General features: G+C 38.4%; 1 pseudogene; it reads left to right on the top strand.

Moving 5' to 3' along the window:
- The first annotated feature begins 19,752 nt into the window (after window positions 1-19,752).
- LOC131394916 (organic anion transporter 7-like) lies at window positions 19,753-60,161 on the top strand (annotated as a pseudogene).
- Window positions 60,162-72,089: the final 11,928 nt, after the last annotated feature.

The raw sequence follows: 72,089 nt of genomic DNA, 5'->3' as shown, positions 1-72,089 counted from the left end.
ATCCTTGTGAGAGAGACATTATTGTTTTTCACCTACTTCTTCTCCTGATCTTTATTCTTTCATATTTTCTTCTCTTTTTTTCCAAGTATAATTGACATATAACATTATATTAGTTTCAAGTGTACAACATAATGATTTGATATTTGTATATATTGTAAAATGATCACCACAATAAGACAGTTAACATACATACTTACAAAATTTATTTTTCTTGAGATAACTTTTAGATCTACTCTCTTAGCAACTTTCAAATATACAATACAGTATTATTAACTACAGTCACCATGTTGTACACTACATCCCCATGTCTTATTTATTTTATAACTGGAAGTTTGTACCTTTTGACTCACTTCACCCATTTTGCCCACCCACACATCCCCTGCCCCTGGCAACCACCAATCTGTTCTCTATATCTATGAGCTTGGTTTTCTTTTGATTTGTTTTTATAGATTCTACATATAAGTGAGATCACATGGTATTGATCTTTCTCTATCTATCTGACTTATTTTACTTAGTACAATGTCCTCAAGGTCCATCCATGTTATCCCAAACGGCAAGATTTCTTTTTATTACAGCTGAATAATATTCCATTGCACATATATACCACATTTTCTTTATCCATTCATCCACAGATGGACACTTAGGTTGCTGTCATATCTTGGTTATTGTAAATAATACTGCAATGAATACAGGGGTGTATATATATCTTTGTGTGTGTGTGTGTGTGTGTGTGTGTGTGAGGAAGATCAGCCCTGAGCTAATATCCAATGCCAATCCTCCTCTTCTTTTGCTGAGGAAGACTGGCTCTGGGCTAACATCCGTGCCCATCTTCCTCCACTTTATATGGGATGCCGCCACAGCATGGCTTGACAAGCAGTGCATAGGTGCGCACCCAAGATCTGAACGTGCGAACCCCAGGCTGCCGAAGTGGAGCATGCGCACTTAACTGCTGAGCCACCGGGCCTGCCCCATATATTTTTTTAAGTTAGTGTTTTTGTTTTCTTCAGATGACTACCCAGAAGTGGAATTGCTGGATCCTATGGTATTTCTATTTTTAATTTTTTGAGGAACCTCCATGCTGTTTTCCATAGTGGTTGCACTAATTTATATTCCCACCAACAATGCACAAGGGTTCCTTTTTCCCCACATCCTCACCACACTTGTAATTTCTTGTTTTTCTGAGGCTAGCCATTTTAACAGGTGTGAGGTGATATCTCCTTCTGGTTTTGCTTTACACTTCCTAATAATTAGTGATGGTGAGCACTTTTTCATGTACCTATTGGCCTTCTGTTTGTCTTCTTTGGAAAAATGCCTATTCAGATACTCTGTTCATTTTTTAATTGAAATGTTTATATTATGCTATTGAGTTGTATGAGTCCTTTTTATATTTTGGATATTAAACTCTTATCAGATATTTGATTTGCAAATATTTCTCACATTCAGTAGGTTGTCACATTGCCTTACTCATCTTTGCAATGACAAGGAAATGGAAGCTTAGAGATGGACTGTTACCTTCCTCAAGATATACACTTAGCATTTGGCAGAGCCATTGTATAATGCCAGGTTATAAAGTCTGGGTATAAAGCATACTTCATCAGGATCTCCCCTGATTTCAACCTCAGATTTAATTCTAGCCATCTCAGTCATGGAGGCACAACATATGCCAAGATTTCCCTGAAAGAGGCTGACCCAAGAACTAGAACAAAGGCTCTCAGGAAATTATTCTCCCTCCCGAAATAAACTGTTTTTCTATTAAGAGCAGCCAGCTGAGAACCAAGCTCAGTTGCCAGTCCTTTCATGCCCTTCTTTTTTTTATATGCATATACTTTTTTTTATTGATGTCACAATAGTTCATAACATTGTGATATTCCAGTTGTACATTATTATTTGTCAGTCACCATATAACTGTGCCCCTTCACCACTTGTGCCCAACCCCGAACTCCCTTCCCCCTGGTAACCACCAAATTGTTCTCTCTGTCTGTGTGTTAGTTTATATTCCACATATGGGAGAGGTCATACAGTGTTTGTCTTTCTCTGTCTGGCTTATTTCACTTAACATAACACCCTCCAGGTCCGTCCATGTTGTTGCAAATGGGACGATTTTGTCTTTTTTTATGGCCGAGTAGTATTCCATTGTATATATACCACGTCTTTATTAAATCATCTGTTGATGGACACTCGGGTTGCTTCCATGTCTTGGCTATAGTGAATAATGCTGCAATGAACATAGGGGTGCATAAGCCTCTTTGGATTGTTGATTTCAAGTTCTTTGGATAAATACCCAGAAGTGGGATAGCTGGATCAAAAGGTATTTCCATTTTTAATTTTTTGAGGTATCTCCATACTGTTTTCCATAGAGGCTGCACCAGTTTACATTCTCACCAGCAGTGAATGAGGGTTCCCTTTTCTCCACATCTTCTCCAACTTTTGTTATTTTTTGTCTTGGTGATTATAGCCATTCTCACGGGTGTAAGGTGATATCTTAGTGTAGTTTTGACTTGCATTTCCCTGACGATTAGTAATGTTGAACATCTTTTCATATGCCTATTAACCATCTGTATATCTTCCTTGGAAAAATGTCTGTTCATATCCTCTGCTCATTTTTCAGTCGGGTTATTTGTTTTTTTTGTTGTTCAGATGTGTGAGTTCTTTATATATTGTGGAGATTAACCCTTTGTTGGATATATGGTTTGCAAATATTTTCTCCCAGCTGGGAGGGTTGTATTTTCATTTTGACCCTGGTTTCATTTGCCTTGCAGAAGCTCTTTAGTCTGATGAAGTCCCACTTGTTTATTTTTTCTTTTGTTTCCCTTGTCTGAGTAGACATGGAATTCGAGAAGATCCATTTATGACCAATAATGAATAGTGTACTGCCTATATTTTCTTCCAGGAGTTTTATAGTTTCAGGTCTCACCCTCAGGTCTTTGATCTATTTTGAGTTAATTTTTGTGTATGGTGAACACAGATGGTCTACTCTTATTCTTTTGCAAGTGGCTGTCCAGTTTTCCCAGAACAATTTATTGAAGAGACTTTCCTTTCTCCATTATATGTTCTTTGCTCTTTTGTCAAAGATTAGCTGCCCATAGATGTGAGGTTTTATTTCTGGGGTTTCAATTCTGTTCCATTGATCTGTGTGTCTGTTTTTGTACCAGTGCCATGCTGTTTTGATTATTATCACTTTGTAGTATGTTTTGAAGTCAGGGATTGTGACACCTCCAGCTTTGATCTTTTTTCTCAAGATTTCTTTAGCTATTTGTGGTCTTTTCTTGCCCCATATGAATTTTAGGATTCTTTGTTCTATTTCCATGAGGCATGTCATTGGGATTCTGACTGGGATTGCATTGAATCTGTAGATTGCTTTAGGTAGCATGGACATTTTAACTATGTTTATTCTTCCAATCCATGTGCTTGGGATATCTTTCCACTTCTTTATGTCATCATCTATTTCTTTCAATAATGTCTTACAGTTTTCATTGTATAGGTCTTTCACCTCCTTGGTTAAATTTATTCTTAGATATTTTTGTTGTTGTTGTTGCGATTATAAATGGGATTGTATTCTTGAGTTCTCTTTCTGTTAGTTCGTCATTAAAGAATAGAAATGCAACTGATTTTGGTAAGTTGATTTTGTACCCTGCAACTTTGCTATAGTTGTTCATTATTTCTAGTAGTTTTCCAATGGATTCTTTAGGGTTGTCTATATATAAAATCACGTTGTCTGCAAACAGTGAGAGTTTCACTTCTTCATTGCCTATTTCGATTCCTTTTATTCCTTTTTCTTGCCTAATTGCTCTGCCCAGACTTTCAACACTATGTTGAATAACAGTGGCGACAGTAGGCACCCTTGTCTTGTTCCTGTTCTCAGAGGAATGGCTTTCAGTTTTTCGCCATTGAGTATGATGTTGGCTGTGGGTTTGTCATATATGGCCTTTATCATGTTGAGGTACTTTCCTTCTATAAACATTTTGCTAAGAGTTTTTATCGTAAATGGATGTTGGATCTCGTGAAATGTTTTCTCTGCATCTATTGAGATGATCATGTGGTTTTTATTCCTCATTTTGTTAACGTGGTGTATCACGTTGATTGATTTGTGGTTGTTCAACCATCCCTGTGTCCCTGGTATGAATCCCACTTGATCATGGTGTATGATCTTTTTAATGTATTGCAGTATTCTGTTTGCCAATATTTTGTTGAGGATTTTTGCATCTATGTTCACCAGCGATATTGGCCTGTAATTTTCTTTCTTTGTATTGTCCTATCGTCCTTGTCTGGCTTTGGTATCAGGGTGATGTTGGCCTCATAGAATGTGTTGGGAAGTGTTCCATCTTCCTCTGTTTTTTGGAATAGTTTGAGAAGGATAGGTATTAAATCTTCTTTGAACGTTTGGTAAAATTCTCCAGAGAAGCCAACTGGTCTTGGACTTTTATTTTTGGGGGGTTTTTGATTACTGTTTCACTCTCTTTGCTTGTAATTGGTCAATTCAGGTTCTCTATTTCTTCTTGATTCAGTTTTGGGAGGTTGTATAAGTCTAAGAATTTATCCATTTCCTCTAGATTGTCCAATTTGTTGGAATATAGTTTTTCACAGTATTCTCTTATACTCCTTTGTATTTCTGTGGTATCTGTTGTGATTTCTTCTCTTTCATTCCTAATTTTATTTATTTGAGCCTTCTCTATTTTTTCCTTGGTGAGTCTGGCTTAGGGTTTGTCAATTTTTTTTATCTTCTCAAAGAACCAGCTTTTTGTTTCGTTTATCCTTTCTACTGTTTCTTTGGTTTCAATTTCATTTATTTCTGCTCTAATTTGTATTATTTCCCTTCTTCTGCTGACTTTGGGCTTTGTTTGTTCTTCTTTTTCTAATTCTGTTAGGTGTAGTTTAAGATTGCTTATTTGGGATTTTTCTTGTTTGTGAAGGTGGGCCTGTATTGCTATGAATTTCCCTCTCAGGACCACTTTTGCTGCATTCCATATGCATTGGTATGGTGTATTTTCATTTTCATTTGTCACCAGATATTCTTTGATTTATCCTTTAATTTCTTCAATGTTTCATTGGTTGTTCAGTAGCATGTTGTTTAGTCTCCATATCTTTGTCACTTTCCCAGCTTTTTTCTTGTAGTTGATTTCTAGTTTCATAGCATTATGGTCTGAAAAGATGCTTGTTATGATTTCCATCTTCTTAAATTTATAGTGGTTTGCCTTGTTTCCCAACATATGGTCTATCCTTGAGAATGTTACACGCAAGCTTGAGAAGAATATGTAATCTGTTCTTTTTGGATGGAGTGCTCTATGCATATCTATTAAGTCCATCTGCTCTAGTTTTTCATTTAAGTCCACTATTTCCTTATTGACTTTCTGTCTGGATGATCTATCCATTGATGTAAGTGGGGTGTTAAGGTCCCCTACTATTATTGTGTTGTTGTTGACATCTCCTTTTAGGTTTGTTAATAGTTGCTTTATGTACTTTGGTGCTCCTGTGTTGGGTGCATATATACATTTATAAGTGTTATGTCTTCTTGGTGGAGTGTCTCTTGTGTCATTATATATTGCCCCTCTTTGTATCTCATTACCTTTTTTATCTTGAAGTCTACTTTGTCTGATATAAGTACGGCAATACCTGCTTTCTTTTGTTTGCTCTTAGCTTGGAATATCAACTTCCATCCCTTCACTCTGAGCTTGTGTTTGTCTTTAAAGTTGAGATGTGTTTCCTGGAGGCAACAAATTTTTGGGTCTTGTTTTTTAATCCATCCAGTCACTCTGTGTCTTTTGATTGGGGAATTCAATCCATTTACATTTAGAGTGATTATTGATATATTAGGGCTTAAGGCTGCCATTTTATCTCTTGTTTTTCAGTTGTTATTTATTTCCCTTATTTCTCATCCCAGGTATTTTGGACTACTAATTCAGTTTGGTGGCTTTCTATGATGGTTTTCTCGGTTTTCTCTTTATCATTTGTGTCTTTGTTCTGATTTTTTTGTTTAGTGGTTACCGTGCAGTTTGTATAAAAGATCTCGTAGATGAGATAGTCCATTCCCTTATAGCCTCTTCTTCCCTTAGTCAAAGCAGGTTTCATCCCTTTCCTCTTCCCCTTCTAAGTTGTTGTTGTCACAACTTAGTCTGTTATGTGTTGTGAATTTGTGGTTAAAATGAAGTGACAATATTTATTTTATATGTTTTCTTTTCCTTTATCTTTAGAGTTATAATTAAGTGTTTGCTAATCTGTTCTGATAGAGAGTTGCAATTTCTGATTTTGTCTGCCTATTTATCTTCTTGCTCAAGTCTTTGTAAACCCTTTCTTTCTTTCTTTTTCAGGTATGAGGATTTTCTTGATCAAATCTTGTATGGAGGGTCTTGTGGCAATGAACTCCCTCAGCTTTTGTTTATCTGGGAGAGGTTTTACTTCTCCATCATATCTGAAGGATATTTTTGCTGGATATAGTATTCTTGGCTGAAAATTTTCGTCTTTCAAAATTTTGAATATATCATTCCACTCTCTCCTACCCTGTAAGGTTTCTGCTTAAAAATCCACTGAAAGCCTAATAGGGCTTCCTTTATAGCTTACTCTCGTCTGCCTTGTTGCCCTTAATATTTTTTCTTTATTGTTGACTTTTGCCAGTTTTACTAACATATGCCTTGGAGAAGGTCTTTTTACATTGATGTAAATGTAATTTACATTACAATTACATTTAAATTACATTCATGTAATTAGGAGTTCTGTTGGCTTCTTTTACGTGTAATTCCAGCTCCATATCCAGGTTTGGGAAGTTCTCACTTATTATTTCTTTGAAGAAGCTCTCTGCTCCTTTTTCCCTCTCTTCTCCCTCTGGAATACCTATAATCCATATGTTGCATTTCCTAATTGAGTCAGATATTTCTCAGAGAATTTCTTCATTTCTTTTTAGTCTAAGTTCTCCCTCCTCCTCCATCTGAAGCATTGCCATGTTCCTATCCTCCAGATTGCTAATTCTATTCTCCATATTGTCAGCCCTTTTGTTTAAGGACTCCAGATTTTTCTTTATCTCATCCATTGTGTTTTTCATCTCTAACAATTCTGTTTGGTTTTTCCAATTCCTTTTATCTATAATCTCTCTTTACACAGACTACCTTTGGATCACATTTCCCTGAACTTAATCTACTTCTTAAAACATATTTTCATACAATATTTTTATTTTTCCATCTGATTTATTTCACTTACATAATACCTTCATGGTCCATCCATGTTGTTGCAAATGGCAAGATATAATATATCACATCTTCTTCATATATTCATCCATTGATGGACACTTAGGTAGTTTCAAAGTCTTGGCTATTGTAAATAATGCTGCAATGAACAAAGTGGTGCATATATCTTTTTGAATTCATGTTTTTGAATTCTTCATATAAATGCCCTGAAGTCATATAGCTGGATAATATGGTAGTTCTATTTTTACTTTTTTGAGAAATTTCCATACTCTTTTCCCTAGTGGCTGCACCAACTTACATTCCCCTCAGCAGTATATGAGTGTTCCCTTCTGTCTACATCCTCTCCAATACTTGTTATTTCTTGTCTTTTTAATAATGCCATTCTGACAGGAGTTAGGTGCTATCCCATTGCGGTTTTGATTGGCATTTCCCTAATAATTAGTGATGTTGAACATCTTATCATGTGCCATCTGTATATCTTCTTTGGAAAAATGTCTGTTTAGATCCTCTGCCCATTTTTTTGGTTTTTTGTGGGAGAAGATTCAACCTAAGCTAACATCTGCTGCCAATCTTCCTCATTTTTACTTCCTTTTCCACCCCCCCAAAGCCCTGGTACATAGGTGTGTACAATTGTAAATTTTTTCAGTTCTTCTATGTGAGCCACTGCCACAGAGTGGCTACAAACAGACAAGTGGTGTGGTTCCACACCCAGGAACAGAACCCAGGCTGCCAAAGCAGAGCACACAGAACTTTAACCCATAGGCCATCAGGGCTGGTTCTGCCCATTTTTTGATTGAGTACATTTGAATTTCATAACACCTCTTCAGTTAAACTTTCCTATCTAGCAATAACCACAAGATTGTCCTGTAACCTTAAATGTCCAGTCAGTGGTGATGCAATCTCAGTGGACTAACATGATTTCTCCTTCTTTAGCTCTTACAGACTTATCATAAGGTGACTTAGTATGTTTCACCTTTTATAGGTTGTTGAGAGGTACTACTTCTCAAATAATTAACTTTTGAGGTCACTTTATCAGACCATGAACTAAAAAGAATTTTGTCTTATACCTACCTTTATACTTGCTTGAAAACAAGCATTCCATCTAAAGTATACAGGCAACTTTTCTGAAACTCTCCCACTTCCCCCAACCAGGTCAGAAATGAGGTGCTAGGAAAAACCTTTGAATAAGATGTGAGGTGGGATAGATTATCCTATAAGTACATTTAACCCTTTTGTAAATATTGTAACTGATAAGTGATGACCTTCAAGTAGAAAGTACATACCTTAAACATTTTATACAACAAATTATGACCTTTTAAAAATAAAATTTCTGCTAAAAATTGAGCGTTGTTACACTTAAGGAAAATAGATGACACTTTTTTTCATGCTGCCTTCTTTATTCCTTAGCATATTAATCCTAATTTTTTAAATTCCCAGTATGATGATGCAACATCCCTTTCATATCTGAGTCTGGTTCTGATGTTTGCCTTGACTCCCTCAGGCTGCATTTTTTGCCTTTTAGTGTGGCTTGTAATTTTTTCTTGCTGTCGTGGCATAATGTACTGGGTAAAAGGAACTGCTGTAAGTAGACCTTTAGTAACATGGTGGGAAGGCGTAGGGGCAGGAGAAGAGTTCTACAATCGCATGATTAGGTCTGTCTTGTGTGTGTGTGTGTGTGTGTGTGTGTGTGTGTGTGTGTGTGTGTGAGAGGAAGATCAGCCCTGAGCTAACATCCATTGCCAATCCTCCTCTTTTTGCTGAGGAAGATTGGCCCTGGGCTAAATCCGTGTCCATCTTCCTCTACTATATATGGGACACTGCCACAGCATGGCTTTACAAGCGGTGTGCCAGTCTGCACCGGGAATCCAAACTTGTGGACCCCAGGCCACTGAAGCGAAATGTACAAACTTAACCACTTCAGCACCGGGCCACCCCCAAGGTCTGTCTTTTAATGAGCCTATGCCTCTGAACTGTGGACTTTACATGTGCTTCTCAGTCCTATGTCACTCTCACCTCCCTTAGGTGGGACAGCATGGCTAGAGTGAGCTGGAGATGGGTCTTTCATTTCTCCAGGTCAGTTAGGCTCTGATAAAACCCCAGTAGGTTAGACTCTGATTAAATAGTTACTCCTGAGGGCAGACCTTATTAAGAAGAACAGAATGTTCTGGCATATTTCCAAATGGCTCCTTTTCTCTTCCCCCTGCTGGAAGCTTGTGGGGATTTTTCTCTGGTAATCACTGTGAGAACCTGGTAAAACTCCAGGAGGTAAAACTCACAAAAGTGTGCCCCCAACCCCCACATCTGGGTTGCCCTGGAGATTTTGTCTCCAAGACTTGTCCACACTGAGCCTCAAGCAATTCATCAATTATAATTCAGGTTCCCCTACCCTGGCACTGGTTACTGCAGAGTTTTAGCTTGTGGGTTTCCGCTCAGGTAAGCTGTGATTCTGCCTGTCAGTCTCTCCAATTTTGACAGGCATCAATTTGCCTTGTGACTTCACTTATCTTATGGATATAAGAGGGGTTGTTGATTTTTCAGCTTGGTCAGCTTTTTACTTGTTGTTAGGAGGGAGTGGTAACTTCCAAACCTCTTGCATGCTGGACCAGAAACTGGAAGGCCCCTGCAGTCTTAGGGTAACTGCACACTTTCATGGAGCCCCACCAGGTTCTGGCTGTGAAGATCAGAGAAAAATCCTCTCTTTCTTCCATCACGTCTTACAGTTCTGGTCACCAAATGTGTGGAGCTTTGTCCCCATAACAACAAGCAAGTCTCTGCAACATCAGCTGTGTGTCCTACAATATAGTTCAATTCTGACACCATCTACCTGGAGATAGCATCAGATCCCACAGGTTAAGGGCTCGGTCACACAAGACCACCCCTCCTACATCAGTAGCCAGCTGCAAGCCTAGGTTATTACCTGTGTCTCTGACCAACTGGCTATAGATTAGTGGTTCCAATCATCCCCTCCATGACTTCTATTAATTTTCTAGACTGGCTCACAGAACTCAGGGAAATATTTACTTACATTTACCATTTTATTAAAGGATATGATAAAGGACACAAATCAACAGCCAGATGAAGAGGTACATAGGGTGAGGTCTGGGAGGGTTCTGAGCACAGGAGATTCTGTCCCTGTGGAGTTGGGGTGTGTCACCCTCCTGATGAGGATTTGGTTACCAGCCTGGAAGTTCTTTGAACCCAATCCTTTTTGGGTAATTATGGAAGTTTCATTACATAGGCATGATTGATTAAATCAGTCATTGGCTATTGATTCAAACCCCAGTCCCTCTGCTCCTTGGAGGCCAGGGGGTGAGACTGAAATTTCCAACCCTAATCACAAGGTTGGATCTCCTGGCAACCAGCCCCCAACGTTAGGTGGGGGCCAAAAGTTATCTCATTAATATAACAAAGGATACCTTTGTCACTCTCATCACTTAAGAAATTCCAAGGGTTTTAAGAGCTCTGTGCTACAAACAGAGACAAAGACCAAATATAGATTTCTTATTATGAATTACAATATCACAGGGAGAAAAAAAATAAGTACACTAGAGAAATTTGAGGCCTCTGTCACCTACAGCTAGTTTTTTTTTTTTTGTCATGATATTCTGTAATGAGATAGTGATGACGGTTGGACAACTCTGTGGTAACTAAAACCCACTGAATCATACACTTTAAATGGGTAAATTAGATGTGTTAAGAAAAAGAAATAATAGACCCAAACTGGCCCCCATGACAGTAAATGAAGACTTAATTACAGTTTCAGCCCATCCCAGCAATATGAACTTTAAAGAGTCAATCTGAAATTCCCTAAGTTGCACTTGTGAAGTAATCTGCATGATAAACCCATGCCAGTTCTCTTTCCCTCAAAAAAGAGAATGTCCTGGCCAAAAATAACTGCTCTTTTCTTAATGACTTCCTTGCCCCATCCCCTTTCCTATCAAAACCTTCCATTATATATGTATCCTTTGGAGTGCCCTTCTAGTCGCTAGATGAGATGCTGCTCGAGTCATGAACCATTTAATAAAGCCAATTAGATTTTCAAATTTACTCGATCGGAATTTGTTTTTAACAGATTTTGTGGCCGTGGTGGGACCAAAACGAATTTCTGACAGCATTTGGGAACGAGAAGAAACACAGGCATGGTGCCTGGCAAACTCCATTTTGAGTTCACTGCCTTTATCACCATTTCTGAGGGCCATTGGTAAGTTCCTCTTGGTTTGAGCTCCTCTCTCTTTTTGCATTCAAGCTCCTGATCTAATCGGCTTTTCTTTACAGAGCAGGTCAGCTTGATCTGGTAGAGGATTCTACCTGGAGTGCATTTGAGCTGGTAGAGAATTCTGCCCAGAACAAACTGAGCTGGCAGAGGGCTCTGTCCAGAACCAATTGAGCTAACAGGTGGTTCTCCCTGGAGCCAAAAGCCTAGTCTTTCAGCCCACAATTCCTTGAGTGGAAAATCCCAGCCCGTAGCTCTCTCCCTAGACTCCGTGTTGGGGACTGCTGATGGTTTAGTCTGCAATTCCCCAATTATTTGGAATCAGCTCTCAGTTTCAATGTTGGGTACTGTTTGTGGCAGGTTTACCTCTCTATTTAGTTTGGAATTGCTCCACAGTCTCCATTGTAAGGGATTTGATTGTTCAATCATTCCCCCCAGCCCAAAGTTCCATGGGAATTCTTGGTGTTTATTAGCCAGAGTTGGACTGGCTATGATTTAAGAACCACACTGGGTCTGGGATTGGACTGGATCTCATTTAAGCAGGACTGGGTTCAGTAGGACTGCTCAGGTAAATATTAAATCAAGGCTAATTGGTTATGGGAATCTCTGAAGAAAAAAACTGCAAAATTGGTGGGCACAGATTAAGCATTTAAAGGCCGTTAAAGCACTTGCCACCTCCCAACCCTATGGCAAGACCCTCTTAGGTATTAGTTTGGCTCAGAGAAATCCAAACTCCTTAACTAAAAGAAATGAGATCCTCCAGTTTCAAAACATTGAGTGCACCACCTTCTGGCACATCTGTTTATTTTACATCTAAGACCTGTGGTCCTGGGAGTAGTAGCTATTTGCAAAAATGGCAAAATTTGACTAAATACAACCTAGAATTACAGTGGTCATTATGGGAAACATCCCAATTAGATAAAATCAATGCAGAAGCTTACAAAAGTCTTCAAGATTCAGCACTGAAAGATTCACTGCAAAAGATTCATAAAATTTAAAGAGATAAGACGTACGTAAAACAAAAGACTGTAAGACTGATGTAACACTGAAATAACTCCTATTGCCACCTTTTTCCTCCTCTACTTGAGGATTTATTCTAGCAGTCTTGTGTCTGAATTGTTCCTCCACTCTGAAAAGACTACACAACCATGAACAAAATCTTGCCAAGTTAATGGCCTTGTACACAACCCCATATCTACATTTGAAGGAGGATCCTGGTGTGGGCTTCTCCCAAAATTAATGGGAAACTGAAGGATTTCCTGGTAAACTGCTGTATTATTTCATTAAACAGCCAAAAGGAAACTAAAATTAAAATTAATGAAGTTGTCCAATACTGCCACAAATATTTACTCTGTTCCCGCTGAAACGGACAAGATATTTACAAGGATTTAATAACTTTATGATCAGACTTTTGGCCTAATTGAAAACTGATATTCAGAGCCTAATAGGAATTTGTTGTATTGCTCCTCCCCTAAGTTAAATTGAAACAATATACTCAGAGGGAAAGACACAATCCAACAGAAAGTGGATGGGTGTGTTAGTCCTTCTTGCCAATCCCAAAACATTCCCTATTTATCTCAAAATATTTGTAGATACTGGGATGTTAGGAACAGAATTTTCCTGCAAATATGCCCCAAAAACTCCATCTTGAAGAAACTTGGATATTTTCTCTGTGCTTTTGTGATGTAGATTTTCTACCCCCAACTTCACTAGGACCTAAAAGCCAGTCTTTGAAATGCAGTGTTTCTCATTAGAAGGAAAAAAAATGACAGAAAGAATTTAAAAACTGGGCTAATGAGGGGCCGGCCCAGTGGCACAAGTGGTTAAGTGCGTGCGCTCTGCTGCAGTGGCCCGGGGTTCGGCAGTTCGGATCCCGGGTGCACACCGATGCACCACTTGTCAGGCCATGCTGTGGCAGGCGTCCCATATAAAGTAGAGGAAAATGGGCATGGATGTTAGCCCAAGGCCAGTCTTCCTCAGCAAAAAACAAAAGAGGAGGATAGGCAGATGTTAGCTCAGGGCCAATCTTCCTCATAAAAAAAAAAAAACTGGGCTAATGAGAAATCTTGCAAATCTTCTCCACAAATATCAGTAACTATAAGCTCTCTGTTTGTGTCTGTTTATGTACCTGTCTGTGCATCTATATATATCTATAGTAGATATGTGGTATTTTCTACCTCCAGATGGTATTACTAAAAGTAATTTATAAAAGAGCTCTATTTAAGTGGGTTAAAGGTCAACCACTTGTAAGGATTGGGCACTCTAAAATTCTCAGAAATATCATACAAACTACCCAAATGCTTTTCAAGTTCATGTGATCTGGGAATATATTAGGTATAAAAGCTAGCTTAAGTCTGGTGATTTAACTAAACATACATATCTTTAAAGTTACCAACATAGAACATAATGCACATAAACAATTTTTATTCCACCTAGGTTTACTAGTCAAACTTATGTTACCTCTGTTGCAAAATTTGTCAGAAAAAAATGACTTCAAATGATGGCTGATTTTGTGCAATGTTTCATGAAGTTTTTATGGATAATCTAAATGTAAATTTTGGGAGCAAATAATTTATATGGATGCAATTTGGATAAGAGATTATAGATAAACTTTTTGGCAACAATTATATTTTATGGTATATCTACTTAAAAATAGATTCCAAAATTTTTTTGGTAACTTGAAACTTTAGAGATTTGCTAAGTTAAATTCAATGATGGGAAATTCACTAAATATCTACGTCATTAGCAAGTAAGACGAAATAGTGAAACATTCGTTATTGAACATAGGTTTGTCTAATTTTGGCTTTCTACTGCAGAGAAACTAAAAATAAATCTGGGTCTATTAGTGGACGTGCTTTATGCCACACTGAGAAATTTTCTATGAAAAAGCGTATGTTTCTGATAATTATAAAAAATATTTATAGGGCCAGCCCCATGGCTTAGTGGCTAAGTGTGCGTACTCCGCTGCTGGTGGCCTGGGTTCGGATCCCAGGCACGCACTGACGCGCCGGTTCTCCGGCCATGCTGACACCAAGTCCCAAATACAGCAACTAGAAGGATGTGCAACTATGACATACAACTATCTACTGGGGCTTTGGGGGAAAAATAAATAAATAAAATTATTAAAAAAATATATGTATATTTATAAATCTGCCAATCTACAGAATGTTAATATACAAGACAGTTCATAATGCTTATTGCCTTATTTTTCACTTAGAAATTAAGGTTTTTATAGGTGAAAAATTCTAATATGAAGATGTATTTTGTTAAGGGAAATGAGAGTAAATTTTTCAGAATGGGAAGGAGAAAAATGGAGTAAAAATGAAATGCATATAGAAAAAAGAGACAAAGAGGATTTTTTATTGTGTGACCAGGCTGACAAAAATTAAATTGTTATTTTAAGGATTTTAAAAGTAAACTTTAATATCAGTAGTCTACCTATGTAAAATTAGAAACTAATTTTCTTTTATCTGCCAGTGGATACAGTTTTCTTGGACTATTAGGTCTGCTCCAGATAAGAGATTATGAGAGAAAAGTAAGGATTTTATGTTTTATCAAAAGAATTTTCTGTGCTTTCTCAGGTCTTTGATTACTTAGGAAAAGCTGAGTCTTCTTAATAGTAAAAGATATGTTAAATTACATAGGAAGCATTCTCAAATAAGGAGTAATACTATGCCTTGTTTATGTTGTATTTGAATAGGTATATAAGTGTTCTAGAAACTTTGTGAAATTCCTGGAAATCAGATATATAATCTGGTATAATTTTACCACTTGTAATTCCACTTATATTCTTAAAATGTTGTATGACAACCGCTGGGACCCCAATCAAAAATGGGCAACAAGTAAATGATCTTCTTACTGCTATTCTTTTCCCTTCTGAAATTGCTGTCATCAAAATTGACGCCCACACTAAAAGGACCTACCCAAGTATCAGGAAAATGCCCTAGCTGACTTTCATGCAAAGGTAGCAGCAACAGAATCTATAAACATAGTGGCACATGTGGTTGAAGTCCATTCTGCTTCTGCAAAAAATAACGCCTTATTGTCAGACTTTTGCCAACCTGATGTCCTTCTAACGTGACGACAGTATGCCTCTGAATCACAGAAATTAAGATGAGTCAACGATGACTGTTAGGGTTATGGGAAACCCAAGATGGCAGCTAGTTTCTTCTGACTCCCTGGCAAATCCCATTTTTTGAATTCACATTCCTTCACCCACCATAGCACATTTAAGAAAAACTATTTTTGTCTCCTGAGGCTTCAGACCTCCTCCCTCTGGATCCTTTAAACACCTGCAGCTGGACTTCATTCAACTGCCACTTAGTATGAGTTATCAATATGTTCCTGTTATCAGCTGTATGTTTACTGGATGGGTTGGAGACTTCCCATGTCAAAAGGCTGATGCCCTCACAGTGGCAAAGAAACTGTTAGAAAATATCTTTTCCACTTGGGGTATACCTTCCACAATCTCCAGTGATTGAGGCACTCACTTCACTGGGAAAATCATACAAGTCTTAAAGAAAACCTTGCAAACTTTTGGAATTATCAATATTCTTGTCACTCTCAATTATCAGGCATGGTCAAAGAACTAATGGCCTTAATGTTTTTACAGATCTAAAGAAATATTTTCACTTAAGCTATCGATAATTTGGAAAGATATACCTTTGTGAAGAATGATAAATCATTTATGTTTTCTGATCCCTGATCCCTCAGAATTCAGAAAGACTCAGTCAGTATTCTTATTTCACTTATATAAATAATCAGGCCATGTTTTAATATAAAAAAATTCGTTTTACTGTGATTATCTTTAGTAAAGGATAGAGGTAATTTTAGAGAGAAAAATTATGTTTGCACCTTTGCAGATATTAGATTCTAGTCCTGTTGATTTTCTTTGAGATTTTGTTATATACCTGAAGACGGGACTCCTCCTTACTAAGATATTGTCATTGCTCTTGCCAACTTCTCTCAGTACCCACTTTGGAAAATGTAAACTCACTCCACATGAGATGGTCACTGACAGACCAATGTCTATTTGTACACAGCCTTCTGCTGATACCTTGTTGGCTCGTGCTAGTATGACCAGCTACTGTAAGTCTCTAATGTCTTATGCTCAAGCCTGTCGTCAATACGTTAAAGAAGCTTGCTCAGATCCCAATTTAAAGGATCCTGTTCATCACATTCTAGAGACTGGTGACTAGGTATTCTGGAAGTATGATCAGAGCAAGACAGCCCTCAAGTCCCAATGGAAGGGATTGTCCAAGTGATCCTGACCACTGACACTGCTTCAAAACTGGAAGGCATTGTATAGTACTGACATCTGATTTTGCACAAATACTGGGGACCTCCAAGTCAAACTGACTAGGAGGAGAAGTAGCTGACATTCATGTAGACTACTTCTACCCAAGAGACCAGATCAAGACTTCTTACTTTAGCTAAACATGAAACCCTTTACTTCTTTTTTTTCTTTCCTTTACCCTGGCACTGACCTGCAAAGATAACGCCCTCAGCTGTATCTCCCAGGCCATTGCTAAGGGGAGTAAACTCTGGAATTTAGAACAACTTTTTATTTCAAACTAGGAGGCAATTCTAACTGACTCCAGCTTGAACAGGCAAATGCAACAATTCTTGTGAATGAATCCGTTAACAGTGCCACCTTAGTGGAAGTAATTTGTGCCCCAAAAGGATGTATCTATGTCTATGGTGGTTATCATTCTCCTTGGACTTATGAATGCCTAGATGGGCAATGCCTCTTGTGTTATCTAACTATGCCCCTAACTATTCTAGATAGGACACAAAAGGAGGCATTCATTAATTCAAAATTAGCTCCCTTTGACAGATCCCTACTTCCCTGATTAGGAGTAAATATAAATGAAGCTCTGATCAGAAACCTTTCTTTAGCTTTTGAAAATATTACAGAATCTGCTGTTAAAGCAATAGCTGCTCAACAAATATTCTTAGCCATCCTGGTTTTTCTTGATAATAGGATAGCCTTGATTTTCTTTTAGCTGAGCAAGGAGGTGTCTGTGCTGTGACCAACACCACCTGCTGTACCTGGATCAACACTCCTGGGGAAGTTGAAACTCAGCTACATAAGATCATTGAGCAGCCACTTGGCTTAAGAGGGTGACTCCTTCAATGAGACCTTCTATAGATTGGTTTGTGTCTTAGGGACCATGGCTCTGAGGTGCACTCCAAACATTGTGAATTATCCTGCTTATTACGAGCACAATATCTCTCTGGCATGTTGTGTTCTCTCAAAAGCTTTAAGCGTATGTTTGTAGCTGCTAACCACCAAGCAAATGATCTCCCTAAGACTGGAATGTCAGAAAAGGAGCAAAGAGAATGACTGACTTAAAGACTGTGAATCTGAATACATGACCTGTAAGTATCACAGGGATTAAGCAGAAACATCATGATCAACAAATATCACACAGAAGATTAGAAAAAGGCATGAGAGCTATGGATTGGTGGCTGAGAGTGGTGTGGTGCTAATGCCTTAATTTTTTATTACATCTCTCAGTTAGGTTGAGAGTTTTAATTAAATGGGGAGAAATGATAAAACAAAGAAACAACAAGACCAAAATGGCCACCATGACAGCAAAAAAAGACTTAATTACAGTTTGAGCCCTCCCGGGAATCTGACACTTAGCAGTCAATCTGAAATTTCCTGAGTTGCACAAGTAAGGTAACCTGCATGATAAAACCCATGCCAGTTCCCATTCTCCCAATAAAGAACATGCTCTGACCCAAAATAATCCTTTCTTTTCTTTTGCTAATGATTTCCTTACCAAACACTCCTTCCTATAAAAACCTTCCACTTTATATAACTCCTTATAGTGCCCTTCTAATAGCAAGATGGGATGCTGTTTGATTCATGAACTGTTTAAGAAAACCAGTTAGATCTTCAAATTTACTCAATTTTTTTGTGTGTGTGTGAGGAAGATCATCCCCAAGCCAACACCAATGCCAATCCTCCTCTCCTTGCTGAGGAAGACCGGCCCCGAGCCAACATCCATGCCCATCCTCTTCCATTCTACGTGAGAGCCACTACAGCATGGCCTGACAAGCGGAGCCGGGTGTGAGCCTAGGATCCGAACCCGGGTCGCCAGCAGCTGAGTGTGCACACTCTAACCACCATGCCATGGGGCTGGCCCCTGAATTTTGCTTTTTAACACAAGATATTTGAATTATATCTCAATAAAGTTATAAATAAAGAAATTTTTTATAGATGATTTAGTGTTAATCCATAGAGCTATGGCATTTTATCCTATATTTTCTCTTCAATTCTTCCCTAACACACTGTGCCCATAACAGATAGGAATTTTGTGAAATCAGAGTGTAATTATGTATTTACTTCTCCCTTACTCACTGGACTTTAAGAGTCATGAAGACTTTATCTGACACATTACCGTATTCCTAGAACTAGCAGAGAAAAAGTTTTCACAAATATTATCTGGATGAATCAATAAACCTCTATGAGAGCTTACCACTGGTTTACCCTTCTGCCCTCCATCACTCTCCACTCTGCCCCATTTCAAGTAACTTTTTTTTTTTTTTGCTGAGGGAAATTAGCCCTGAGCTAACATCTGTGCCAATCTTCCCCTATTTTATATGTAGGTGGCTGCCACAGCAAGGCTGAGGAGTGGTGTATGTCTGTGCTCAGGATCCAAACCCATTAACCTGGCCCCCAAAGCAGAGCATGCCAAACAACGACTAGGCCATGGGGTCAGCCCCTCAGATAACTTATTTTCAGTGTGAGTTTGTGGTATGATTTGAACCAAAGCAGAATGTCACTTACAAAAAGGGAAGGACTGCATCATATTTCATTTGCTTTAATTTAACTCAGGACTGTTTTCATTAACTCTTTTAATCAAAATTCAGTACTAGACAAGCAAAACGCTGTTTCCTCTTTTCAAAGAAAAATAAAAAAGCATTTCACTTCTGAGTCTCACCAATTAGATTGTCTGGGAAAACTGCATCCCATCTAGCAGGTTAGTTTTAGATTGTTTACTAAGATTCTGTAGATAAAAGTCCAATGCTGGCTTTGAAGCACTGCTGAGGACAGCTGAGGACAAGAATTTTTACAAAGTACATCTTTAACAGATTTGTCAACTGCTGGCAGTACCTCATCAAAATATTTCTCTCTGTGACTAATGAAAATGGCTACATACCTGACCCTAACGCAATTTGGAGAGAAACCTCCCATGGCCCTGCTTTGGAGGTGAGACAGGGTCAACTGAGAAGAAAGTGTGGTCTGGATCAACCCACAGTTAGTGTGATGTGTGGAAGGAAACATTATCTCCCCTTGAACGTTTCAAGATACAGTCACTTTGCCTCATCTTGGGGATCACCTGTTCAGCCTCCATGGCCTTTCAGGACTTTCTGGATCAAGCTGGCAGTCTAGGAAGATTCCAGATCTGTCAGATGGCTTTCCTTTTTATCTCCAACCTCATAGTGTACCTTCATATGCTGTTGGAGAACTTCACTGCAGCTGTCCCTGGTCACCGTTGCTAGGTCGACACTCTTGACAATGACACTATCTCTGCTAATGGTACTACGATCCTCAGCCAAGACACCCTCCTGAGAATCCCCATCCCACTAGATTCAAACTTGAGGCTAGAGAAGTGTCACTTCCTCCTCCCCCAGTGGCAGCTCCTTTACCTGAAGGGGACCTTCCCTGACATGAGTGAGCCAGACACAGAGCCGTGTGTGAATGGCTGTGTGTATGACAAAAGCTCCTTCTCCTTCACCATCGTGACTGAGGTAAGAGGCCCCATTTACCTCCTATGAGTACATTGTGTAGTGGTTTAGAGGTAGAACAAATAAAGAAGATTCTTCAAGCCTTTAGTCACTACACAGGTACTCATTCTTCATTCTTTCAGCAAATATTAATTGCTTCTCTATTAAACGCTAGGCAGTTACATAAATAATAATAATGATAAATTCAAAAATAGACATGAACCCTCTCTCATAGTGCTTTCATTCTTGGAAGGATGAGAGTTTAAGCAAGTAATTTGTGTAATGTGCTTTAAATGTTATGCTAGGTCAATAATGCTTACCGTTTTGTTGCAAATTATAAATATTTGAAAGGTTGATGAAAACATCCATGCTCAGCTTGTACCCCAGAACAGTCATATAAGAAGGACTGCGATGAAATTCAGGCATGAATAAAATTTTATAACTCAAATAATTGCACTCTGTAGCCAAGCTTGCAAACCAGTGAGCATGGAATAAAACAGAGCATCAATAACTTACAGTTACAGAGGAGGCTTCCAGAAAATATTTATGATTAAGCTGAGATCTGAATGGGAAGGTGAAGTAATTTAGAAAGGGAAACTGGTGAGGAAGATAGGGGCCAATATTCTAAAATATGCAAGTAATGTTAAGCTGTTTCCATGGAGGGGTTATGAGCTGCTGTGGAGCTCTCCTTTGCAAGTTTCCTTCTCTTCCAGTGGGACCTGGTATGTGAATTTCAGTCACTGATCTCAGTGTCTAGATTCTTATTCATGGCTGGAATGCTGGTGGGAAGCATCACATATGGCTATTTATCAGACAGGTGAGAGTCTCTGGATCACCACTCTCTTTACTCCTGGATATTTTCATCAATTTATGTATCATTCTTTCACTAAGAAATAAATATTGCAAATTACACTGTCCTAGAGCTGCCTTGGTCTCCAATGTTAAAGAAATACAAATGGAGAATTAATTACTGTGATGAGTGCTATTTTTTCAACATTGAGCTTGGTGTACAGGACATAGTAATGACATTTCCATGAGATCTGGGAACCCATCAGGACACGATGTATAGAGGAGGTGCTATAACATGTGGTTTAGAAACATGAGAAAGTGTTACCTATGGGAATGGAGAGCAAAATATTTCATGGCATGACGTTCAGCATCTTTGAAGACATAGATATGGAAAACTGTTTCATTGGCCTTGGCCAGGGGTTCCATGTTCCTGGACCCTGTGAGCTGAATGGTTGTGGCTTCCCAGAGCAGTCATCACCGCCTAGTTGCCCTAGTGTGATGGGTAGATTTTTCTAGAAAACCTGTGGGGTATAGAGCAGTGTGTCATTGGTGGTGTGTTGAAAAATTATGCCAGTAACCTTAATTTTTGGTTTTGCAAAAACAGGTTTTTAAAGGTAAGTATTATAATAATGTAAGGTAATTAACCTAATAACAACAGTGTCACAGTTTGTCATGTGAATAGTTTGGGACATTCTGTGCCTCACAGTACCTCTTCTGAAACAGACCTCTTCTGAAATCATTACCAACACCCAACCATGTCTCTCCTCAGGGAGACAGAGGACATGAGGTGCCCCTTACCATTCACCAGAATAATATTAACTGTTGTCTCAGCTGAGAAATGTGAACACTAAATATATCACAGTAAATGTAACATATAAAAGAGTTCAGAGTCAGAGTGTTAATTTTCAACAGTCCAGTAATGTGCCCTTCTGTGACAGTGTCATAAGAAAATATAGATATATAAAAACAACAACAAACAAACATACAGATACAGAGATTAGACTGGTGGTTACCAGAGGCGAAGGGATGAGGGAGGTTACAAAAGGGGTAATTGGGCACATGAGAATGGTGATGGATTGTAATTATTCTTTGGGTGGTCGACATGATGTAGTCTACACAGAAATGAAAATATAGTGATGTACACCTGTAATCTGTATAATGTGATAAACCAAAGTTATCTCAATAAAAAATATGTTATAAAAGCAATAAACAAAGCAATTTGAAGTGAGAAAAAAAGAATATAGTTATATAAATTGTAAGGATGACAGGGTAGTAGAGGTGGGGGATGGAAGAAGCCTAGTAGCAGATTACAGTGCAGAACTAGCTGTGGTTGAGGGGACGAGATAAGCTAAGGATTTTGAACTTCATCAGAAAGCTAAGAGGAAAAACTAAAGGATTCTGTGTAGGAAAAGGACATGACCAAACTGATATTTTTAAAATAACACTCTCAACTATTCATAATATCCCAATACTGGAAACAATCTAGAAGCCTATTAGTAGTAGAATGGATAAATAAGATGCCAGATATTTACATAATGAATTCATATACAGTAAAGGAAATTAAGAAACTGCTCTGTGCAGTAATATGGATGAATTTGAAAACCATTTAGCCTGTCAGAACAAACAAAATAAAAATGATTACATACTAGACAGCTATACTTAGGTACAGCCAAAAACACCCAAGCTATCTTATTTTGTTGGAGGTTAGAAAATTTGTTCTCTTTAGAATTCTATTGGATCACACTGAATCTATAAAGCAGTTTACGTTAAGATTGCCATTTTTAACATATTGAATTTTATGATCTTTGGACATTATGGAGCTTCCGTCAATTAACTTTTTTTTAATTTCTTTTTTTCAATGTTCATAGTTTGTGGGACCAGTCTTGCATTTTTTTCCATTAAATTTATTTCTAATTAACTTAGTTTTTGATGCTATGAAGTTGTTTTGTGTAACTTTGATTTCTAATTATTCATTGCTACTACATAGAAAGGTACTTGACTTTTGTATATTGCCTTACCAACTATCATCTTGACAAATTTATTTATTAGTTCTAGTAGCTTTATCGTGAATTCCTTAAAGTTTTCTCCTACATTGTCTTTTCATCTGCCAGTAAGGATAGTTTTACTTATTATTTTCCTATCTTTTGCCTTTTACTCTTCTTCTGCCAAAGGATGCAACATTCAGTACAATGCCTAATGAAAGTGTTGAGAGATAACCTTGTCTTATTCTGACCTTAGATAGAAGCAGTGAGCCCTTCACTCTTGAGTATAATGTGAGTTGTAGGATTATGGTAGATACCCTTAATAAGATTTGGAAGTTTTCTTATATTTTTTTTGTTTTCTGAGTTTTAATATGAAAACATTTTGACATACAATAAGCACTAATGAAGACATTCTATAAACTGTGTAAGGAAGGAGAAGCTTGGTTGAGACTCTTTGCAAAATCAAAACATTCAAAAGCAACCATATATAAAGTGGAATTTAGGAATCCACATGCAATGCCCAGCAAAGCAGGTGCTCAGAAAAGACGTGAGAAGATCTAAAGCTTTTCCCTCAAGTTGATACCTACCCACAGTGCAAGCAAAGCTAAGTCATTTTTTAAAATTATTTTCTTGAGTTCACATTGGTCATAACATACTGTAATTTTAGGTGTACATTATTATATATCAGTTTCTGTATAGACTGCATCATGCTCACCATCAATAGCCTAGTTTTTATCCATCACAATACATATGTGTCCCTTTGCCCCTTTCACCATGCAAAAAAAAGAAAAGAAAAGAAAGTTGTGTTGTGTCAAATACAAAGGCTGGAATGAGGAGAGCAAACTAAGATATTTTTTAAATGAAGATATTATTCAAGAAATATCCTACTCAATTAGGAAAATAAATATAAGAATTATAGGTATTCCAGAGGGAGAAGAGAGGGAGAAAGGAGCATAGAGCTTGGTAAAAGAAATAAAAGCTGAGAATACTACTCAGCCATAAGAAACGATGAAATCCAGCCATTTGTGACAACATGGATGGACATTGAGGGTATAATGCAAAGTGAAACAAGTCAGAGGGAGAAGATCAAATACCGTATGATTTCCTTCATTAAGTAGTAGATAATAACAACAATAAACAAACACATAGGGACAGAGATTGGATTGGTGGTTACCAGAGGGGAAGGGGGGAGGGAGGAGGGTGAAAGGGATAATTCAGTACATGTGTGTGGTGATGGGTTGTAATTAGTATTTTGGTGGTGAACATGATGTAATCTATGCAGAAATAGAAGTACAATGATGTACACCTGAAATTTTTACAATGTTATAAACCAATGTTACTGCAATAAACAAAAAAATAAATAAATAAATAAATAAATAAATACATAAATAAATAAAAGATAAAAGAAAAGAAAGCACGAAAAGTAACAACAAACACTTTAATTTGTCACTCACTGACAACACAAAAAAAGAAGAGTTTCTGACAAAATAACTCAGAAGGGGAAGAGGAAAGGGATGGAAGCTGCATAGGCTAATGCAGATAAGATGCTATCAGAAAATGGACTATCTCTTCTATGAGATCTTTTATACAAACCTCATGGTAACCACTAAACAAAAAATCAGAGCAAAGCCCCAAATCATAAATAAAGAGAAAACGGAAAAAAATCACAGAAAACTACCAAATTGAAATTGTAGTTAGGGAGACAAAGGAAAAGAAACAATGAAAATATAGAACAACTGGAAAACAGGAGATAAAATGGCAGTATTAAGCCCTCATATATCAATAATCATTCTAAATGTAAATGGATTGAATTCTCCAAAAAAAAAAAAAAGACACAGAGTGGCTGGATTGATTAAAAAACAAGACCCAACAATATGCTGCCTCTAGGAAACACATACCATCTCTTAAGACAAACATAGGCTCAGAGTGAAGGGATGGAAAATGATACTCCAAGCAAATGGCAAGCAAAGAAAACAGGTGTTGCCATACTTATATCAGACAAAGCAGACTTCGACATAAAAAAGACAATGAGAGATAAAGAGAGGAAGTATATAGTGATAAAAGGGACATTCCACCAAGAGGCCATACCACTTATGAATACATATGCATCTAACACAGAAGTACCAAAGTATATAAAGCAACTACTAACAGACCTTAAGGGAGAAATTGACAGCAACACAATAATAATATAGGACCTCTAAACCCAATTTACATCAATAGATAGATAATCCAGACAGAAAGTCAACAAGGAAGCAATGGCCTTAAATGAATCACTACAACAAATGGGCTTAATAGATATATATAAAACATTCCAACCCAAAATAGCAGAATACTCATTCTTTTCAGTTGTACATGGAACATTCTCAAAGATAGACCATATGCCGGGAAACAAGGCAGGCATCAATAAATTTGAGAAGATTGAAATCATATCAAGCATCTTTTCTGGTCACAATGCTATGAAACTAGAAACCAACTACAAGAGAAAAGCTGGGAAAGTAACAAATATGTGGAAACTAAACAACATGCTACTGATCAACTATTAGATCAATGAAGAAATCAAAGGAGAAATCAAAAAATACCTGAAGACTGATGAAAATGAAAATAAAACACTAACTCTTATGGGTTGCAGCAAAAATGGTACTAATAAAGAAATGTATAGCAATACAGGCCTACCTCAACAAACAAGAAAAATCTCAAATAAGTCATCTTAAACTACACCTAACAGAACTAGACAAAGGAGAACACACACAGACCAAAGTCAAAAGGAAAGAAATAATAAAAATTAGAGCAGAAATAAAAGAAATCAAGACTAAAAAAAACAGTAGAAATGATGAATAAAACTAAAACTGGTTCTTTGAAATAGAGAATCTGATTAGACCAATCACAAGTAAAGAGGTTGAAAGAGTAATCAAAAAACTCCCAAAAAACAAAAGTCCAGGACCAGATGGCTTCTCTGGAGAGTTCTACCAAACATTCTAAGAGTTAATTCCTATCCATCTCAAACTATTCCAAAAAACTGAAGAAGATGTGATGGTTCCTAACTCATTTCATAAGGCCAACATTACCCTGATACCAAAACTAGAAAAAGACAACACAAGGAAGGAAAATTCCAAGCCAATATCACTGATGAATATATGTAAAAATCCTCAAGAAATATATTGACAAATCAAATACAGCAATAAATTAAAAGGATCATACACCATGATCAAATGGGATTTGTACTAGTGACTCAGGGATGGTTCAACCTGCACAAATCACTCAACGTGATACCTTACATTAACAAAATGAGGAATAAAAATCACATGATCATCTCAATAGATACAGAGAAAGCATTTGAAAGGGTCCAACAACCGTTTATGATAAAACAAAAAAACCTTTCAATAAAATAGGTATAGAAGGAAAGTACACTGGGGCCAGCCCCGTGGCGTAGCAGTTAAGTGTGCATGCTCTGCGGCGGGCGGCCCGGGTTCAGATCTCGGGCATACACCGACACACTGCTTGTCAGGTCATGCTGTGGTGGCGTCCCATATAAAGTGGAGGAAGATGGGCATAGATGTTAGCTCAGGGCCAGTCTTCCTCAGCAAAAAGAGGAGGATGGGCATGGATGTTAGCTCAGGGCTGATCTTCCTCACACACACACATACTAAATAAATAAATAAATAAATAAATAAATAAATAAATAAATAAATAAATAAATAAATAAATAAATAAAGGAAAGTACCTCAGCATAATGAAGGCCATAGCGGGCTGGCCCCGTGGCTTAGCGGTTAAGTGCGTGCACTCCGCTACTGGCAGTCCAGGTACGGACCTCAGGCGCGCACCCTCACACCACTTGACCGGCCATGCTGAGGCAGCTTCCCGTGTACAGCAACTAGAAGGATGTGCAACTACCACATACCACTATCTACTAGGGCTTTGGGGAGAAAAAAGAAAGAGGGGAATAAAAAGGTGGAGGATTGGCAATAGATGTTAACTCAGAGCTGGTCTCCTTCAGCAAAAAGAGGAGGATTGGCATGGATGTTAGCTCAGGGCTGATCTTCCTCACAAAAAAATAAATACATAAAAAATAAAGACCATTATGACAAACCCACAGCCAATACCATACTTAATGGTGAAAAACTGAAAACCATCCCTCTGAGAACAGGAACAAGACAAGGGTACCAACTCTCACCACTCCTATTCAACATAGTGTTGGAAGATTTGGCCAGAACAATTAGGCAAGAAAAAGAAATGAAAGGGATCCAAATTGGAAAGGAAGAAGTGAAACTCTTGCTGTTTGCAGATAACATGATTCTATACATAGAAAACCCTAAAGAATCCCCAGAAACCCACTATAAGTAATCAACATCTACAGCAAAGTTGCAGGGTATAAAATCAACATACAAAAGTCAGTTGCATTTCTAAACACTAATAACAAACCAACAGAAAGAGAAGTCAAGATTACAATTCCATTTACAATTACAACAAAAAGAATAAAATATCTAGGAATAAATTTAACCAAGGAGGTGAAAGACGTAAACACTGAAAACTATAAGACATTACTGATAGAAGAAGAAGACATGAAGAAATGGAAAGATATCCCATGCTCATGAATTGGAAGAATAAACAGAGTTAAAATGTCCATATTACCTAAAGCCATCTACAGATTCAATGCAACCCCAATCAGAATCCCAATGACATTCCTCATGGAAATAGAATAGAGCATCCCAAAATTTATACAGAACAACAAAAGACTCCAAATAGCCAAAGAAATCCTGAGAAAAAAGAATAAAGCTGGAGGCATCACAATGCCCCAACTTCAAAGTATACTACAACGCTATAGTAATCACAACAGCATGGTACTGGCACAAAAACATGCTCATAGATCAATGGAACAGAATTGAAAGCCCATAAATAAAAACACACATTTGCTGACAGCTAATTTTTGACAAAGGAGTCAAGAACATACAATGGAGAAATGAAAGTCTCTTCAATAAATGATGTTGGAAAAATGGGACAGTCACGTGCACAAAGATTAAAGTAGACCATTTTCCTACACGATACATAAAAATTAACTTGAGGGGCCGGCACCGTAGCATAGAGGTTAAGTGTGCGCACTCCACTGCTGGTGGCCCGGGTTCGGATCCTGGGTGTGCACCAACACACTGCTTGTCAGGCCGTGCTGTGGCAGCATCCCATATAAAGTGAAGGAAAATGGGCACAGATGTTAGCTCAGGGCCAGTATTCCTCAGCAAAAAGTGGAGGATTGGTGACAGATGTTAGCTCAGGGCTGATCTTCCTCGCAAAAAAACAAAAAAAATTAACTTGAAATGGATTAAAGACTTGAATGTAGGGCCTGAAACCATAAAACTCCTAGAAGAAAATATAGGTAACTCACTCTTTGACATCGGTCTTAGCAGCATATTTTCGAATACTATGTCTACTTGCACAAGGGAAAGAAAAGAAAAAATAAACAAATGGGACTATATCAGACTAAAAACTTCTGCAAGGCAAAGGAAACAATGAACAAAATGAAAAGACATCCCACCAACTGGGAGAAAATATTTGCAAGTCATATATCTGACAAGGCATTAATTTCCAAAATATTAACGAACTCATACAACTCAGCAACAAAAAAACAGATAACCAAATCCAAAAATTGGCAGAACATATGAACAGACATTTTTCCAAAGAAGATATACAGATGGCCAACAGGCACATGAAAAGATGTTCAAAATCACTAGTTATTAGGGAAATGCAAATCAAAACTACAATGAGTTATCACCTTACACCCATCAGAATGGCTATAATTAACAAGATAAAAAATAAGTGTTGGAGAGGAAGTGTAGAAAAGGGAACCATCATACACTGATGGTGGGAATAAAACTGGTGCAGCCACTATGGAAAACAGTATGCAGATTACTCAAAAAACTAAAAATAGAAATACCATATGATCCAGCTATCCCACTACTGGTATTTATCCAAAGAACATGAAATCAACATCTCAAAGAGATTTATGCACCCCCTATTTTCATTTCAGCATTATTCAAAATGGGCAAGATGTGGAAGCAACACAAGTGCTTATGAGTGGATGAATGGATAAAAAAGATGAGGTTTATATATACAATGGAATACTACTCAGCCATAAAAAGAGACAAAAAATATACAACACCATGGATGGGCCTAGAGGGTATTATGTTAAGCAAAATAAGCCAGACAGAGAAAGATGAACACCATAAGATTTCACACACATGTGGAAGATAAACAAACACATGGATCAAGAGAACAGATTAGTGGTTACCAGAGGGGAAGGGAGCGGAGGTGGGTGAAATGGTTAAAGGGGCATATACGTATGGTGAAGGATAAAAATTAAACTATTGGTGGTGAGCACAACGCAGTCTATACAGAAACTGATATATAACAATGTATCCCTGAAATTACACAATGTTATAAACCAATAGGACCTCAATAAAATAATCGACAAAAATAAAGAATAAATAAATAAGTGGTGTAAAAAAACTAGAATGAAAGAAAGAAAGAAGATGAGCATTTCAATAGATGCAGAAATAGCATTTAACAAAATCCAACATTTGTGCATGATCAAAACTCTTAACAAATTAGGTATAGAAAGAACATAACTCAGCATATCAAAAGCCACATGTGACAAGCCCACAGCTAACCTCATAGTCAATGATGAAAGGTTGAAAGCTTTTACTGTAAGATCTGGAACAAAGACAAGGGTACTCACTCTCACCACTTCTATTCAGTATAGTACTGGAAGTCCTAGCCATAGCAATAAGGAGAGAAAAAGTAACGAAAAATAACAGAATAGGAAAGGAAGAAGTAAAATTGTCTCTATTTGCAAATGACATGATTTCATATATAGAAAATCCTAAGGACTCCCCCCCAAAACTGTAGATCTAATCAACAAATTCAGTAAAGTTGTAGGATACAAAAATAACATGCAAAGTCAGTAATGGTTCTGGGGCTGGCCTGGTGGCATAGTGGTTAAGTTCATGTTCTCTGCTTTGGTGGCCTGGGGCTCGCAGGCTCGAATCCCAGGCATAGACCAATGCACTGCTCGTCAAGTCATGCTGTGGTGGCATCCCATATACAAAATGGAGGAAGATGGGCACAGATGTTAGCTCAGGGCCAATCTTCCTCGTTAAAAAGAGGAGGATTGGCAAAAGATCCTAGCTCAGGGCCAGTCTTCCTCACCAAAAAAATGAAGAAAATTCAGTAATGTTCCTATACACTAACAATGAATTATATGAGACATAAATAAAAGAAAATGATCCCATTTATAAAAGCATCAAAAGCAATAAAATTTTTAGGAATAAATTTAACCAAGGAGGTGAAAGATCACTACACTGAAACTTACAAAACATTGATGAAAGAAGTTGAAGAAGACATGCACAAAAAATAAAAAGGTATCCCATGTTCATGGATTAGAAAAATTAATATTGTGAAAATGTCCATGCTACCCAAAGCCATCTAGAGACTCAATGCAATCCCTATCAAGATTCCTATGGCATTTTTACAGAAGTGGCAAAAACCATCCTAAAATTTATATGGAACCATGAAAGACACCGAATAACCAAAGCAATCCTGAGAAAGCAGAACAAAGCAGGAATTATCACACTATCTGATTTCAAGCTATATTATAAAATTATGGTATCAAAACAATAGGATATGGTCAAAAAAAAACAGACACATAGGTAAGTGAAACAAAAACAAGAGCCCAGAAATAAACCAATGCCTATACAGTAAACTAATATTTTACAAAGGAGCCAAGAATTCTCAATGGAGAAAAGACAGTCTCTTCAAAATATGGTGCTCAGAAAATTGGATATTCACTTGTAAGAATGAAAGCAAACCCGTATCGTACACCACTTTATTTAATTCACAAAAATTAATTTTAAAAATGGATTAACGACATAAACACAAAATTTAACTTGCAATAGATTAAATACTTAAATGTAAGACCTGAAACCATAAAACTCCAATAGAAAACACAGGAACAAAGCTCCTTTACCTGAGTCTTGGGAATGATTTTTTGGATATGACTCCTAAAGCACAAGCAACAAAACAAAAATTAAAAAATGTGGCTACATCAAACAAAAAAGCATATGCACAGCAAAAAAAAAAAAAAAAGGTAAACAAAATGAAAAGACAACCTACAGAATAGGAAATATATTTGCAAATCATACATCTGATGAGGCGTAATATCCAAAATCTATAAAGACCTCATAGAACTCAATGGCGAAAACCAAATAATGCAATTAAAAATGGGCAAAAGACCTGAATAGTCATTTTTCCAATGAAAACATACAGGTGGCCAACAGGCCCATGAAAAGGTGCTCAACATCTCTAATCATTAGGGAAATATAAATCAAAACCACAAGGAGATATCATCTCACAGCTGTTACAATGACCATCACCAAAAAGACAAAAAATAACAATACTGGTGAAGACGTGGAGAAAAGGGAACAGTTATGCACTGGTAGTAGTGTTGTAAACTGGTACACCCACTATGGAAAACACTATGAAGTTCCTCAAAACATTAAAAATAGAACTACTATATGATCCAGCAATTCCACTTCTGGGTATTTATCTGAATGAAACAAAAACACTATGTTGACAAGATATCTGCACTCCCATGTTCATTGTAGCATTATTTAAAATAGCCAAGACATGAAAACAACATAAGTCCATCAATGGATGAAAGGAAAAAGAAGTTGTGAAATATGTATGTGTATATGTATAATTCAGCCATAAAATAGAAGGAAATCCTGTCATTTGTAACAACATAAATGCACCTTGAGGGCATTATGCTAAGTGAAATAAGTCAGACAGAGAAAAATACTGTATGCTCTCACTTAATGTGGAATCTAAACAAAAGACGAAAAGCAAATCCATAGAGAAAGAGATCAGATTTGTGGTTACCAGAGGCGGGGGTGGGAACTAGATGAAGGTAGCCAAGTACAAACTTCCAGATATAAGATAAATAAGTACAACACGATGACTATATGTAAAACTGTTGTATGATATATTTGAAAGCTGCTAAGAGAGTAGATCCTAAAAGTTCTAGAGTAAAAAAATATTTCTTTCTTTTTATTTTTGTATCTATATGAGATGATGGATGTTAACTAAATTTATTGTGGTAATCATTTCACAATATATGTAAGTCGGTTCTTTATGCTATATATCTTAAACCTATACAGCGCTGTATGTCAGTTATATCTCAATAAAACTGGAAAAAATACATATGCACCAAACATCAGAATACCTAAATATATTAACCAAATACTAACAGACATGAAGGGAGAAATAGACAACAACACAATAATAGCAGGGGACAGACATATACAGGACATTCCATCCAACAGCAGCAGAATATACACTCTTCTCGAGTGCACATGGAAAATTCTCCAGCACAGATCATATGTTAGGTCACAAAAAGTCTCTTAGAAAATTTAAGATTGAAGTCATACCAAGTATCTTTTCTAACCAAAATGGTATGAAACTAAAAATCAATAACAGAAGGAAACCTTTCACGTCACTTTAGCCTTAGCCTGCAGGGCCCTAGAGTCCCAAGAACAGAGCTATATCTACTGCGTTCTAGACACTATGCAGACTATCTACTACGCTAAATGCATCTGTTAGTACAAGGAATATTCATAACCCATTAAATTTTCCAGTACAGCAGCCTGTCTTATTTTGTTTCAGTTGGTGTGAAAGATCTACTGGTAACAGATTAGAGAAGAGGCTTTGTTATACTCAGTATCTATTTACAAACAGAGAGAGTTGCTTCTGAGATGATCTGTTGTTGATTATCTATTGATTCTTTAAGGTTTTAAGTGCAAGTTTCATTTGATAACACATTGCCTAAATTTCAAAATGCCTCTTCATTTTCACACTTATTTTTACAACAGGTTGTTCTTGTTCCCTAATCTAACGTGTACCTGTTTCTCAGATTTGGGAGAAGGTTAATGCTCAGATGGTGTTTGCTCCAGTATGCCCTTGCTGACACCTGTGTCACCTTTGCTCCCACCTTCCTCATTTACTGCTCACTACCTTCTTGGCTGGCCTTTCTGCCGTAACCATCTTGTCAAATAGCACTATGCTCAGCAAGTCAACACTTTTGATTTTGTACATTTTCCAAGCCTTGACTTGGATGTTGACATTCCACCTTTGTTTAAAGTCAAAATCCTGTTTGTGTTCTCTTTCAGTTGTCGAATGGACACCACGCCAATTCCAAGCCATAGGAACGACACTGGTAATCCCTGCAAATAGTATCGGACAGATGATATCAGGAGATGTGGTTTTTGCTATTCGAGACTGGCGCACCCTCCAGCTGCCAGTATTTGTCATCTTTCTGTCTTTAAGGTATGAGCTCTCTCTTAGTCTTAGAGGATCCTGGAATGAAAGATGTAGGAAATGACACCACATGAATCCTGTTTGGTCCTTGATCAACACTGGAGCATGTGATTTACTAATCTGTGCAATTCCAGAAGCTGAACAGACAGGGTGTCCAAATAACACCATGGACACTAAATTAAATTTGAATTTCAGATGAACAACACATATTTTTGTATAATAACAACCCAAATGTTATATGGCACCAAGTTACACGGAAAACTATTCATGATTTGTGTGAAATTTCTATTTATCTGAGGGTTCTGTATTGTTATGTGCTAACTGAATAAAATTTAAAATGTCCCATGAAATTCAAATTTTGGATAAATAACAAGTAACATTTTAGTATAAGTATGTCCCAAATATCGCATGGAACATAGTTATACTAAATAGTTATTCAGTGTTTATTTGAATACAAATTGAACCAGGCACACTGCAGTTTTGGCTTGTAAAAATGACACTTCTCTTGAATAAGAGGGGAGCCAATATGACTCCAAGTCTGTGTTCCCAGCAGACAAAGTGCGCTGCATTAAGGTGCCATCCTCATATTTTCCTAGTTATGGTACAAGAAGTAAATTTATATTTTCTGCTATAACCAATCAGTGTTGCTTATTAGATAGGAGGGGAAAGGCATCTGCAGGGGAGAAAAAATTTCCTTCTACTTTCTCAGATTCTGTGGATGGTCTAAGATTTAAACTGACATAAGACAGATAAACAGCAGAAACACATACAAACTTATTTACTACCTTTACATGTACACATGAGTCATCAAAAGGAAAATGAAGATCCAAAGAGGATATTAGGCCCAAAAGCTTGTATACATTTTTCCACACAAACAATAAATTGTGGGGATGTGATAAGACAAAGTGGATTGGGCTAGGAACAGTCATTTGTAGGACAGTGACTAAAAAATACATGGGGAAAGTAAGAGTTATTTTAGTAAGTTTGTTTATATAGGCCCATTTTAGTGTCAACACCAGGTCTCTGTTGATAAGAATGTTCTTCTCTTCCTGTCACAGGGAGGGTATCTTTCTCATGGAAAATATTGTGACCTAAATTTAGGTAGAAATGAGGAGGACAGAGAGTTCCTCCTGCATCTGTTGTTTCTCAAGTGCCTTCAGCTTTAAATAATGGAAATGTTAAAGCAGTATATTTTGGGTGGCATATTCCAAAGCCCTTCAGATCTCTGGACAAATGTTATGTGAAAAATTGGCGAGCGAGACTTAACTGTACCTCTGTTCTCTTCTTTGATCAGGTGGCTTGCAGAATCTCCTCAGTGGCTGATTATCACCAACAAACCTGAGGAGGGCTTAAAGGAACTTAGAAAGGCTGCACACAGAAATGGAAAGAAGGATGTGGGAGACACCCTAACTCTAGAGGTGAGGAGGATAGGAACTAGATATGGGATGTGGGGAAGGCATAACCTGACATTTTATTAGTCAGTATCCATAGAGGAATGGAAGATAAGATCTCTGGAGTGGTTATGGTTTTTCTGACCTCACTGTCCTGGTTCTCAATGAGTGTCACAATTTTGGGGGTTAACATTAGGAAAGAACATGCTGATTCTGAAAGTATTGGACACCTATTTTACTCAATTGAGGCAGAAAGCATTAATTATTAATAATTATAAAGATTCGAGAATCACTAAGAAAAAAGAGAAAAATCTCAAATAACACAATCAAGATGAAAGAGGAGAAAATCCAATAATACTATAGAAATACAAAAAATTACAAGAGAATATTATGAAGACATATGCATGAACAAATTGGATAATCTAGAAGAAATGGATAATTCTTAGAATTATACAACCTTCCACAAAAGAACCAAGAAGAAATAGAAAATCTGAATAGACTGATCACTAGTAAGGAGTTCGAAACAGTAATCAAAGGCCTTCCAGGAGGAAGTCAAGATGGCGGCGTAAGCAGACTCTGAACTCACCTCCTCCCATGGACACAGCCAATTTACAACAACTCGTGGAAAAATTACCCCTGAGACAGAACAGAAAACTGGATAAGAGGAATCCTGCAACAACGGACTATCCTAACTGAGGTAGAAGAGGCAGAAACTCCCTTCTGGAGAGAAAAAATGCCGCCTTCACAAGCCGCAGCACTTCACAGCCCCCCGGGAGCAGCCCACAGGTACAAAGCCCTCCCTGGAGGCGCCGGGCCCTGAGCCGGGGAGCGCCCCTGCTGTGGGCATTTTATGGACCCAGCACAATCGAGATGAGTGGCATAATATCTGACTTTGCCTGCTACTAAACCATTGGGGAGTACGCCAGGAAAAGCTGGTTCACAAAGACATTAAAACCGGCTCTTAAAGGGCCCACACGCAAACTCACCTGTTTCAGAAAGCAACCTAAAATCACCAGAAAGAAAGGTGCACAGTGCTTTGGTGAAAAGAGACTCACCTAATAGGCCCTGTGTGCATCTCGGTGAGAGGTGAGACCTCTCCAGCGATTGGGACATTGGCGGCGGCCATTGTTGTGGCCAGGTGTGGGTGTGCTGACACAGACAGTGTTGGAGTTCTCCCTGGGGCCTGATAGCCCAGGGTCTGCCCCACCCACTAGAGCACCGATTTAATCCAGCTCAGCCAGGGCAGGCAGCCCACCCTAGAGACTGGCCCCACCCAACAACAAGCCCTCAGGCAACTTGTGGGCCTGCAGAGATTGGTGACAGGATTCTCTGCAGCCTGGCAACTGAGCCGACTTCAGTGGGGCAAGGCGTGCACAAGGAGCAGGTGGCAAGTGGGGAGCGGTGGTGGAGTGTATGGGGCTCCGGCTGTGGAGAGACTGGGTCTGCTTCAGGAGGTCGGGGCATGTACATGGGGCAGGACTGTGTTGACTCTCTGTGTGGACCTGTGGGCGGCAGGGCTTGTCAGCTGCGGAAGACTTGTGCTTCTCAAGACCCACATAGGGGGTTTGCCCCACCTTCCAAAGCCTGAAACAATTGGGTGCTCCTGTACCTGAGGCCAGCCCCACCCAGCTGCAATCCTCAGAGAGCTGACAAGAGACCTAAAGGCAGGAGGCTTATAGCAATTGTAAGGCCCTGAGCCTAACAACTTGCCACACTGGGGGCCTAATCACTTAAAAGAAATAATGCAACACAAATGTGGTATTAGAACTTGCAGTCAACTGTGCTAGGGCTCCCCACACCTGATAAAGAGACTGAAGGGCCCACAAAAACTACAAGCAGCTGAGCATTACAACAGCTGCCCAGGAGCATAACTCGGCCTCCATGGGTGCATACAGGGGGAGCAAACAGGCCACAACAGAAGGACACACGTAGCCCACATAGGGGTCACCCCTGGAACACTGAGAACTGAGGGAAGCACACGGCAGGCCTCCTAAGCCATCACTTACATAAGGTTACCTATCCAAGAGCAGGAGACATAGCTAACCTACCTAATACGTAGTCACAAGCACAGGGAAAGAGGCAAAATGAGGAGGCAAAGGAATACATTCCAAGTAAGGGAACAGGACAAAACCCCAAAAAAGGAACTAAGTGAAACAGAAATGAGCAACCTACCCGACAGAGAGTTCAAACTAAGAGTGTTAAGGATGCTCACTGATCTGGGGAGAACAATAGATGAACTCAGTGAGAATGTCAACAAAGAAATGGAAGATATAAAAAAGAACCAATCAGAAATGAAGAATACAATGCTGGAAATGAAAAATTCACTAGAGGGACTCAAAAGCATAGTAGAGGATACAGAAGAATGGATCTGTGAGCTGGACGAAAGACTAGAAGAAATAACCCAAGCTGAACAGGTAAAAGTGAAAAGAATTAAAAAGAGTGAGGACAGTCTAAGGACCTCTGGGACAACACCAAGCGCACTAACATCTGTGTTATAGGTGTCCCGGAAGGAGAAGAGCGAGACAAAGGGGCAGAGAATGTATTTCAAGAAATAATAGATGAAAACTTCCCTAACCTAAGGAAGGAAACAGACATCCAGGTACAGGAATCACAGAGAGCCCCAAACAAGATAAACCCAAAGAGGCCCACACCAAGACACATCATAATCAAAATGTCCAGAATTAAAGATAAAGAGAGAATCCTAAAAGCTACAAGAGAAAGTCAAGTTACATACAAAGGAAACCCCATAAGGCTATCAGCTGACTTCTCAGCAGAAACCTTACAGGCTAGAAGAGAATGGAATTATATATTTAAAGTGCTAAAAGGAAAAAACTTACAACCAAGAATACTCTACCCAGCAAGGTTATCATTCAAAATGGAAGGAGAGATCAAAAATTTCCCAGACAAGCAAAAATTAAAGGAGTTTGTCACAAAGAAACCAGTGCTACAAGAAATGTTGAAGGGACTGATTTAAGGAGAAAAGAGAAGACCACAAATAGGAAAAATTATCTATTTCCATGATAAGAGGGTAATGGATACAAATGCACAAAAAAGAGGTTAGATATGATATCAAAAACAAAATGAGGGAGGAGGGGAGTTAAAGAGTAGAACTTTCACACAGAGGTCAAACTAAAGAGACCATCAATTCTGTATAGAAGCAGAAAGGAACAGAGAAGGACCACTAAAACACTGAGAAAAAAAAAGTTAAAAAATGGCAGTAAGTACACACTTATCAATAGCTACTTTAAATGTCAATGGACTAAATGCTACAATTTAAAAGCATAGGGTGGCTGATTGGATAACAAAACAAGACCCATATATATGCTGCATACAAGAGACACACTTCAGACCTAAAGGCACTCACAAACTGAAAGTGAAGGGATGGAAAAAGATACTCCATGCAAATGGCAATGAAAAGAAAGCTGGGGTAGCAGTACTCATATCAGACAAAATAGACTTTAAAACAAAAACTGTAAAAAGAGACAAAGAAGAGCATTACATAATGATGAAGGGAACAATCCAATAAGAAGATATAAAACTTGTAACTACCTGCGCACCCAATGTAGGTGCACCTAAATATATAAAGCAATTATTAAGAGACATAGAAACAGAAATAGACAGTAACACAATAATAGTAGGGGACTTGATCACTCCACTTACACCAACGGATAGATCATCCAAACAGAAGATTAATAAGGAAACATTGGCTTTAAATCACACACTAGAAGAGATGGACCTAGTAGATATATACAGAGCATTCCATCCAAAAACCGAAGAATACACGTTCTTTTCAAATGTACATGGAACATTCTCCAGGGTTGATCACATATTAGGCCACAAAAGAAGTCTCCATAAATTTAAGAAGATTGAAATAATACCAAGCATCTTTTCTGAACACAACAGTATGAAACTAAAAATCAACTATAGGAAGGAAATCAGAAAAGCCACAAATATGTGGAGATTAAACAAAATGCTACTGAACAACGACTGGGTCAAGGAAGAAATCAAAGAAGAAATCAAAAAATACCTGGAGACAAATGAAAATGAAAATACAACATGCCAGAATTTATGGGATACAGCAAAAGCGGTTCTATGAGGGAGGTTTATAGCAATACAGGCCTATCTCAACAAATAAGAAAAATCTCAAATAAACAATCTAACAATGCACCTAAAGGAACTGTAAAAAGAAGAACGAGCCAAGCCCAAAATCAGTAGAAGAAGGAAAATAATAAAAATCAGAGCAGAAATATATGAAATAGAGACCAAAAAAGCAATAGAAAAAATTAATAAACCCAAGAGCTGGTTCTTTGAAACGATAAACAAAATTGATGAACCTTTAGCTAGACTCACCAAGAAAAAAAGAGAGAAGGCACAAATAAGTAAAATCAGAAATGAAAGAGGAGAAATTACAACAGCCACCTCAGAAATACAAAAGATTATAAGAGAATAATATGAAAAGCTATATACCAACCAATTCGACAATCTGGAAGAAATGGATAAATTCTTAGAATCATACAACCTTCCAAAACTGAATCAAGAAGAAGTAGAGATTTTGAATAGACCAATCACCAGTAAGGAGATCGAAACAGTAATCACAAACCTCCCCAAAAATAAAAGTCCAGGACCAGACGGCTTCACTGATGAATTCTACCAAGCATTCAAAGAAGACTTAATACCTATCCTTCTTAAACTCTTCCAAGAAATTGAGGAGGGGGGGAAGCTCCCTAACTCATTCTACGAAGCTGACATTACCCTGATACCAAAACCAGACAAGGACAACAAAAAAAACAAAACTACAGGCCAATATCACTGATGAACATCGATGCAAAAATCCTCAACAAAATACTAGCAAATTGCATACAACAATACGTTAAAAAGATTATACACCATGATCAAGTGGGATTTGTTCCAGGTATGCAGGGATGGTTTAACATTCGCAAATCAATCAACGTGATACACCACGTTAATAAAATGAAGAATAAAAATCACATGATCATCTCAATAGATGCAGAGAAAGCATTTGACAAGATACAGCATCCATTTATGATAAAAACTCTCAATAAAATGGGTATAGAAGGAAAGTACCTCAACATAATAAAGATCATATATGACAAACCCACAGCTAATATCATCCTCAATGGTGAAAAACTGAAAGCTATCCCTCTAAGAACAGGAACCAGACAAGGATGCCCACTGTCACCACTGCTATTTAACATAGTACTGGAAGTCCTAGCCAGAGCAATCAGGCAAGAGAAAGAAATAAAAGGGATCCAAATTGGAAAGGAAGAAGTGAAACTCTCACTATTTGCAGATGACATGATTTTATATATAGAAAACCCTAAGGAATCCAGCAGAAAACTTTTAGAAGTAATAAATGAATATGGTAAAGTTGCAGGATACAAAATCAACATACAAAAATCAGTTGCATTTCTATACACTAACAACGAAGTAGCAGAAAGAGAAATTAAGAATACCATCCCATTTACAATTGCAACAAAAAGAATAAAATACCTAGGAATAAACTTAACCAAAGAGGTGTAAGAGCTGTACACGGAAAACTATAAAACATTGTTGAAAGAAATTGAAGAAGACACAAAGAAATGGAAAGATATTCCATGCTCTTGGATTGGAAGAATTAACATAGTTAAGATGTCCATACTTCCTAAAGCCATCTATAGATTCAATGCAATCCCTATCAAAGTTCCAACAACATTTTTCACAGAAATAGAACAAAGAATCCTAAAATTTATATGGAACAACAAAAGACCCCGAATAGCTAAAGGAATCCTGAGAAAAAAGAACAAAGCTGGAGGTATCACACTCCCTGATTTCAAAATATACTACAAAGCTATAGTAACCCAAACCACGTGGTACTGGCACAAAACAGACACACAGATCAATGGAATAGAATCAAAAGCCCAGAAATAAACCCACACATCTATGGACAGCTAATCTTTGACAAAGGAGCCAAGAACATACAATGGAGAAAAGAAAGTCTCTTCAACAAATGGTGTTGGGAAAACTGGACAGCCACATGCAAAAAAATGAAAGTAGACCCTTACTTTACACCATACACAAAAATTAACTCCAAATGGATTAAAGACTTGAATGTAAGACCTGAAACTATGAAACTTCTAGAAGAAAACATAGGCAGTACACTCTTTGACATTGGTCTTAGCAACATATTTTCAAGAACCATGTCTGACCGGGCAAGAGAAACAATAGAAAAAATAAACAAATGGGACTACATCAAACTAAGAAGCTCTGCACAGCAAAGGAAACCATCAACAAAACAAAAAGACAACCTAACAATTGGGAGAAGATATTTGCAAACCATACATCTGATAATGTTAATCTCCAAAATATATAAAGAACTGATGCATCTCAACAACAAAAAAACTACCAACCCAATTAAAAAATGGGCAAAAGACCTGAACAGACATTTCTCCAAAGAAGATATACAGGTGGCCAACAGACACACGAAAAGATGTTCAAAATCATTAACTATCAGGGAAATGCAAATCAAAACTACAATGAGGTATAACCTCATGCCCATCAGAATGGCTATAATTAACAAGACAGGAAACAACATGTGTTGGAGAGGATGTGGAGAGAAGGGAACTCTCATACACTGCTGGTGGGAGTGCAAACTGGTGCAGCCACTATGGAAAACAGTGTGGAGATTCCTCAAAAAATCAAGGATAGAACTACCATATGATCCAGCTATTCCACTGCTGGGTATTTATCCAAAGAACTTGAAAACACCAATGCATAAAGATACATGCACCCCTGTGTTCAGTGCAGTGTTATTCACAATAGCCAAGACTTGGAAGCAACCTAAGTGCCCATCAAGGGACGAATGGATAAAGAAGATGTGGTATATATACACAATGGAATACTACTCAGCCATAAGAAACGATGAAATCCAGCCATTTGTGACAACATGGATGGACATTGAGGGTATTATGCAAAGTGAAATAAGTCAGAGGGAGAAGGTCAAATACCATATGATTTCCTTCATTAAGTAGTAGATAATAACAACAATAAACAAACACATAGAGACAGAGATTGGATTGGTGGTTACCAGAGGGGAAGGGGGGAGGTAAGAGGGCAAAAGGGATAATTCGGCTCATGTGTGTGGTGATGGATTGTAATTAGTATTTGGGTGGTGAACATGATGAATCTATGCAGAAATAGAAGTATAATGATGTACACCTGAAATTTATACAATGTTATAAACCAATGTTACTGCAATAAACAAAAAATTAAAAAAAAAAAGATGAATGTCTTTTATTACGAAAATTGCTGTTACATTACAGCCAACATTCCGAAACAGTATTTTAGTAAACACTTGTCTTGATTATTAAAAAAAAAAAAAAAAAAAAAAGGCCTTCCAAAGAGCCAGCCTTGACAGCCTAGTTGTTAATGTTCAGTGCACTCCACTTTGACAGCCCGTGTTTGGTTCCCAGGCATGGAACCAAACCACTCATCAGTCAGTAGCCATGCTGTGACAACAGCTCACGTAGAAGAACTAGAAGGACTTACAACTAGAATATACAACTGTGTACTGGCACTTTGAGAAGGAAAAAACAAAGAGGAAGATTGGCAACAGATGTTAGCTCAGGGCAAAACTTTCCCAAACAAAAGTCGAGGATCTTACGGCTTCCCCAGTGAATTCTACTAAACATTCAAAGAAGATTTAATACCTATTCTTCTCAAACTCTTCCAAAAACTTGAAGAGAAAGAAACATGTTCTAACTCATTCTATGAGGCCAATATTACCCTGATACAAAAACAAGACAAGGATAATGCCAAAAAAGAAAATTATAGGCTAATACCACTGATGAACATAGATGCAAAAATTGTCAACAAAATATTAGCAAATTAAATACGACAATACATTAAAGGGGTCTTACACCATAATCAAGTGGGATTATTTCCAAGGATGCAAGGATAGCTCAACACCTGCAAATAAAGCAACGTGATCCACCACATTAATAAAATGAAGACTAAAAGTTACACGATCATCTCAATAGATGCAGAGAAAGTATTCAACAATATACAGCATCCATTTATGATAAAAACTCTGAATAAGATGAGTATAAAAGGAAAGTATCTTAACATAATAAAGACCGTATATGACAAACCCAATAGCCAACATCATACTCAATGGTAAAAACCTGAAAGCTATTCCTCTGAGAACAGGAATAGGACAAGGAAGTCCACTTTCACCACTCTTGTTCAACATAATACTGGAAGTTTTAGCCACAGCAATTAGTCAAGAAAAAGAAATACAAGGGATATAAATTGGAAAGGAAGAAGTAAAATTGCCACTATTTACAGATAACATGATTATATAAATAGAAAACCCTAAAGAATCCACACAAAAAAATTAGGAATAATAAACGAAGACAGTAAAGTTGTAGGGTACAAAATCAACATACAAAAATCAGTTGTATTTCTATACACTAACAAGGAAATAGCAGAAGAGAAATCAAGAATACAATACCATTTACAACTGCAACCAAAAGAATAAAATACATAGGAAAAAAGTTAACCAAAGAGGTGAAAGATCCATACACTAAAATCTGTAAAATATTGTTGGAAGGAAATGAAGAAGACATGAAGAAATGGAAAGATATTCCATGCTCACAGATTGGAAGAATTAACGTAGTTAAAATGTCCATACTTCCTAAAGCAATCTACAGATTCAATGTAATCTATATCAAAGTCCTAACAACATTTTTCATGGAAAGAGAAAAAGATCCTAAAATTCACATGGAAGAACAGAAGACCCTGAATAACCAAGGCAATTCAGAGAAGAAAGGACAAAGCTGGAGGCATCGCACCCTGATTTCAAAATATACTACAAAGCCATAGTAATTAATAGAGCATGGTACTGGCAAAAAAACACACACACGGATTAATGGAACAGAACTGAGAGCCCAGAAATAAACCCGCTAATCTATGGACAGCAAATTTTCAACCAAGAAGCCAAAAACATACAGTGGAGAAAGGAAAGTCTCTTCAATAAATGGTGCTGGGAAAACTGGACAGCCATATGCAAAAGAATGAAAGTGCACCATTATCTTATATCATACAAAAAATTTAACTCAAAATCAACTAAAGGCTTGAATATAAGACCTGAAACCATAAAACTCCTAGAAGAGAAGAGGCAGTATATTCTTTGACATTGGTCTTAGCAGTGTATTTTGAATATCATGTCTCTTAAGGCAAGGTAGAAAAACAAAAAGTAAATAAATGGGACTACATCAAACTAAAAAGTATCTGCACAGCCTAGGAAACCAACAACAACAAAAAAAGATAATCTAACAAATGGGAGAAGATTTTTGCAAAGCATGTATCTGATAAGGAGTTAATATCCAAAATATACAAAGATCTCATACAACTCAACAACGAGAACTAAAAACATGATTAAAAAATGGACAGAGGACAGGGCTGGCCTGGTGGCACGGCGGTTAAGTGCACGTGCTCTGCCTTGGTGGCCCGGGATTCTCAGGTTCAGATCCTGGGTGCAGACCAACAAACCACTTGTCAAGCCATGCTGTGGCGGTGTCCCATATAAAGTAGAGGAAATTGGGCACGAATGTTAGCCCAGGGCCAACTTTCTTCAGCAAAAAATGAGGAAGATTGGCATCAGATGTTAGCTCAGCGTTGATCTTCCTCACAAAAAAAAAAAAATGGGCAAAGGATCTGAACAGAGGTTTTTTCAAATAAGATATACAGATGGCCAACAGGCACACGAAAAGATGTTCAATATCACCGATTATTAGAGAAATGCAAATCAAAATCACAATGATATATCACCTCATGCCCATCAGAAGGGCTATTATTAACAAGACAAGAAATAACGTGTCAGGGGGGATGTGGAGAAAAGGAAACCCTCATACACTGCTGGTGGGAAGGTAAACTGGTAAAGCCACTATGGAAAACAGCATGGAGATTTCTCAAATAATTAGGAATAGAACTACCATATGATCCAGCTATTCCACTTCTGGGTGTTTATCTAAAGATTATGAAAACACTAATTTGAAAAGACATATGTTTTCAAATTGTGAAATTTGAAATTTCTTGTTTGTACACTACAGCATTATTCACATTAACTAACACTTGCAAGCAACCTAATGGTTGTTTGAATGGATAAAGCAGATGTGATATACATATATGTATACAAATATACATATATATAAATATACACATATATATGGAATGTAATACTACTTAGCCATAAAAAAGATGAAATCTTGCTATTTGTGACAACATCAATGGACCTTAAGGGCATTATGCTAAGTGAAATAAGTCAGAGAAAGCCAAATACCATATGATTTCACTCATCTGTGGAAGGTAAAACAACAACAACAAACACATAGTTGCAGAGAATAGATTGGTGGTTACCAGAGGGGAAGAGGGATGAGGGGGAAGGAGAAAGGAGTAAAAGGCACACAGGAGCATCATGGCGGAGTGAGCATTCCCGTGAACTCTTCTCCCAATAAGATACAAAAAAAGGAATAGTCACAACCAACAACGGAATCCCAGACAGTGAAAAGCTAGATCGGAAAGATCCACACTGCCACACATCTGAGAGTGGAACATGCTGGGCCCCCGGAGGAAGTGGGGAGAAGTAAGGAGAACTCCTCTCCCCCACCCCCATCAGATCAGCGATCCTGGTCCCCACGGCTCCCAGAGAGGGGGAAGAGGCGGCCCTCTGCGGGGAAATCGTAGTTCTTCAGGCTCTCTCAGCCAGTGGGAAAATCCCACACAGAGGACTCAGAAGAGCCACAGGGCTACCATCAACATCTGAGCACCCCAGAGAGTGGATAACGAGGGGTGAACGAGAAGCCCCCCAGGCCAGGGACCCAGAGGGCAAAAGAGAAAGCCCCCCCCACCCCCACCCCCCGCAAACCAGACCCTGCAGCTCAGCCGACCAGACCAGACCAAGGAATCCACGGCAGACCAGACCAAATGATCTGACCTGTGGATCGCAGTGGAAAACCTGCAGCAGAGTGCAGGGGGCTTAGATTACACAGTCCTTTACCACCACACAGTGGCGGTGGGTGGAAATTGCAACCAGAGATTTCCAGGACGAGGAAAAACAAAGCCAACACAGGAACCACAATGCAAAGATACAAGAAATCACCAGTCCAGAAGGACAATGACAAGCACCCAGAAACTAACCCTGAAGACACAGAAATCCATAATCTAAATGACAGAGATTTCAAAATAGCTATCATAAAAACACTCAACAAAATATGAGACAACACAGACAAACAATTCAATGAGATTAGGAGTTTCTTCACAAAAGAGATTGAAATCATAAAGAAAAACCAATCAGTGCTGATGGAGATGAAGAACACAATGGAGGAGATAAAGGAGAATCTGGAATCTTTAAAGAACAGAGCTGACAATATGGAGGAAAGAATTAGTATTTTAGAGGATAGGAATACAGACATGTGCCAGATGGAAGAGGAGAGAGAACTAAGACTAAAAAGAAATGAAGAAAGTCTCCGAGAAATATCTGACTCTATTAGGAAATGTAACATAAGAATTATAGGTATCCCTGAGGGAGAAGAGAGGGAAAGAGGAACAGAGAGCCTATTCAAGGAAATAATAGCTGAGAATTTCCCAAATCTGGGGAAGGAACAGGAAATACCAGTAAGCGAATCCAACAGGTCACCTAAATTTGTCAACAGGCAAAGGCCCTCTCCACAACACCTAGTGGTAAGGCTGGCCAGAGTCAACGACAAAGAAACAATATTAAGGGCAGCTAGACAAAAACAAAAAATAACGTACAAAGGAACTCCCATCAGGCTCTCAGCAGATTTCTCAACAGAAACTTTACAGGCTAGGAGAGACTGGAATGATATATTCAAAATACTGAAAGACAAAAACTTTCAGCCAAGAATACTCTATCCAGCAAAAATATCCTTCAAATATGATGGAGAAATAGTAACTCGCTCAGATAAACAAAAGCTAAGGGAGTTCATGGCCACGAGACCCCCACTACAAGAAATACTCAAGAAGGCCCTCAGGCCTGAAAAAAAAGAAGAGAAACGGAATACAAAGCTTGGAGCGAGGAGAAAAATAGGTAGATAAACTCAGAAAAATAGTAGATCTTTACCAGAATAGGTTAGCAACCACTTAAATACCAAAATCAAAGATCAAAGGAAAGAATTCACCAAAAATAAAATTAACCTCATCACTGTAAACACACAGCCACAACACAAGATAGACTAGGGTATAAGAAGAACGACTTAGAAGGGGAAGAGGAAAGTGATTGAATTGACTTAGTATAAGGAAATAGGAGGCCATCAGATAATGGACTATCTCATACACAAGATTTTTTAAATAAACCTCAAGGTAACCACTAAACAAATAGTCAAAACAAAACCACATATGATAAACGAAGAGAAAATTAGAAGAGTCATAAGACAGAACAACCAAACTGAATTGGCAGTCTGAAACAAATGCGACAAGAAACAAAGGAAACACAAAAGAACCAGAAAATAAGTGACAAAACAACAACATTAAGCCCTCATATATCAATAATTACCCTAAATGTAAATGGATTGAACTCTCCAATCAAAAGATACAGAGTGGCAGGATGAATTAAAAAGCAAGACCCAACAATATGCTGCCTCCAGGAAACACATCTCAGCACTAAAGACAAGCACAGGCTCAGAGTGAAAGAATGGAAGACAATACTCCAAGCTAATGGCAAACAAAAGAAAACAGGTGTTGCCATACTCATATCAGACAAAGTAGACTTCAAGATAAAACAGGTTAAGAAAGACAAAGAAGGGAAATATATAATGATAAAAGGGACACTCCACCAAGAAGACATATCACTTATAAATATATATGCACCCAACATAGGAGCACCAATGTACATAAAGCAACTGTTAACAAACCTAAAAGGAGACATTAACAACAACACAATAATAGTAGGGGATCTTAATACCCCACTTACATCAATGCATAGATCATCCAGACAAAAAGTCAATAAAGAAATAGTAGACTTAAATGAAAAACTGGACAAGGTGGACCTACTAGACATATACAGAGCACTCCATCCAAAAACAGCTGACTACACATTCTTCTCAAGCACGCATGGAACATTCTCAAGGGTAGACCATATGTTGGGAAACAAAGCAAGCCTCAATAAATTTAAAAAGATTGAAATCATAACAAGCATCTTTTCAGATCATAATGCTATGAAACCAGAAATGAACCATGAAAAAAAACTTGGAAAGTGACAAAAATGTGGAGATTAAACAACATGCTACTGAACAACCAACGGATCATTGATGAAATTAAAGAAGAAATCAAAAACTATCTGGAAACAAACAAAAATGAAAATATGCCATACCAAACCATATGGGATGCAGCAAAAGCAGTCCTAAGAGGGAAACTCATAGCAATACAAGTCCACCTTAACAAACAAGAAAAAGCCCAAATAAGCAACCTTAAATTACACCTAACAGAACTAGAAAAAGAAGAACAAATAAAGCCCAAAGTCAGCAGAAGGAGAGAAATAATAAAAATCAGAGCAGAAATAAATGAAATTGAGACCAAAAAAACAGTAGAAAGGATAAATGAAACAAAGAATTGGTTCTTTGAGAAGATAAACAAAATCGACAAACCCCTAGCCATGCTTACTAAGAAAAAAAGAGAAAAGGCTCAAGTAAATAAAATTAGAAATGAAAGAGGAGAAATTACAACCGATACCATGGAAATACAGAGGATTATAAGAGAATACTATGAGAAATTATATGCCAACAAATTGGACAACCTAGAAGAAATGGATAAATTCTTAGACTCATACAACCTCCCAAAACTGAACCAAGAAGAAATGGAGAATAAAGGCTATTTATGACAAACCCACAGCCAACATCATACTCAACGGGGAAAGACTGAAAGCCATTCCTCTGAAAACAGGAACGAGGCAGGGCTGCCCACTCTCACCACTCCTGTTCAACATAGTACTGGAGGTTTTGGCCAGAGCAATTAGACAAGAAAAACGAATAAAAGGAATCCAAATAGGTAAAGAAGAAGTGAAACTCTCACTATTTGCAGATGACATGATTTTATATATAGAAAACCCTAAAGTATCTGTTGGAAAACTATTAGAAATAATCAACAACTACAGCAAAGTTGCAGGGTACAAAATCAATCTACAAAAATCAGTTGCATTTCTGTATGCTAATAATGAACTAACAGAAAGAGACCTCAAAAAGATAATACCATTTACAGTTGCATCAAAAAGAATAAAATACCTAGGAATAAATCTTACCAAGGAGGTGAATGACCTATACAATGAGAACTACAAGACATTACTCAAAGAAATCAATGATGACACAAAGAAATGGAACGATATCCCATGCACGTGGATTGGAAGAATAAACATAGCTAAAATGTCTATATTACCTAAAGCAATCTACAGATTCAATGCAATCCCAATCAGAATCCCAATGACATTCTTCACAGAAATAGAAAAAAGAATACTAAAATGTATATGGGGCAACAAAAGACCCCGAATAGCTAAAGAAATCCTAAGAAAAAAGAACAAAGCAGGAGGCATCACAATCCCTGACTTCAAAACATACTACAAAGCAATAGTAATCAAAACAGCATGGTACTGGTACAAAAACAGACACACAGATCAATGGAACAGAATTGAAAGCCCAGAAATAAAACCACACATATACGGACAGCTAATTTTCGACAAAGGTGCTAAGAACATACAATGGAGAAAGGAAAGTCTCTTCAATAAATGGTGTTGGGAAAACTGGACAGCCACATGCAAAAGAATGAAAGTGGACCATCTGCTATCACCATTCACAAAAATTAACTCAAAATGGATCAAAGACCTGAGGGTGAGACCTGAAACTATAAAACTCATAGAAGAAAATATAGGCAACACACTATTTGCATTGGTCATAAAGGAATCTTTTCGGATGACATTCCTACCCAGACTAGGGAAACTAAAGAAAAAATAAACAAGTGAGACTTTATCAGATTAAAGAGCTTCTATAAGACAAACGAAACCAGAATCAAGATGAACAGACAACCCACCAGCTGGGAGAGAATATTTGCAAAACATACATCTGACAAGGAGTTGATCTCCATAATATATAAAGAACTCACACAACTGAACAACAAAAAAACTAACAACCTGATCAAAGAATGGGCAGAGGAAATGAACAGACACTTCTCCAAAGAAGATATACAGATGGCCAATAGGCACATGAAAAGATGTTCAACATCACTAATAATCAGGGAAATGCAAATTAAAACAACACTAAGATATCACCTCACGCCCGTTAGAATGGCTATAATCACCAAGACAAAAAACAAGTGTTGAGAGGATATGGAGAAACAGGAACCCTCACACACAGCTGGTGGGAATGCAAATTGGTGCAGCCTCTATGGAAAACGGTATGGAGATTCCTCAAAGAATTAAAAATAGAGATGCCCTGTGACCCAGCCATCCCACTACTGGGAATCTATCCAACGAACCTGAAATCAACAATCCAAAGAGGCCTATGCACCCCTATGTTCATTGCAGCATTATTCACCACAGCCAAGAAGTGGAAGCAACCTAAGTGTCCCTCGACTGAAGATTGGATTAAGAAAATGTGGTATATATATACAATGGAATACTACTCAGCCATAAAAAAAGACAAAATCGTCCCATTTGCAACAACATGGATGGGCCTGGAGCGTATTATGTTAAGTGAAATAAGCCAGAAAGAGAAAGACAAACACTGTATGATCTCACTCATATGTGGAATATAAACCAACACATGGACAGAGAAAACTGGACTGTGGTTACCCGGGAAGTGGGGGTGGGGGGTGGGCACAAGGGGTGAAGGGAGTCATATATGGGGTGATGGACAAACAAAAATGTACAACCCAAAATTTCACAATGTTAGAAACCATTAAAATATCAATAAAAATCAAAAAAATAAAAAATAAAAAAATAAAAAATAAAAAAAAATAAAATAAACTATTAAAACATCAGTAAAAAAAAAACCACACACACAAAAAAAGGCACACAGGTCTGGTGACAGATGGCAATTAGACTTTGGGTGGTGAACATGATGTAGTCCACACGGAAGTTGAAATATAACAATGTATACCTGAAATTTATATAATGTTATAAACCAATGGTACCTCAAAAATTAATTAAATAAAAATTATTGTTTAAAAAAGATTGCATATCAGTCTGATTCTAACTGTGTAAGGGAAAGTAATAAAAAGTAATCCATTCCTTCTGACTAATGTTCTGATGGCTGATTTTCAGAGCAGTTTTGCCAGTAGAAGGATTAGTGACAATGCAGAATAGAGCATAAGGAGGGTCTCCTATTTATACATTCCCCCATACACTTTCTTTCATGTAAGTGCCAACCTGTGGCAGGTTTTGTTCCATCCCTGGAAACATGGCAGTGACCACAACAGTCCAAACCCATGTTGTGTGGAGTTTACATTCTCCTTATTACATGTTCCAAGAGCATGACTGAGTGGAAATGCCCCAGAGAAGTCTTTCTCTTTCTTATTTTCCATCCCTAGTATGGAAGGCAGATATTGCTGTGCATCTTAGTTAAATCATTCTTCATGCCATGCACATGCATAAAGCATTTATTGAAAAGTTATATTGTGCCAGGCATGGCGCTAGATCATGAATAACAGAATAAGTCAGAGTCCCAGCCTTCAAGGAACTTTCACATTAATATGAGAGAGAAAAATTCATAGACATTTTTAAATCCAAATGTTTAAAATGATAAGAGAATGGAAAGAATACTAACGGAGATAAGGGAAAAATCTGTCTTCCTTTTATTGATAACAGAGGGGATTAGAAGTTAGCCACTCAAAAAGGAGGAATAAAACATTCCTGGAAACACATACACCTGCATATCTGAATAAAGTTCTTATAGTCCCAGAAAAAGCAGAGGTCCTTTAGAAGATTTCAAATAACACTCCTGAGAATTCAGATCCCTCTGAAGATGGCTGGAAGAAATCAGGTTTCCCCAGAGGTGAAACATTACACAGACAATGGCACTGAGGGTTCCTGATATGATGGGGAGAACATTGGCTCGTGTTTTAAAAAAGAAAAAAAACTTCGGGGTGGACCTTGAAATTTAGGTGGAGCTCTCTGGCACTTCTGTACTGTGTCACTATATGCCTAAGTTAAATAAAATTCTTTCGGACTAACTAACTTTCCAGGAATGATCTCTGGTTCCAAGCCCAGACCTAGTATTTTGCCAACCATATTAGCCCAATCCAGAGAAGAAAATTTAAATACCTACAGGGGCCTGGGAGATACAAAAATAAGTCTGCTGAAATCAAGAAAAAAGCAATGCATAGTCAAAGGGCATGACAACTGATAATCACCTCATGCCAAGGGAAGAAAGAGAGCATGGCACATGAGTAGCAGTTAAAATGTGGTCTAAGCAACGGATCCTGTTCATGAATGGATAGGTGATATGCCTTCACTGGATTTTTTTTTTGTAAAGATTATTCAGAAATTTGTGGTCCTAGTCTTGTTTTAAGCTCCATCTGATGGATGGCCAAACACACCAGCTCAGACAATTCTTCTGACTTAAAGCTGCCCCACTTTGTGTCGATACCAATCTGTCGATTGTTCCAGATCTCCGGGAAGGGTGGCCTTTCATTTCCCTGAATTCTCTCCATCACGGAATTTTCTGTAATGAGCTTCACACTATTGTTTCATTTGCAGAGATGGGATGATAATAGAGCTAATATTATTTGAATAATTAGTAAATCAATAATTTCCTGAGCTATGCTAGCTACAATTCCATACACACATTTGTGACCTCATGTATGCCTTGGAAATCCTTGCTAGAGAGACATTATTATTTTCTCCAACTTCTTCTTCTCTTGATCTTGATTCTTTTACATTTTCTCCTTTTTTTTTTTGAGACATAATTGACATATAACAGTATATTAGTTTCAGGTGTACAACATAACGATTCAATATTTGTATATATTGTAAAATGATCACCACAATAATTCTAGTTAGCATCCATCACCATACATTTTTACAAAACATTTTTCTTGTGATGAGAAATTTTAAGATCTATTCTCTTAGCAACTTTCAAATATGCACTACAGTGTACTCTATGCTGTACACTACATTCCCATATCTCATTTATTTTATAACTGAAAGTTTCTATCTTTTGACTCCCTTCACCCATTTTGCCCGCTCCCCACATCCACTGCCTCTGGCAACCACCAATCTGTTCTCTGTATCTGTGAGCTTGGTTTTGTTTTGTTTTGTTTTGTTAGAGTCTATGTATGAGTGAGATCACATGATATTTGTCTTTGTCTGACCTATTTTACTTAGTGTAATGTCTTCAAGGTCCATCCACATTATCTCAAATGGCAAGATTTCTTTATTATGGCTGAATAATATTCCACTGTGTGTATATATATGTACATATATATATCCCATTTTCTTTATCCATTCATCCATCGATGGACACTTAGGTTGCTATCATATCTTGGCTATTGTAAATAATACTGCAATGAATATGGGGGTGCATATATCTTTTTAAGTTAGTGTTTTCATTTTCTTCAGAAAAATACCAAGAATTGGAATTGCTAGATCATATGGTATTTCTATTTTTAATTTTTTGATGAACCTCCATGCTGTTTTCAGTAATGGCTGCACTAATCTATATTGCCACCAAAAATGCACGAGGGTTCCCTCTTCCCCACATCCTCACCACAATTGTAATTTCTTGTCTTTTTGAGGATAGCCATTCTAACATGTGTGAGGTGATATCTCATTGTGGTTTTGCTTTGCATTTCCTAATGATTAGTGATGCTGAGCACCTTTTCATGTACCTATTGGCCATCTGTATGTCTTCTCTGGAAAAACGCCTCTTCAGGTACTCTGTTCATTTTTTAATTGAAGTGTTTATATTATACTATCGAGTTGTGTGAGTTCTTTTTATATTTTGGGTATTAACCCCTTATCAGACATACGATTTGCAAATATTTCTCCCATTTGATAGGTTGCCACATCTTCTTATTCTTATCCATCTTTTTAATGACAAGGAAATTGAAGCTTAGATATATGCTGTTACCTTCCTCAGGGTATATACCTAGCATGTGGCAGAGCCAGTGTATAATGCCAGGTTATAAAGTCTGGGTGTAAATCATACTACATCAAGATCTCCCCTGATTTCATCCTCACGCTTAAATCTAACCATCTCATTCATGAAGGCACAACATATGCCAATACTTCCCTGAAAGTGGTTGACCCAAGAACTAGAATAAAGGCTCTCAGGAAATTATTCTCCTTCCTGAAAAGAAGTGTTTTCTACTAACAGCAGCCAGCTAAGAACCCAGCTCGTTTGCCAGAGCTTTCATGCCCTTCTGGTATAAATGAAGCTTTGGTATATAATCCAAGCAACTCTTCATTTAGTTCACTTCCTGAGCTATGTCTCTAACCTACTCGCCCATTTTGACGCCCTGCAGGCAAATTGAGTCTCATGTTACAATGTCCTTGTCACTGTAAAATTTCCCTCAGGCCCCTATAACTCCCTAATTCACCTTTCATACCACTTTTACACCTATCATTGCACATTCCATGGCTAAATTTTCCAGTAGACAAAAAGGAAAGTTATCTATCTTGTCCTCTGTTGGGGCTTCACAATGTCTACCATTTTGTGGCAATTAAACAGTTTGCTACTGTTGTTGTTGTTGAAGGTTTTGAGATCCACCATGCAGGAGGAGCTGGAGGCAGCACAGAACAACCTTCTGTGTATGACTTGTTCTGAACACCCAACCTGAGTAAAAGGATCTGTTTACTGTCCTTTATGATGTAGGCTTCACACAGTGCATGAGGAATGTTAAAATAGTGGAGACATGATTCTATTTCTTACTTCAAAGATATAACATGCTGTAGGGACAGATTTGAGATACACGTGAGGAAAACACAAAGATAATTGCTATGTTTGGAGGTGGTGAAAGGGTTATGAAAAGAGCCACATGGAACTACTTGTACCATGAGGAGTTTTGTTATCACATTCCTCTACCAGACTCGTCACTGGAGATGAGGCTGCAAACTTCAATCAGGGTACAGACTTTGGCTTTAAGCTTCTTCACTTGTTTGTTTCCATTTTAATGAGGTAAAATTACAAACAGTAACGCACTGAAAGACATTCAGCTCAATGAATATTTCTATATGTAAATAGAGAACTATCAACCAGATAAGGATATAGAAAAAACTCTGAAACCCCAGAAGGCCCCCTCATGTATCCTACATGAAAATACTCTCTACTTCCCAAAAAACCTAGCAAAAATTAAAAGATCCATTATCATACCATTATTTTATGATAATTTTTAAATCACCAACTTAGAAGGAAATTATGTTTAAAATGTACCCAAGATTTCTTTTAATCGTATATGGTGAGCCACACAGACTCAGGAATGATTGTCATGAAGGAAGTTTATACTCACAGATCCCTAGAAAGAGGAGGCATGAAACAGCACACAGGGTTTGTAGGGAGACACCAGGGTCATGAATCAGAAGGCCAAAGAGAGAAAAAAAGGAAAAGCATGGCCCAGAGCCTTTATTCGGGTTTTTCTGGGAAGAAATGGGAGAGGGGAGAACCCTGAGTACCTTAGAATTGAATGGTTTAAATAATTTTAGTGGACTCTGGGCTATAGTGATGTTCCATAGCTGTTTAGTACCTGGCCCTGAGTGGATTTAGAGTAGGGAGAATATTGGCTTGCTGTGTGAGTTTGATAAAGGAGATGGTTGGGGTGTGGGCTCTGGATCGGTGGTTTGTATATGAAAGGTGCACTCACAGGGGAGTCATTTGCTATCTCTCGGAATTAGGTAGCCCTGGGAGAGGCAGTCTCTCCAGGATCAAGACCCCAAATGCCAGAGTATCAAAAATAAGAAAACATAATCAATACAAAAATACTCCACAAATCAGACCATGCCTTTTTAGTTGACACCAACCCCTGCTTCCTGCCTCAATACTATCATTTGTAGGACAGAAAGACATCTGTCTTTCTTCTTGTTCACCACAGATTTTCAGTGTTCATGCCCTTGTTTCGCCTGAGTCTCCACCTCCAGCACTTGGGGTAAAATATTTTCCTGTCCCAGATTCTTTCTGGCGTAGTCACACTGCTAAGCAATTATGTTGCACTTTTGGGACTGAATCACCTTGGCCGCCAAGTCAGCCAGATGCTTTTCCTGTTTCTGCTGGGAATCTCCATCCTGGCCATCATATTTGTACCCCAAGGTGAGGAAAAGAGCACCGAGTGGGAAGTAGCTTCTCAGCATTCCTCAGGAATCATACAAGTCACACTATCTGAAGCCAGAAAGAAAGGGAGAATTGTATTCTAACGATTCCCAGAAATGAACATGAGGGTTTAGTACAGCTTCTGCCATGAAATAGCTGGGAAAAGCACCATAGGTGAGTAAAGGCCAGCTCAGGTATATGGTTGTCTTCATCGCATTCGGGCACTATATGAAAACTAATGCTGTCTATTACCGGCAGTTTCTCTAGGATAGCAATTCATCACTTACCTAAGCCAATCACACTACATAGCAAGCATGGAGGGTCTAGACCTTGTCATTGTATCCCATGTGAGGACACAATACTGTCACTTCCTCTGTCTGGGCTCTTGCTTCTTACTACCATTTCAGTGACAATTTATTCTCTGATCTTTAAGCATCCGCTCTTGTGTCTCATATTGTTACTAGATACATACGGGTTCTTTACCCGCCACACAAGAGGGGCCAAATAAAACTAGAACACCAGGCTTATGGCAAGGAAAGAGTTTTTATTTCGGGTGACGTCAGCTGGGAGATAAGAGCTCTCAAATTTGTCCCATCTCCCTGAAAGTTGGGAGGCAAGGGGTTTTAAAGGTTGTGAGGAATGTGGCTGCTTGTAGGGAGGGGGAGCCTGTGGCCTTGCTGGTGGGCGCTTTCCCACCAGCCTGCCTTTGGAGTTGAGAGGCTGCTTGCAGGGAGGATGGCGGATAAGGGAATTGCAGGTGGGTGTCCTTCAACTGTCTCTGTCTCCGTGGTGGAGGGTAGATTCTGGTGCCAGGAAGCCAAGGAGTTGAGGTCTGAGAAGCTTTAGCTTCTGATATCAGTTTCCCTGTAACAAACCTCAAAAACGGGTAACTAGCCAAAACATCAGTGTGAGCCCAGCTTGAGGCCACCTGGGCTTTTAACAATTTGTTAAACAACCAGTATCTACATGTGACTGTAACTTAGAGAAACAGGGAAAGAGGATGAGTGTTTTTGGTTTTAACCCCATATACGCTGGGTTTAATATAGGGGAACTGATATCAGGACCGGCATCAATATCAGGTCTCCATAACTGAAATTCTAGTTTAGGGGAATCACCCTGACCTCAAGAAACAAAAATTCCTTGTCTTCAGGCAGATAAATGACAGCAGGAACAAGGCACTAAGCAGTTAAGAGCCTCTCTCAGAATCTATTTTACTAAAATGAACGATCATACGTAATGAATGAGGGAACCCAGGTGGTCACCATGCTTCACCTAACTCCCAGCATACTTACGTATTTTACAAGATCGAGGATTGGTGAGCTCCACTCCTCATCTCAAATGTCAGCAATGATGCAAGTTTGGTTCCTCACAACAGAGCCCACTCCAATGTTGTAATGCTTTTAATGAAATTTTTTGATGAGAGGAATGGCAAGGAGGGGATAGAAAACTGACTCTCTGAAACTTGCCTTCAGTGGTTTTCAAAGTCAGACTTGTTTCCTAATAGAGGTCCCTATGTGTGATTACTGACACACTATTCTAGATCTGGCTACTCTCCAGGTTATCCATTAACACAATACTCCTGCCCTTTTTCACTCTCTTCTGCATTACTTACCCCCTGTCAATATTTTGTAAGCTCCCAGGTTTTAAACTCTCAAAGATAAGGATGTCCTATATCCTTCAGTAATTTCTCACGTGACACTCTTACATGCTATGTGACGGTCAAAGGAGACACAGACCATAATTAATTGAAGTGAGTACCTGCTAGACTCACCTTCTCTGGCAAATCTCAGATATGCAGGGAGAGTTGATGAAATAACTCAATCCTTTTATTCACCACGAACCATAATATGTAGATAAGTCACATTTCTCAGCTGATTAAACATCGCCCATTTTCTGCCTCCGTGTAGTTTCTCTGCAATATATTTTATACTTGCAAACACCTACAATAGAATCGTCTTCATTAATAATTCGAGGGATGCCGATTCCTTCAGTTCTGATTTCCTGAGTCTCTCTGGTCTCCCTCTCTGCAGGAATGCAGACCCTGTGTGTTGTTTTGGCAGCTTTGGGAATAGGACTTTCTTCTGCCACTGCCACCACTTCTGCTACCCATGGAAATGAACTAAGCCCCGCTGTAATCAGGTACAAATCTCACAGATGCTGTGTCAGGATCAAAGCAGACCTTTCCCAGACAACTGACGCTTATTGGGGAAGAAAACTAAGGCTTGTTAGTTATCAAAGATAATTAATTATATAATAATAATAATAATAACAAAAATTATAGCCAAATTTTACCGAAAGCTGACTTTTTGCCAGCCACTGAGTTACATCCATTAACGTTTCTTCTCATGCAATCTTCTGAAACACGTGAAGGGTAAATCGGGTAACAGTATTTTTTCAATGAGCAAATTTTGTCTTAATGTACATGTGAACCTGCTAAAAATTGCTAGCAAATAAGAGAGAAAATGTCCAAAACAAGAGTATGTCATCAATCTCCACGTCTAAACACCCTGAAGTACTGTCTCCTATACCAAACAAACTATAAATCACAAATTATATGACTGGATTACCACCAGATTTTTTTTATTATTGTTTGCACTCCAAGAGCAATAGCTTTAGGAATCGCTGGAACTGCTGGTAATATTGGGGCAGCCCTGACTCCCCTCTTGATGATCCTAACAGTGTATTCCCGACACCTGCCCTGGATCATCTATGGAGTCTTCCCCATCCTCGCTGCATTTGTTGTCCGACTCCTTCCTGAAACCAGGAATAAGCCTCTGCCTGACTCCATTCAGGATGTGGAAAATGAGTGAGTAAACCCTCCAGCTGTCCCTTAGGGTGGCTGTGCACTATAGGTCTGTGAGGAGGAGGGCAAAACACCATTCAGAGTCCTTGTCTCCAGACGAAGGTTTAGACACAATCTATTTCCATGTGGTCAGTGCCTTTGGTTGGCTATAGCCTCATTCCTCCCCTACAGTGACCTCAGACTCCTCCACGACTCCCTAGATGACACAGACCCACTCTGCCCAGCCTGCACCAGGAGGTTGAGTGATGAAGAGGCCAAAATTAGGTGCCCCAGTGTGACATACACAGCCCTGAAGGTATGTCACAATCATGCACTGATCCAAACACCAGATTCTCATGCCCCTCTCCCTGGCACCCCGCAGCCTAGGGAGTCAAGGTAAGGTCTCAGAGACTGCTGGTTCCTGTAGACCTGTATAATCAGACTCTGATTCTCCAGAGAAAAAGAACCAATAGGATGTGCATATATAAAGCGACTAAGATTTATTTTAAGGAACTGGCTCACAAGATTGTAGGGCTGGCAAGTCTGAAATCTGCAAGCAGGCAGCAGCCTGGAGACCCAGGGAAGAGTTGAAGGAAGAGAAGAGCTCTCCAGTCTAAAGGCAATCTGGAGGCAGAATTCCTTCTTCCTCTGGGGGACTTATCTTTTTCCCCTAAGGTCTTCAACTGATTTGATGTCCCCCCCCATTATGGAGAGTAATGTGCTTTACTCAAAGTCTACTGATTTAAATACTAATAACATCTGAAAAATACCTTCAAAGAAACATCTAGACTGGTGTTTGACCAAACATCTGGGCACTGTGGCCTAGCCAAGTTGACATACAATATTAACCACCACAAGGCCTGAGGGCTGCCCTTGTCACTGAAGAATCTGAGGGAGGTCAGGGTGAGGACAAGAGCCCCTCCCACAGATGACAACATTTCCCAGGGGAAGGAGTCCTGTTGTGCTGCCTGTGAGATTCAGACCATCTGGTTTTCACTGAAGGAAAGTGTTGAGGACAGAGATTTTAAAGTGATAAAGAATGGAAAAGGATTCTCCAACTTTTCTCTATCTCCTTTGGCTTCTCCAAAACCCCTCTTTCCAATGCCGTGGTGTCCAAGGGTAAGAGAAGAAAATGTCAAAGCTGCCTTCCCAGATCCTGCAATGGGAGCTGCGGCTTTTTCTTCACAAGATTGACTCAAAACCTCGGGGCAGGGTTCATGGTTTATACCACAGCTGGTTAGCAAAGGATAAGCTTGCTCTAAAGAATGCAGAACATACGTGCTTCTTCCATGTCTTTTCATATTTGTATTTATTTGTTTGTTGCTTTCATTTTATTTTTACTAGGAGAAAAGACTCAAGAAAAGCAAAGCAGGAAGATATTTCCATGAAAGTGACACCGTTGTAAGGAATTCCAGGAACTAACTACTGATTCAAGGGCAAATTAAAGGGGGAAAAATGAGATAATTCCTCATAAGGGAAAATATGTAAAATAAATAAATGAAAATATATAACAGAAAGATGGATTTTTTAGAAGCGCAGTGTTAAATTACTAAGTATAAAATACTCATAATTAATCCTAATAAGAAACGTGAAGAAAACCATAATATTTTAAAAGGACTTAGAATATTTGTATAATTGTAGATAACTAACATGTTTCTGGATAGGTAGGTTGATTAGAACTAAAAATAACAATTCTACCCCCAATTAATTATTGGTAGAATAATTGATGTAATAATTACAATTAAAAAACTTACAGGGCCGGCCCTGTGGCTTAGCGGTTAAGTGCGCACGCTCCGCTGCTGGCGACCTGGGTTCGGATCCCGGGCGCGCACCGACGCACTGCTTCTCCAGCCATGCTGAGGCCGCGTCCCACATACAGCAACTAGAAGGATGTTCAGCTATGACATACAGCTATCTACTGGGACTTTGGGGGAAAAAATAAATAAATGAAAAATTAAAAAAAAAAACTACATACTTTTGGAAGAATCTGAAAAATAGTTACAAGTTTATCTAGAAATTTCAAATAAACAAAGGAATTTAAAAAATCACAGATTGAGGGGAGGCTGGCTAGCGTATGGAGTAGCACATGCTGGAGTTTATCATAGCTGCAATCGTCAAAATAGTAATAGCAGATGCATTTGCATATCAGGAGCTCCAAAAACAAACCATAGTAAATCTAACACTTAATATATAATACTGGTATCAGAAATCACAGGGCAAAAGAAGGGATTATGCAACAAATAGTACAAATAACTATTTAAAAATAAACGTCTAATAATGTGACTTAATACCCTAAACTGAAAAATATACTACTTTAATAAAATGTTAAATGAATTTAAAAAAACTAAACCTTTCATTAGAAAATTTGGCTACAAAATATTGGGATAAAAAGGGTTTTGAATAGTAAAACAAAAGCCAGACATTTAAGACAGGTAGATTTCAATACAAGTCATCTAAAGCCTTTGTTGGGCAAAACCCTAACAACTTATCAGAGGAAGCTAGAAAAAAAATCAGGAAAACGATAAAAACGGTTGACATTTAGTGGTGGAATTTTAAGTGATTGTTACTTTCTTCTTTGTAAGTTTCCGTATCAAATTTTAAGCACAGAATACATAAAATTTCAAAATATCATAGATATCAAAAATCAGAGCAACCAAAAATATAAAGTCTTCCAAATGTACTTTTAAAATGTAGAATTCTCATAATATTTACCCAAAAGGATAATAAATAATCCGTTAGAAAAATGAGTAAAAGGCAGAACATATCATTTTCAAGAGAAAAAAACCACATGGACAATAAATTCATGAAACTGAATAAACACACTAGAAATTAAAGACAGAAACACAAATGAAAGATCAGCTTAAAGTGTGCTCATTGTTGAGGTTTGTGAGAGTGCAGTTAAATAGAAACTCATTAATGGATAGTGAAATTATAAAATAATTCATGCTAGAGAGCTGCTAAAAACACAGTTTGACATCATTATCAAGAGCTTTGAAATAAAATTTCAGTAATTCAGCAGCCACTTATTAAGCAAGTATTCACTACCAAGCAGTGTGGTAACCACTCTGCACAGGAAGATGAAAGGAAAAAATAGACATAACACAGATGGAACAGATATGTATCTTAGTACACAAGTGCAGGTGTGGTCTCACATTTTTATCTTCTACAGGTCAATATAATTTTAATTTAAGTTCCCATTTCCTCCAGGTTGGCAGTAAATCACAAGTCAGTTATCTTGTGGGATTATTTCCACAATCCTTCCCTACCAGAACTATCTATGATCCCAGGGGTATATGCAATGCCTCAGTGATGAGATGAGAACTAGAGAGCGCAGCCACTGCCTATCAGTTATGTGTTCAAAGAGATGACTAGGTTAATATAGGCCCTGTACATACTTGGTTGCTACAACTTCCCATTCAACACATGAGGAGTTGGAATTGGGGCTTCCAGTCTGACTGTTCAGCTCCCTATGCAGCCACTCTGGATGGGTCTTCTGCTTCCCTAGGGCATTACCACAGCTCAGTACTCGGTACTTCTCCCCTGTAACCAACAGACCCTCCCCTGATTTCACCTCTTCCCAAACACTCAACTTCCTCCCTTCTCTCATTACCTCTTCCAGAGACCCTCTAGTTCCCCAAAAGACTTTAGATTTTGAAAACACAGTCAGTCAATCTTACAAGCTTCTCCTGCTTTTCACCTGAAAAATGCCTTCCGAGATGAAAAAGCACAAATATGACAAACTACAGAATTTGGAAAAGACACAAGGGAAATTCCAAAGGAATCAGCCTTAATGAGTATCATTGCCTTCTCCAGCTACATTCGTCCCCTAATGAAGTGTTTGAGATCCTAATATGACAAAGACCAGGTAGAAACCATTGTTGTTCACCTTGAAGGAACGTGACAAGTCCATAGATTCTGGTGTTTCTGTGAAAGAGTCTTCCACAGTTCTTCATGGGCCTTTGATGGTGCAAACCAGCAGCTGTCTCCACGAGATGGTCATTGGTGCAGGAATTGAAAAGGAGTGAGATAGGGAGTGACATCAGGGAAGATGGCATAGTAGGAAGCACCAGGAACCCATCTTTTCATGTGGACCAAAAGCACTGGCAGAAACTATCTGGTTAACTATTTTAAAAATATGAAGTCTCTTCAAAGTTTTCAGCTTCCAGGTGAAGAAGGCTTAGCTGATAAATTGTGATTAATTTCAGTCAATTTCAACCATTACCACAGCAGGGGCACACACACTCATCCCTATGGCATGCAGCCATGTCCACATTCCTGGAGCAGGTTGGGGAAGCCAGGGTGGGCAAAAAAGACCTTGTCCTTCAAACATCAAGCATCTGTGTTACGATTTCTGCTTCTGATCACAGAGGTGCCTACATAAAGTTGGATGGCCAATGTTGCAGACCCCACAGGCTGAAGCAGCTTACAAGAGATTTAAAGAGAGAGCACTTGTTATTTTTTTCCTTTTCCCTTTTTCCCCTTTTGGAAGCTATACTTTAAGGACTAGGACAATCAAAAGCAACCACATGTACAGGGAAATTTAGAAGTCACCACTCATGCTCAGGTAAGGGTTCAGGCTCAGAAAAGAACTGAGAAGACTTTAAGATTTCGTCTTTAAAAAGCACTGAGAAGGCCTTAAGATTTCAGCTTAGGCTATTCTCAGGCACAGAGACACGCTGCAACAATAAAAAAGAGCAAAACTTGGGGAAGGCAGAAAATCTGACTGCCAGTGTTACCATATTAAGATTCAAATGCCAAGTTCTCAACAAAAAAAAATCATAAGAGACACAAAGAAACAGGAAAGTATGACCCATTCAATGGAACAATAAAAATCAACAAAAAACGAGCCCTGAGGAAGCCCAGAACATAAACTTACTAAATAAAGGCTTTAAAAAAAACTATCAAAAGATAATTCAAGGAGCCAAAGGAAGACACAGAAAAATACAGGAAAATGATGTATGAATAAAGGTAAAATATCAATAAAAAGCTTGAAAATATAAGAAAGAACTAAAAAGAAATTATAGAGGTGAAAAGTACAATAACTAAAAGGAAAATATCACTAGATGGGTTCAAAAGCATGTTTGAGCAGGCAGGAGAAAGAATTAGTGAACTTGAAGATAGGACCATTGAAATTATCAAGTCTGCAAAACAGAAAGACAAAATATTGGATAAAGAGAGACAGAGCTTAAGAAACCTGTGGGACACCATCAAGATGACCAACAAATGCATTGTTGAAGTCCCAAAAGGAGTGATACAAAAGAGGAAAACAGAATATTTGAAGAAATGATGGCAGAAATGGTCCCAAATTTGATGAAGGACATGAATCTACATATCCAAGAAGCTCAACAAACTCCAAGTATAATAAACCTAAAGAGACCCACACCAAGACATATTATAACCAAACTGTCCAAAGACTAAGACAAAGAGAGACTCATGAAAGCAGCAAGAGAGAAGCAACTCATTACATACAGAGAGACTCAATATTATCAGCCAATTTCTTTAATTTCTTGGAGGTAAGAAGGCAATGCGTTGATACAGTCAAGTGCTGGGGAAAAAAAGTTATCAACTGAGAATTCTATATCCAACAAAACTTTCTTTCAAAAAGTGAGAGATAAATTAAGATATACCTAGATAAAGAAAAGCTCAAGGAGTTCATTACCATTAGATCTGCTCTGCAAGAAATGCTAAAGGTAGTTTTCAGGTAGAAATGAAAGAATGCTATACAGCAATGCGAAGATCCAACCATATGCTGTGTTCAAGAGGTTCACTTTAGAGGTAAAGACATAAATAGGTTGAAAGTGAAAGGATAGAAAAAGATATTTCATGCAAATAGTTATCAAAAGGGATCTGGTTGGCTATACTAGTATCAGACAAAATAGACTTGAAATCAAAAAGATTATGAGAGACAAGAGAGAACATTATATATTAATAAAAGTTTCAATACAGCAAGAATATCTAAAAATTATAAAAACATACACACTTAAAAACAGACCCTCAAAATATATAAAGTAAGAGAGAGAGAGATGGCAAACTGTTGTACCAAGGCACTTATTCCCAATGGCAACATTAATTTAAAAAAAAAAAACTGGAGACTGAATAAAATAACTTTACAAGAGCTCCGGAAAACAATCAAAGGACTACAGCCACCAAGCAAACACCAATCAAGAAAAGGGCACATTCAAAAGGTAGGAAATTCTTAGTCACTCCTACACTAGCCCTTCCCCAGTGCAGCACAATAATGGTCTGGAGGAAGCAAGAGCCCAGCTCCCAATCCCTTCTGTAGAACCAGAAACAGCAGAGAAGACCTTATGTGCAATGTTCAATACTGTGGGGGCTGCATGAAGTAGTGGACTCTCTTTTGCCTAAGAGCTCAGGGCAGGAGAAGGAGCATAACTCAGATCTCAGGCTGGAAAGATAGACTGAAGGCTGTGGGCAATGGTTATATAAGCTGGGAGGGACAACAGTCATGTACTGCATAACGACGTTTCAGTCAACATTGGATTGCGTATACAATGGTGGTCCCATAAGATTATAATGGAGCTGAAAAATTCTGAAAAGAGTGACACCTCCTCAAGGAGAATCTCAGGCAGATCCTTCAAGAGGTATTCCAGAAGAAGGCAGTGTTATCATAGGAGATGACAGCTCCATGCATGTTAGTGCCCCTGAAGACCTTCCTGTGGGACAAGAAGTGGAGGTGGCAGACAGTGATATTGATGTAGGTCCTGCGTAGGCCTAGGCTACTGTGTATGTTTGTGTCTTGGTGTTGAAAAAAAAAAGTTTAAAAAGTAAACAAAAAAATTAAAAATAGAAGAAAGCTTATAGACTAAGGATGCAAAGAAATAAAATATTTTTTACCGCTATACAATGTGTTTGTGTTTTAAGTTAAGTTTTATTACAAAAGAATCAAAAGGTTTAAAAAATGTAAAAGCTTATAATGTAAAGAAGTGACAGTAAGCTGAAGTTAATTTATTATTGAAGAAAGAAAATATTTTTCTATAAATTTAGTGTAGCCTAAGTGTACAGTGTTTATAAAGTCTACAAGTGTGTACAGTAATGTCCTAGGCCTTCGCATTCACTTACCACTCACTCATTGACTCACCTAGAGCAACTTACATTCTTGCAAGCTCCATTCATGGTAAGTGTTCTATGGTGTACCATTAGGTGTACCTACAGGTGTACCATTTTTTTCTTTTATATTATATTTTTACTGTACCTTTTCTGTGTTTGGATACGTTTAGATACATAAATACTTACCATTGTGTTAAAAATTGCTTAGAGTATTCAGTACAGTAACATGTACAGATTGGAAGCCTAGGAGCAATAGGTTATACCATATAGCCTAGTTGTATAGAAGGCTATAACATCTAGGTTCATGTAAGTACATTCTATGATGTTCATACAATGATGAAATTGCCTAATGATTCATTTCTCACAAAGTGTCCCCATTGTTAAGTGACACTTCACTGTATAGATCTACAGAAGCCTGAGGGAGAGATTACTAGTGGGGAAATATAACCAATGATCTAAAGTCCCAAGTGGAAGCTGTGGTGAGAGTCTTTGCAAAATAAAGAAATTTAAAAGCAGCTGTGTATACAGGATAATTGATAAAGCCACACAAAGACCTACACAGGATGCATTCTCAGAAAAGACCTGAAAAGACCTTAAGCTTCACTATAGCTGATTACAAGGCTCAAAGCACACTCTGCTAATAGTGAAGGACATCCCCAGCATAGAGCCAAGCAAGAAAGATTAACAGAGGTGGCTGCTGTTTCTTCAAGTACCAAATTTTCAACAAAACATCATAAGGCATACAAAGAAACAGAAAAACATGGTGCAATGAAGGAAGAAAATGGCAGGAGAAACCATCCCTGTGTAAACATAGCCCTCAGACATACCAGACAAGAACTTTAAAACAACTGTCTTAAATATGCTGAAAGAGCTAAAGCAAAACGTGGACAAAGCACTAAAAGATATCAGGAAAACTATGTATGAACAAGATAAGAATATAGCAAGAGATAGAAATTATAAAAAGGAACCAAACAGAAATTCTGAGGCTAAAAATACAGTAACTGAGTTGAAAATAAAAGGATTTTATGGGATCAACAGGAAGAAAACAAATAACTCAATTTTTAAATGGGCAGAGGACCTGAATAGACATTTTTCCAAAGAAGACATACGTGGTCCATAGGTATATGCAAAGGAGCTCAATATCACTAATCATCAAGGAAACACAAATCAAAACCACAATGAGATATCACCTCACGCCTGTTAGGATGGCTATTCTCGAAAAAAGAAGAGGTAACAAGTGTTGATGGAGATGTGGAGTTATCTATTGCTGCAAAACAAATCACTCCAAAACTTGGAAGCTTCAAACAACAAAAATTTGTTATCTCACACAGTTTCTGAGGGTCAAGAATCCTTAAGCACCTTAGGTAGATACCTTTGGCTCAAGCTCTTTTATGATGTTGCACTCAAGGTGTTAGCAGAAGTTAAACTTATCTAAGGGTTTGACTGGTGCTGAAGGAGCTACCTCCAAGATGGCTCCCTCTCAGGCTGTTATTGAAAGAAGACCTCAGTTCCTTGCCACAGGGGCTTCTCAGGGAATGTCCTCATGACATGCTTTCCCAGGAGCAAATAACCCAAAAGACAGAGCTACCAAGATGGCAGCCACAGTGTCTTTTTAATAACCAATGTTACTGCAATAAACAAAAAATTTAAAAAATTAAAAAACCTTAATCTCAAAAACCATGCATTGTCCCGCCCCTCCAACTTTCCAAGGGAGATTTATCAAACTATGTGTGGATATATTTCTATTAAAAACTGTGATTTGCATCACTGTTCAGTTTCTACCCCTATGTCCCTTATAAGCTTACAAGTGTCAGTTCTAGGAGCACTCCCCATACAACTTCCTGCATATACATTTCTGCTCTCTTTCCCAGGGAACTGACTGAAAAAAAAAAACCCTATGACAATGGCTAACAAAACACGGTAACACTATGGGCAAAAAAATGGGCTGCCAAAAAGAGTATTACTTAATATAAGCAATCAGAAGAAATCAAGGAAGGATAATCAACAATTTGAGGGTAGCTCCCCCACAAAAATCCTGATCCCTTATCAAATTTCCACACCAGAGCTAGTTCTCAGAACCCAAAACCACTAACTGGAGGAGAAGCCTTATCCCCAGAAGGAAGAACTCTGAAATACTGCAGTAATTGAACACATGAATGATTCTTCCAGTCCTTCTCAGAGAGATCTAACACCACTTACTTGGGTGAACATGCACTGGAAATATTTTGAGGACTGCTGGACACAGAGTTTATGGTGTCACTAATATTGAAGGACTCAAAAAGTCATCCTGCTGCCCCTCTTAAAGCAAGAGTTGGGGAGTCAGATAATAGTGTCCTGACTCAGAGTCCACATTCTCATCCACAGGGTCCATATTCTCAAAACGATTGTGTCCCCTCTCCCTGTATGTACACGCGACTGAGTATACTCAGAGGTTTACAGAAACCTCACATTGGTTCCTTGGCCTGTGGTGTACAAGCTGTCCTAGTGGAAAGAAACAAGTGGAAACTGGAAAACTACTGTCTACCTCCCTCGTAAGAGAGTAAATCAGAAACAATACTGTATTTATGGTGAATAGCAGAAGTTATTCCACTTTTAGAGGCCTACAGCACACAGGGGTAGTAGTTTCCAGCATGTCTCCGTTTAATTATTTGCAGCATCAGAGTTAATTTCACTTAAGTCTGGCCCTGCAAATAATTGACTGATCTTGGAGGAGAACAGTGGACTACCACAAATAGAAAAAAATATTAGACCCAATTAGAGATTGTTGCCACATGTGGTGTTCTTTGCTAGAGCAGATTAACACTGATTCATGTCAAAGCACGTGGGTACTAATCTGTGGAATTTGTTGTTCATATTCACATGAGATGTGCCACAATATACACTTACATTCTTGCCCCAAGACTCTGTTACCTCTCTACCCCATCTTTGTAATATAATCCAAAAGACCTGGACTGTGTGCACATTTTATAGAATATCACTTGGTCCCTTATACCAATGACATCATATTCATCAGAGTAGATGATCATGAAATGGCAATACATTGGAGGCTTTGGCAAGACATGTGTGACACTAAGTGGGGGAAATAAACTGCAAATATTCGGGAGCCCACAACATAAGGGATATTTTAGAATTCCAGGTGGCTGGGGCATGCTGTGATATACCCTGCAAAATGAAAGGCAAATTATTGTATCTTGCCTCTACCAGCACTATGAAGGAAGCACAATGCCTAGGAGGCCTCATCATTGCTATCAGTAGTATTTTCCACACTTGGAGTCCTTTTCAATCCATTCACTGAGTAACACGGAACACCGCGAGTTCTGAGGTGGGCCAAGCACATGAAAGGGCTCTGGAGAAGGTGGGAGCAGCCCCGCACATGGGTCATACTACCTGAAAATATATCTTACAGTAAAAGAGTCATCTGGAGTGGGAAAAGATGTTGTATAAAGTTTATGGTGGGGCCGGCCCCATGGCTTAGCAGTTAAGTGCGCGCGCTCCGCTACTGGCGGCCGGGGTTCAGATCCCGGGCGCGCACCGACGCACCGTTTCTCCAGCCATGCTGAGGCCGTGTCCCACATACAGCAACTAGAAGGATGTGCAACTATGACATACAACTAGCTACCGGGGCTTTGGGGAAAAAAAAGGAGGAGGATTGGCAATAGATGTTAGCTCAGAGCCGGTCTTCCTCAGCAAAAAGAGGAGGATTAGCATGGATGTTAGCTCAGGGCTGATCTTCCTCACAAAAAAAAAAAAAGTTTATGGCAAGTCTCAATAGGAGAATTACATCATAGGCTTTAAAGGTATGGAGCAAAATCATGCCACCAGAAGCATGACTAAGGACACCAAATTGCCATGTGACCAGAGCACATGAGCACTAAGTTGGTTGTGTTAAAGCCATCAAGTCATATTGCCAGGTGGGCCAGCAACAATCCATCCTAATGTGGAAGTGGTTCATCTGGGACAAGCACAGATAGGGACAGAGGACACAAATAAGCTGCATAAAAAGGTGGTTCAAAGCCCCTCTCATCTACTAATGTTATACCTCATTCCAGTTCACACCAAGCCCCCCTGGGTGTCTGTTATGACCAGAAGACAGAAGAAGAAAATAATTGAGCTAGGTTCACATGTGGAATGACTCACAATATGGATACAAGCCACAAATGGACTGCTTCTGAACTGCTGGCCCACTCTGGGTGACCTTGTGTTATGAGAGGTTCGGGGATTCAATCAGAGATGTAAAAGACACTTTCCACTCCAAACAAATGGACCGAAGGTATATTTTATTATATAGAGGATAGTAAAGGCGATAGTCCGCAAACAGATCCGAATAGGTCAAATAATAAGAGGGAAAAAACACCAGCTCGACTGGAAAGGGAAAACATCTACATCGGCTGAGATAGCAGCAGATCCGAATAGGTCATATAATAAGAGGGAAAAACATCAGATCGATCGGAAAGGGAAACACCAGATCGACTGAAGGGAAATGACACAAATCAACTGGAAAGAGAAACACCAGGTTGACCGAAAAGAGAACACATCAAATCAGTTACTTCACAGTAAATCAATTACTCACAACATCCATGCCCCACTGCCGGGAGAGCCCTGTCAATCGACACAGCTGGGCAAGGATCACACGTCCTGGGCAAGGCGTCCCTTCCACAGGTGGAACTCTCACCGGGTCTCAGTCTCCAGCAGTTTATATAAGCAGTTACAGAGTTTACAGAGCAAGCATCCAGTGTTCCCATGCACAAATGGTTATCAGTGGCGTACGTGCACTGAGCCCCTTGGCTAACGTCCCAGCCCAGTAGTTGTGTACGTGCATTGTTTTCTTTGGTTATCGTCTTAGCCCGGCACAGATGGCCAGTCCATCCCGTGCTACGACGCTCCAAGAGCCTTGAAATGTTACAACTTGCAACTCCCTCCGTGGGAGAAGGGCCAGTTCCCACCACGCAGAAAGCAGCTTTTATATTTCTTTTTGTGCTGGTGGCTGTAGGTCAATGGAGCGGCCAAACATGGCTGTACTCATGTCAAGACACCTTGATAGTCAATGCTGACAGGAAATTCTCTCAATGGGCAGAGATTCAGGCATTACACCTGACCACCCACTTTGTGTTGAAATAAAAGTAGCCTTCCATAAGATATGTACAGATTAAAGAGGTTTTCAAACAGCTTAGCTTGTTGGTCTGGGCATGAAAACAGAAAAGTTGGATGATAGGGGGTTAGGAGACCTGGGCAAGAGGCATGTGGAGGCTCCTATGGGAATGGCATGAGGTGTGAAGATCTTAGCATCGTATTTATCAACCATTAGAAACCACAAACCATAAAGGAGGCATTAAACAACAAAGTAAGCAAAATGACTTAGAATTGATGTCCCCCATCCTCTTACATCAGCATCCCCAGTGCAGGCAAAATTGGTTTCTCAGTGGAGGCAGGTATAGAGGCTATGCACAGGTCCAACAGCATGAGCTCCCACTCACCACCTCTAAACTATCTGCTATTGCTGCTAAATGTCTAAACTACAGACAACAGAGACAAATGTTGTGTCACCAATATGGCACCATTCTTCAAGGAGACCAACCAGCACCTTGATGACAAATTGATTACATTAGACCCATTTCATCTCCAAAGGGGCAGAGATTCATATTGAATAGAATCAACATATATTCTGGGGAGGATTTCTCTTTCTTGCCTTCATGGCCTCAACAAGCACAACTATCCAAAGGCATTGAGAGTGTATGATCAACCAACACAGGACCCTTCATAACATTTTATTGAACCAAGGGTCACACAGGAAAGGAAAAGAGGCATGGAAGTGGAGCCATGACTGTGGAATCTCTTGTTTCTGTTACACACTCTACCACCCAGAAGCTGCCAGTTCCAAGAGCGGAGGGACAACCTTGTGAAAATGCAGATGAGATTCCAGTTGGGAGATGATACTCTGCTGAAATGGGAAACCACATTCCAGGATGCAGTATACACTGTAAATCAATGACCACTATATGGTGCTTTGTTCCCCTAGAGGTAGAATAAATGGCCAGGGAACAAAATGGTGAAAGTTGAAATGGCTTCATTTACCACACTCTTAGTGCCCCACTTGGGGATTTTTGTCTTTCAGTCCCTGAAAATCAAGGTTCTGTGAGTATAGAGATCATGGTATACAGAATGGAAATTTCCACCAGAAGACACAGGTAGGGTATGAAACATTAAGCTATGCCTATGCCTTAGTCACATCAGATTTATGGGCTAAGAGGCTAGCAAGCAAGGAAAGTAGTCACCAATTTGACTAGATTAA

This window comes from Diceros bicornis, chromosome 31 (assembly GCF_020826845.1).
Source record: "Diceros bicornis minor isolate mBicDic1 chromosome 31, mDicBic1.mat.cur, whole genome shotgun sequence".
Classification (NCBI taxonomy): domain Eukaryota; kingdom Metazoa; phylum Chordata; class Mammalia; order Perissodactyla; family Rhinocerotidae; genus Diceros; species Diceros bicornis.
This window is presented reverse-complemented; position numbering and strand designations above follow the sequence as displayed.